Below are 72,089 nucleotides of genomic sequence, written 5' to 3'. Positions count from 1 at the left end.
TTGTGTTATGTAGCTTTCAAAAATGAGTGTTTATATTTCAACAATGATTTTATGCATTAATTCAAACTTTTCTCTATTGTTAGATATTTATGAAAATATTAATAAGTCAAAGGGACTGAATTTACCATAAGTATTATTACTATTATGGCTATAACCTCTACAAAAATCTATTTCAGATTATCGCTATTTTGTAAGAAAACTAAGTACACTCTTGATAGTACATATTTACTTTGCTACTAGAAATGTTAATCAGTGTTCTTATAAATTGTTTTCCAAAACTTCTTTATTTTGGGGTAAAATAAAATTATAAATTTAAAAATAATATTTTGTAAACTCTCTTCAATTACTATAGCTCTCATTTCTATTTCATAGTATATTGTATTAGTTACATTTTATGAGGAATAGTTATAAAAAAAGGCTCCTTGATATACTCCAAATTTTGAGGAAATAATGTCAGTAAGTCAGTATACATTTCTTTATCCATGTATTTCTTTATTTTTAAATAATGTGCATTTAGTTTTTATTCTGGTAAAATTATAAGGTCTTGTTAGATTTCTTACTTCTAATCCAGAGAAATTGTACCTTAATCGCTCTATGGATAACCATAATAAGTGACTCTGTTTCCAGGGACAATATTACTATACCACTCCCCATTTTGAGTACTATCATTCTTTTTTTTTTTTTTTTTTTTTTTTTTTTTTGCATTTTTCTGAAGCTGGAAACAGGGAGAGACAGTCAGACAGACTCCCGCATGCGCCCGACAGGGATCCACCCGGCACGCCCACCAGGGGCGACGCTCTGCCCACCAGGGGGCGATGCTCTGCCCATCCTGGGCGTCGCCATGTTGCGACCCTCCTGGGCGTCGCCATGTTGCGACCAGAGCCACTCTAGCACCTGGGGCAGAGGCCACAGAGCCATCCCCAGCGCCCGGGCCATCTTTGCTCCAATGGAGCCTTGGCTGCGGGAGGGGAAGAGAGAGACAGAGAGGAAGGCGCGGCGGAGGGGTGGAGAAGCAAATGGGCGTTTCTCCTATGTGCCCTGGCCGGGAATCGAACCCGGGTCCTCCGCACGCTAGGCCGACGCTCTACCGCTGAGCCAACCGGCCAGGGCTGAGTACTATCATTCTTATTTTGGCTCTCCCTTCCTTGTCTATGTAGATATCATTTGCCTTTGAGTTTTTACTTCTGTGATTTTCTTTGGCATTTAGAATATATTCATATTCTCAACATCATAAAATTAGACAGACTTCATCCTGTTGACACTTGGGTTCACAGCACTCGGAGCAGGGCCCCTGCATGTATTAGGGTCAGGATATATGTGTTCAATGAATGCACATCTGCAGTGTTATTTGAGCCCACTACAGCATTCAATGTCATCTTTAATTTTCACAGTTTCAACTTCTTGGCAATTCTACCTCAGCTTCTTTTTCTTTCTTTTCTTTTTTTTTCAGGGACAGAGAGAGAATCAGAGAGAGGAATAGACAGGGACAGACAGACAGGAATGGAGAGAGATGAGAAGCAGCAATCATCAGTTTTTTGTTGCGACACCTTATTGTTCATTGATTGCTTTCTCATATGTGCTTTGACCTTGGGCCTTCAGCAGACCAAGTAACCCCTTGCTCGAGCCAGCGCTCGAGCCAGCCACCTTGGGTTCAAGCTGATGAGGTTTTGCTCAAACCATATGAGCCTGCGCTCAGGCTGGTGACCTCAGGGTCTCGAACCTGAATCCTCTGCATCCCAGTCTGATGCTATATCCACTGCGCCACCGCCTAGTCAGGCTCTACCTCATCTTAATTACCTTCATTTTCATCCATTTTAATTTATCTTCCTGTAGTTGGGACAGACTTTGACATGTTCATGTCATCCTTTTTTCCCTCTGTGTGGTTGACTTTCTTCACCTCATTGATGCCAAATATTTGTCAAATTTTCTTCTAGTTCTTATACCATTCTAAAGAGTAAATAGGTGAAAACACAAGGGTGATATTCTCCTTTCTCTTTTATAAATCTTATGTTGATTTGTTTTCCCATTCATAGTCCCCATGTTTGGTAAATTAAAAGGGTATGACTAGCCTTTTCAACTTAGTATCTCTCATTAGGTTACTCTCTAGTAGGAAAAATGGGTCAGGGCAGATTTACATAACAAACAGCTCAGTTTGCCATTTCTTTGTGATTTTGCTAGAATTGGTGTATTCTGTATATTATCCCCAGTATGGGTTCTTGGATTCTCTGGACTAATGGCATTGATGGTTAACTTTCAATTCTCACAATGCCCTGGTCTCCTTTTAGATCTCCACATTTTACTTGAACCAACAACACCTTAGACAGGATGTAAGCACCAGTAGCCAACTTCATTCTAGGACTTTTTTTCCAGGAATTTACAGTGTTCAAATGGAATTAAAACAAGTGATAGATGAGTGAATGTACAATTAGATTACTGTTCTGGCCCCTTGTAAAGCTAGCCATGAGTGTCGAACCTGGAGAGTATGATGCTAAGTGAAAGAAGCCAGTCAGAGAAAGACAAGTACCAGATGATTTCACTCATATGTGGAATCTAATGAACAAAATAAACTAAAAAACAAAATAAAAACAGACTCATAGATACAGAGAAAATACTGACAGTTGTCAGAGGAGATGAAGGTTGGGGACTAGGTGAAAAGGTGAAGGGATTAAGCAAAGAAAACTAAGCCTTGGACAGAGACAACAGTGTGGTGATTACCAGAGGGGAAGGGAATGGGGGAGATACAAGAAGGTAAAGGGAGATAAATGGAAGGGGACTTGACCTGAGGTGGTGAGCACACAATAGAAGATACAGATGATGCATTATAGGTGCATAAACCTGAAATCTATATAATTTTATTAACTAATGTTAAATCCAATAATTCAATTTTTAAAAACGTAAAGCATGTCATGGGAAATTGTAAGTTTGGTTTGGTATCAATGCTGGGACTATGGGAGAGAACATAAGTGATGGGAAAGGCATAAAATGCATGCCTTTTTAGAAGCTGACAGTACCACTATCTTTCATAAAATAAGGAATACAGACATATATTTTTAAATTCAGTTCCTCTGACTTTATAGTTAAAGTGAATACTCCAAACATTCTGGTTATAATTTGTCCATAGGATATAGTTTCAGCTGTTCTGTAAACTGGTATTTAAAAAATTATTTTAAAGTCTATTAACTATTTAAGTGGAAAATATAAAAGGTCGTGTTAAACCTGTTATTTAAACCACAAGTCTGTACTTGTGCTCACTTTCACACCTATTCTCCTCTCTCTCTCTCTCTCTCTCTCTCTCTCTTTACAGAGACAGAGAGTCAGAGAAAGGGATAAATAGGGAGAGACAGGAACAGAGAGAGATAAGAAGCATCAATCATTAGTTTTTTGTTGTGACACCTTAGTTGTTCATTGATTGCTCTCTCATATGTGCCTTGACCGTGGGCCTACAACAGACCGAGTAATCCCTTGTTCTAGCCAGCAAACTTGGGTCCAACCTGGTGAGCTTTGCTCAAACCAGATGAGCCCGTGCTCAAGCTGGCAACCTTGGGGTCTCAAACCTGGGTCCTCCACATTCAAATCTGACGCTCTATCCACTGTGCCACCGCCTGCTCAGGCCACACCCATTCTCCATAAAACAATTATTTTTCTGATTACTCAAGTTAAAAAATTTGAGTAAGGTATAATGTGGAAATTGTACAGGCATCCCCAAACTACGGCCGGCAGAACGCATACGTCCTCCTGAGGCCATTTATCTGGACCCCCGCCGCACTTCCGGAAGGGGCACCTCTTTCATTGGTGGTCAGTGAGAGGAGCACTGTATGTGGCAGCCCTCCAACAGTCTGAGGGACAGTGAACTGGCCCCCAGTGTAAAAACTTTGGGGATCCCTGACATAGAACATTAAAATTCTTAAGTTTTTCATTGTTCATGATGGCCATTGTTAATTTGGTATCCTTCAACAAATTTCTTTTTCCTATGCATATATAGCAACAGTTCTAAAGTAAAGCATAGAGTATGAGACTGGAGACATACCAAGGAATTATGAAAAATTATTAAGTAATTTTAGCAAATGATGTGAATAAACCAAAATTATTTTGTGGACATATTTTTTGGAGCCTGTAATATACTTATGTTCCTTTTAAATCTGAAATAAAAGATAGATATGAAGCATTTTCCAAACAATTTGATTATACAGATCACATAACTCTTTTTGTGGAACTAATTAATATCCATTATTATACTTTCAAAAGCACTGCTTAGACCATAATGCATATTATTCTGTAATCTGCTTTTCAGACAAGATTTTATTAATATCATTTTCATACTAATGCACTATTTTATTAACATTTAATATGATACCATATTATTCAGTTATTGGACACTTCATAATTTAATTATCAGATATACTACTGACAAATATTTTGGTTGTTTTAGTTTGTTTGCTACTAGAAGCTCTATTCCAGACTTTGTCAATCCATTTTTGTTCAATTTCTTGTTATCTATTCAGACAAATCCCTAGAAGTGGAGTTGATACATAGAGCCAAATATCTAGCCAGTAAGTGGGTACAAATTTTTACCCTCCCAACAGTAGCATACAAACATGTAAGGTTTTCAACACTTGACACTGATATTTTATATATTTTCTCCTCTACTAATCTAATAGATTAAAAATAAACAAAGTTATTTTCATTTCAATTTTGTGTCCCTTCAATTTTAAATGACTATAAGGGTATTTTTGTAAACTTACTGTTCATTCACATTTAAAAAATACGTTTATTGATTTTAGTGAGAGAGGAAGGGAGAAAGAGAGAGAGAGAGAGAGAGAGAGAGAGAGAGAGGAGAATATAGAACTGTGCCTGTATGTACTCTGATGAAGGATTGAACCAGCAACCTCTGTACTTTGGCATGATGATCTAAACAACCAAGCTATCCATCCAGAGTTACATTTTTTTACTTTTGTGAATTACATATAAGTGCCATTTGTTCAATTTTTCCCTATTTCAGTGCTACTATTTTGTTAATTAACAATAGCATTTTATAGTTTAAAGATAACCTAGAATAACTCTGGCTGGTTGGCTCAATAGATAGAGTGTAGACCCGATGTATAGATGTCCCAGGTTCAATTTGTGCGTAGAGCATACAAGACCATCTGCTTCTCTCCCTCTTCCCCTTCTCTCCCCCTTCCTTTCCTGCAGACAGTGGCTTGGTTGGTTCAAGCATCGGCCCTCGGTGCTGAGGATAGCTCAGTTAGTCTGATGTGGCAGTTTGGTTGGTCTGAGTGGAGCAGCTTCAGGGACTAAGAATAGCCTGGTTGATTCGGGCATGAGCCCCAAACAAAGATTGCCAGGTGGATCCCCATCAGGGTGCTTGTGGAAGTCTGTCTATCCCCCCTCCTCTAACTTAAAAACAAAAAACAAAAAGGTAATCTTTAATCTTTCATATATTTTGAAAATAAGTTTCTTTGTGTCATTTATCTTATAAAGTTATATATTAAATATATAATATATAGTATTTTTATATGTGCATGTATAATGTGCATTATTTTAAAGTGGTCAAGATTGTCATATTTTCTTAGTGTCACTAATTTTAAAATATTTAAAAATCATCCTCTGTATTTCTATCCATTCAACTTATAAACTATGTCAGCAATTTTCTTATACTTCCATCATATTTATGTTGTTAAAATATATACTTAAATGATTAAATAAACTCAAACTTATTTTAATATATTATGTGTTTGATCTTTGGATCTAAATATAATATTATACCTTGTTGCATTAGACTTATCTTGTAGGATTTAATGTTATATTATAATCTAATTTGTTATAAATATTAATTCTGTTGTTTATATTAATAATCATTGCTTTTGGATCTGTTTTGTTGTATTTATTCAAATTTCAATAAAAATATGCAGTATCAGAGAACTTCTTTATGCAAGAAACCTTAAAGAACAAGTTATAAACATCTCCAGGGTGACTGTACTTTGCTATTATTGCTTACTAAATTTAAATTTTTCTTTGTCCATAGTACTTTTGTTGATCTTTTAAAACAAGTAATCTTATTTTTATTTGTTGCTCTAAAATCATTTTCTTTTTTAAATAGCTGCCTCAATACGTTTGTTAGTATTTAGTAATTACCATGTTTTTGCCCCATAAGACTGACTTTTTCCCCCCAAAAGTGGAGGAGGAAATGTCCTTATGTCTTATGGAACAAATGTTCATTTTTTTTAGCTTCTTTGGGATGCTGCACAGGTAAACATATGTAGAATGAGCACCAGTGGGAGCATAATTACACCCGCCATAGCGGCGTGCAGAAGAACCCCGGCTTCTGCTGAGTGATCTCTTGGTACCTGTTTCCACAGTTGCATGCAGTGCAGAAGGGAAAGCGAGCGACGTTGTGTGGGCACATTCATTTGGCATCATTGAGAGCAGATGTGAGAGGCATACTGCAGTAGTGAAGGGCTGTGCTGCAGCTGCTGGAGCTCTGTGTGAAGTGCTGACATCACTTGCTGCCTTATTAGTGCTTGACCAGTTTAGAGCATATATTAGAAAAACCACAACAAAAAACTTTAAAGTGAAGACTCATCTAGCTGTAATTCTTGAGGTCTTACCATCTAGTTGCGACCTCTCAACATTTCTATCAACAAACAGTTTCAAGTCTTTAAGTGAAAAGAGTGGAACAAATGGATGGCTGCTGGTAATCATGATGTGACACCAACTGGACAAATGAAGAGACCTGCTATCACTCAAGTTTCTGAATGGGGGAAAACATCATGGTAGTCAGTGAAAAATGAAACCGTGGTACGGTCATTCAAAAAATGTGGCATTAGCAATGCCTTAGATGGCACTGAAGATGGTATGATATATGAAAATAGCAAAGAAAATAATACAAGTGATTGTGAGCAACTGAGCTTCTTAAATTCTGACACTAGCGATGATGAGTTCCTGGGGTTCCCAGACGAGTATTTGCACATTAAAGTCTCTTCTCATTTGTTAATAACAGTGTTAATGGTTGTTAATATTGCTGTTGAGTTTACATTGTTGAAATATTATTGTGTTATATTTTATTAAATATTTTAACACACCATTTGGTTCAGAATTTTTATTTTTTATTTTCTTCCTTAAAACCCTAGGTGCATCTTATGGTCAGGTGTGCCTTATGGAGTGAAAAATACGATAGTTCCAGCCTTTAGATAATTGAGAGGAGTGAAGGACAGATTTGGGGGTGGGAGAACTGGTCAAAGCATTTTATTGTGGCTTGCTTCTCCATCATCAATTATGATAGCTAGAGTAACACAACAATCACTGTGAGTCCTTGTCCTTTCATTTTCAAACCTTGTGAGTAGGCTTTCCCATGTACACACAGCCTTAATGTTTTTTTTTTCTGAAATTCTGTTCATGAACTCAAGTGTCTAGAACATCACCACCTGCTCAGTGTATCCTCAATAAATATTAATTACCACCATTAATTAGAAATGTTGACACATGCATTTCTAATTACAATTGAGGTTACATCTGAAAAGAAGAAGGTTTAGTTAATTAAATATCAGGGAATATTTTCACAAGATTTGAGATATTTGACAAAGAAATCAAGTCTAAAACATACTGTAAACGTTCTTGAGAGTTAAAACATTGTTTTAAATATTCCAATCTTGAAATATCCCCGTTTTGAAACAGGCTATTTAACCCTCTCAATGCACCTTCCATTTCAGCTTTTATTAACTTATATACTGATTTAAGAACTTAAATGGAAAATGACTATGCATACAATTCAGTCATTATTATTCAGTGTTAAAAATTCTTTGTGCTGCCATGGTACTAAAGGTAACAAAAAATGTAAAAATAAATTAATAATAAAAACAATAAATAATTATTGCCAAAAAACTGAAAAATACATTTTTTTTCTCATGTGATGGATCAAATATCCTACTTTGGTACCGTGTCATCTTTCTGTCAGAAGGCAGATGTCTTTTTCCCTCAATGCTATAAAGTCAATTATATTTTTGGTGAACTTTTGACTGATATGACAAATACTACAAATCAAATCCTACTCAACTCTATTCTACCTAGTAGAGAAGAAGTTCCTAGAAAATCAAACCTGTGTAATAATGCTGTGTTATTAAATGGATGTAATAGAAAATCTTCTTATCGGATTTAATGCCATTGTACTATTGAATTTCTGTTTTGGCAACCAAAGTTTAGACAAAAACTATTGTATTGGTATGCCAAGTCAAACTGCCATATGTGTGGAAGAGCAAGAGAAGTCAATAAGGAATCAGAATTAAGTACTATGTCATACAAATGTGTGAGAGCGTATTTTTTTTCTGAGAATTATCATCACTTAATTTTAGTTTTAAAGGGCATCTATAATTTCATTTCATTGTAAATTAATGAACACACTCTTGAAAGAAAGTTCACATATCTGCGTGCCTTTTGTTCTGAACTATCTATTCAAGGATGTTTACATAGCAAATAGCCTTAGTAGACAGAAATAGTGTTTTTTCTTGAGCCCAAAACAAGTTTGTTTCTTGTCCAATATAATAAGGATCATGTCTCACCCCAGTGTAAATTTAGTTTGCGACCCAATATAACAATGGCGGTTTCCTAGGTTTGGTGTTTTTCAGCTATGACACAACCCTCTGCCTCCTTGCATGCACCTGGGCTACTCCCTTTTAATTTCGTTTGATTTTGAGAGCAAGGTGATGATGAAAACATAAAGTTCACTCTGTCTGCTATGCAGTGAGTAATAAAGCCCATTGTTTCTGATGGAGAGATCTCAAGTGTTCTGTCAGGATCCACGAAACTATGGAAGGCTAACTTGTTAGTTTGTAATTAGAATGGAACTTCACCTTCACAGTTCTTGGAAACCACATTTAAAATATATGTTAAATTCTCCCAGACAAACTTTATGAAAGAATTTAAATATACATATATATCTGGGGTAGATATAGTAGTCTAAATTTCAGAAGAAGATTCTAAAGATGTTTCTCTTAGATAATAGGAATACTAAATACTTTCTAACTCATTTTATGAGGCCAACATTATCCTGATACCAAAACTGGGCAAAGACAACATTAAAAAAAGAAAATTATAGTCTGACTAGTGGTGGCACATTGGATAGAGCATCAACTTGGGACACTAAAATTGCTGGTTTGAATGTAGGCTCATCTGGCTTGAGTTGGTGGCTTGAATGTGAGATCATCAACATGGTCCCATGGACTCTGCCAGTGAACAAGGGGTCACTGGCTCAACTGGAGCCCCCCTCCTCGTGTCAAGGCACATATAAGAAGCTATCAATGAAGTATCATGGCTACAAGTTGATGCTTCTCATCTATCTCCCTTCCTATATTTCTCTCTCTCCCTCCCCCCCCTCACACACACACACACACACACACACTTTCTCTCTCTCTCTCTCTCTCTCTCTCTCTCACACACACACACACACACACACAAGAAAAAAGAAAAAATTGCAGACCAATAACTCTGATGACTATAGATGGAGAAGTGCTAAACAAAATACTAGCAAATTAAATACATTAAAAAGAAAATATATTATGATCAAGTGCAGTTCATTCCAGGGGCACAAGGATGGTTCAACATGTGCAAATCAATCAATGTAATACACTACATTAACAAAACAAAGGATAAAAATCATATGATCATTATCAGTAGTTTCAGAAAAGCATTTGAAGAAATTCAAAATAAATTTATGATTAAAACACTTAATAAAATTAGTATAGAAACAAAGTACCTCAACATAATAAAGACCATATATGACAAACCTTAATCATATTAATCTATTATTATACTCAATGGTGAAAAACAATACTTTTTCCCCAAGATCAGTAACAAGGTAAGGATGCCCACTCTCACTACTGTTATTCAACATAGTACTAGAAGTCCTAACCAGAGCAATCAGGTAAGAGGATTAAATAAAAAGCATTCAAGTTGAGAATAAAAAGATAAAAATATTACTTTTTGCTGATGACATGACTCTACGTATAGAGAACCCTAAAGACTCTGCCAAAAACTACTAGAAGCAATAAACAAATACATTAAAGTGGAAGGATACAGTATCATTATATAAAAAATTGTTGCTTCTTATATACTAACAATAAAATATCAAAAATAATAAAGAAAATAAAATACCTAGGCTAAACTTAACAAAAAAAAAAGTGATGGATCTATATGCTGAAAACTATAAGACATTGTTGAAAGAAATAAAAAACAAACAAACACACAAAGAAATATAAAAGTATTTTATGTTCTAGGAAATACTAGGAATAGTAAACGTAGTTGAAATGGTCATATTACCTAAAGCAATATACAGACTTAATGTAATTACCATTTAAAGTCCAATGCTATTTTTCAAAGATAGAACAAAAAAAAATATCAAATTTGTATAGAGCTGCAAAAGACCCCAAATAGTCCAAGAAGTTCTAAGAAAAAAAAAAAACTTAGGTATCATACTCTCTGACTTCAAATTATACTACAAAGATACAATGATCAAAACAGCATGGTATTGGCAGATAAACAGATACTCAGACTACTAAAATAGAAGTGAGAGCCCAGAATTAAACCCACATGTGTATGGGTAACTGATTTTTGATAAAGGAGCCAAAAGCATACAGTGGAGAAAATAAAGCCTCTTCAGTAAGTGGTATTAGAAAAAATTAAAAGCCACATGCAAACAATAAAAATAGACTGCTATTTGACACCATACATAAAAATTAAGTTAAAATTAATTAAAGACAAATATAAGACCTGAAACAATAAAATACATAGAAGAAAGCACTGGTACTCAACCTCATGGACTTTGGTCTCAGAAATGATTTTTCTTTGTATTTGACCCTAAAAGAAAGGAAAGTAAAAGCAAAAATAATAAATGGGACTGCATCAAACTAAAAGCTCCTGCACAGCAAAAGAAATCAACAGCAAAACAAAAAGACAACTAAGAAATGAGAGAAAATATCTGCAAACAATACCTACAAGAAGTGGTTAAATCCAAAATATATTAAAAGCTCAATAACAAAAATAAATTTAGACAGTCTTCCCAAAGAGACTTATAAATGGCCAACTGATAAATTTAAAAAAATGTTAAATTTCATAAAATATAAGGGAAATGCAAATTAAAACTACAATGAGATACTACCATACACCTGTTAGAAAGACTATATTATCAATAGATAAGAAATAACAAGTGTTAGAGAGGATATGGAGAAAAAGGAACCTTCAGATACTAATGGTGGGAATTTATATTGGTACAAGCACTAGGGAAAATAGTATGGAAGTTCCTCAAATAATTAATAGAGCTAGTATATGACCCAGAAATCCCTTTTCTGGGTGTCTACCTGGAACATTTGAAATACTTATTTGTAAAGATAGATGTATCCCTATGTTCACTGAATAATTATTCACAGTAGCTAAGACAGAAACAACCTGAGTGTCCTTTGATGGATGATTGGATAAAGGTGTGGGGTGTGTGTGTGTGTGTGTGTGTGTGCGCGCGCAGTGATTTTCAATCTTTTTTTTTTCATGGCACAAACACACACTAATTACTAAGGTCAGTGCCCTGACTAAATACAACAATTTTCATCTCATGGCACAAATAAATTAGTTACTAAGGAAGAAGAGGTCAGGGCCCCTTTTTCTTTAGTAATTAGCTTATGAGTGCGTGAGAAACAAAGGATGAAAATCACGGAATACTACTCATCCATAAGAAAAGAGTACCTACTTCCATTTGCAACATCATGGATAAATCTTGAGAGTATTATATTAAGTGAAATAACTTAGACACAAATGGACAATAACCACATGATTTCACTTATGTGTTAGATATAAAAGACAAAGCAACAAATGACCAAAACACGCAAATTTACAAATGTAGGGAACAATATGGTGGTTACCAGAATATAAGGGGGTGCAGGGAGAAAGAAGAGGATAAAGTGAGTCAATAATATAGTGATAGTACTGAGCACACAGTGTAATATAAAAGTGATGTATTGTAGCATTGTATCCTTGAAATTTATAATGTTATTAATCTATGTCATCCCAATAAATTTATTTTAAAAATACAAAATAGGAAGCCTAGCAATGAATTGGTAGCTATCTTTTAGATTGAAAAGATTGATATTTAATAAAAGGATACAATTTCTTCTGAATTTTTCAGAATATAGAAGTCACAGAAACACAAATTCTCAGTTCAAACAAAAAATACTTGCGACTACTGGTATTGAAAACATTGTCTAGGTTATTGCAATAGTAATGTTCTCTCAAGTCAAACTTGGGTTATTGCAACATCATGCTAGAAAATGTGGAGGCTACTGAAATCAGGGATGGAGTATTTGTTTTCAAGAAGAGTGCAAGAGAATTGGAAAGTATTACATGGTTACCATCTAACATTGAATGGTGTAAAATTTATGCTAAAAGAAAATTTATTACTCTTAATACTATAGATTTTAGGAAAAAAGAGAGAGCTTGGTAAGAGCTGGGGAGCTTAATAAATAAACACCATGTAAAGTTGAAATTTCCATTGTTCCTTTAGATTGAATCAGATTCAAGAAAAAATTCTGAATCATAGAGTGGAATCGTCTTATGCCCCAAAAAACTTATTGGAAATGGATATTTTTTGGAAGTAATAGAGGAGTTACTGTTGGGACACTGAAAAAAATTCAGGCTGGGTAGATTTTTGCATCAGTATTATTTGCATACTGCCTAATTTCTTACAAATGTAAATCAAATACATTCTTTTAAATTTAAAGCCAATAAATTTAATTTGCAAAAGGTATGTTACTAGCTTTACTTTAATAGTTAATTCATTTTATATTCTATTTATCATAACCTCATAACAACAAATCATTATGAAGAACCACTTACACACTGAAAATTACTTTAATGTTTGCATTACATTTTAAGTTATTATTTACCTTTTGACTTAGAAATATTTCTATTTGAAACAGAGACTATGTCTCTTCTAGTCACCTTGTAGCATTTAAAAGAATATACAGTGCTCAGCAATAATTTATATATTTCTTTTTTTTCTTTTTAAGTGAGAGAAGGGGAGATAGAAAGACAGACTCCCCATGTGCCTTGACTGAGATCTACCTGGCAAACCTCATTTGGGGCCAAAGCTCTGCTCATCTGGGCCTATGCTCACAACCGAGCTATTTTTATTGCCTGAGGCAGAGACTCCACAGAGCCATCCTCAGCGGCAGGGGCCAGTGTGCTCAAACCAATCAAGCCATGGCTGCAGAAGGGGAAGAGAAAGAGAAGGGGGAAGAGAAGTAGGGAGAAATAGATGGTCGCCTCACCTGTGTGTCCTGACCAGGAATCAAATCTGTGACATCCACACACTGGGTTGATCCTCTACCACTAAGCCAACCAGCCAGGGCCAATTTATATTTTTCAAAAACTGATAACACTTTAATTAAATAATGCTGATTTTAAGTTGCTCTTCTAAAAAGGTTAACAATATCTTTTCAATATCCTGGAAATTAATGATGCTAAAAAATATCCAAAAATACAAATTAATAGTTCTTAAAAAGGAAGAATTTTATATATAAACTTTTCATTTCTGAAACTATCTTGACTTCTTCACAAGTGCTGACATTGAATAAATATTACTAGTAGTCTAAAACCATCTTCTAAAATTATCTATAATATCCTGAGTTAAAAAATAAATAATTATCTTAAATAAAGAGCTCAATAGTAAAACTAAATTTAATTTTAGTTTCTCATTATATTTCCCCTTAGTAAAATAAATATTTTAATACATGCAACAAAGAGTATAGGTAAAATTAATTCATATTTGTGATATATGTATATTTAGGTTTTATATTTTATTCCTAAAAGTTTTAGATATTTTATTAAAGATTACTAATTTTTAAAGATACAAGTGTGCGGTAACCATTTAAAAATGTTTTAAAATACTATTTTTTCTTTTTCCTAAATATTGATTTAAAAACACATTTTATTTTGCTCCTTGGAAGAGGTCCCGAAAAAAGACAGTCTTAAAAGGAATAGCGTGATGCATTTTTTTTCAGTCTATTGACTTTTGAAGGGAGGAGATGGGGTGAGAGAGGGAGAGAGAGATAAAGAGAAGGAAGAAAGGGGAAGCATCTTCTCATAGTAGTTGCTTCCTATATGTGCCTTGACCAGGCAAGACCATGGATTTGAACCAGCAACTTCAGCATTCCAGGTTGACACTTTATCCACTCAGCCACCATGGGTCTGATGGTGGATTGTTTTTTAAAGAAATATATTCTGGCATGACAATTTTGCAGAAATTCTCTACAAACTTTCTCTAAATTTAGAGACAGTGACAGTAAGAATGGATATTTCTGTACCTTTTGTACCTATAAGTAGAAGCACAATTGTAAATACATAGTGGAATATCATGTACTTTTGATTCCAGATGGAGTAGGAAATACCTAAAAGACATACATAGACTTCTCTCTTAGCGAGGAAAGGACACATCTAGCTCACTAGTACTGTTAGACTTTTTTTGAAGAGGTGAATATTTTATTCCAAAGTAAAAATACTAGCCATCTTCTGCTTATGATAATTCAAGTTATGATCAATATGAAGCTCACAGGCTTCTGGATAATAATAGAAATCACCAATTACTTTCATTTATTCCAATAGGCCTTAATATATTTATTTTGTGTGACTTGATTTAGATACTTGTCCCATATCTGTGAGACCTTACACTTCATTGATGTTCTCAATAACACTTCACAAAACCTGCCTGGATTCCACTCAAGCACGCTGTAAAATTTCCTTTTAAAATGCTATTTTCAAAGTCATTAAAAAATTAGTCAAGGAAATCTTATAACACTAAAAAGACAAAATTCTCTTGATTGTTTTATATGGATGTAGCAGAAGCAATTAGAAATGGAAGACAACAGAGAAGTAAGTACTTGACAAAACTGTTCATTGTTTTAAAAGCCCAGTTCTAAGAAGTACTTTATTCATTTTTTGAGTGTGATACTTGGCAGTAATTTTTCTTTGTGTCTTTTTAAGAAGGATATACTTTCCAGGAAGACTGAAAATAGCAAATGTGATTTTACACTTGGTTACTTCTTTTCCTAAATGTTTTCACTGAGAAACAAGATATGAATTTTAAGCAAGGTTTAGAGATGCCGAGATGCCTGTCACTCCTTTTCACTCCATAGACCTCTATTGACCACAGATTTTGACTACACTGATACATATAATAAATTTTGCTGTAAAATTTTACCCATAAAAGAAAATCTTAAATGCATACCCATCTAATAACAGTTTTAAAATACATGAAACAGAATATTTCAGGTCTCAATAACCAAATCTACAGATGTATTTACTGCTTTCTTGCTGGTTGATAAAACAAGTAGGAAAATATAAAACAAAGCACTAACATTATCAAAAATTGAATTGGCATTGTCAACTTATTTGAAATTACTTATGTTAATAAAAAACTAGGACTGTAGGAAAAAATAATTTTTTAATGAAAGCACATTTTTGAACAATAAAGCAAGTCTCAATAAACACTATATGTTTCAGTTAATCAAATATTTTGTCTAATTAATGGTTTTAAAATTTTATCTATTAACATAAAATATCCAGAAATGTAGAAAATATCTAGCAATTATTCAACACATCCTCTATACTCTACAACCCATTGGACAAAAAAAAAAAAGTCAGAGGGAAAATAAAATTTGATTTGGAGTAAATAACAAAATCACAACAAAACTGATGGATATAGTTAGATCCAGGTTTACAGAGTGATATTAGCTTTAAAACTAAAATAAACCTTTAAAATGAATTATCTAAGTTTTTACATTAAGAAGATAAAAAATAATAGCAAACTGAACATAAATAAATGGAGTAAAAAATAAAATGAACATAAATTGAATAAACAGAGAAAGAAAAACAATAAAGAAAACCAACAAAAACAAAAGCTGTTAAAAAACACCTTAATCAACTTCTAGTAAGACTTCTCAAAAACTTTTGGTAAAAGAGAGAAAACACAAATGATCAACATCAGTAATGAAAAGGGGTCTATCAATACATATCCAACAAAATATTTTTAAAGGGGTAATACTATAAGCAAATTCATGTAAATAAATTTGAAAATTTATATAAAATGGACTAATTCCTTGAAAAATGAGCTTAGTAAAATGAACATGAGATCAAAAATCTAAATATTTACATATCTAGTAAGATATTTAATTTGTAATCATAAGTATTCTTGTGAAGAAAAACTCAGATGCAGATGGTCTCCCACTGAATTATTTGAAATATTTAAATCAGAAAACATACCAACTCTTTACAAACCTAGAATGTAGAAGATTATGATCTCAGCTTTTCTTTTCTTTTTCTTTTTATTTTATTTATTTATTTTTAGAGAGGAGAGAGACAGGAGAGAGAGCAAGGAGAGAGAGAAGGGGGGAGGAGCTGGAAGCATCAACTCCCATATGTGCCTTGACCAGGCAAGCCCAGGGTTTCGAACGGGCGACCTCAGCATTTCCAGGTCGACACTTTATCCACTGCACCACCACAGGTCAGGCCATCTCTCAGCTTTTCTTTAAGGCCACTGTGAACCTGACAACATTGTAAGAACAAAAAAAAAAATGTAGTCTATCATGCCTAATGACAATAACAAAATTTTTTTTAATAATATATTAGGAAAAAAATTAAATTAACATTTAAAAATAAATCATCACATTAACAAAATAAAAGAGAAAAATATATCAGTTGCTGAATATTTTGATCCAATCTAATCCTCATTTATGATATTTTTCAGAACACTACAAGTTGAATGGAACTTCTTTATACCAATAAAAGGTATAGATGATAAACCTACAGATAACTAATGTTGAAACATTAAACTCTTTTCTTTTAGGAACAATACATAGATATCAGCTCTCATGACCTCTCTATTCAACATTGTAGTGAAAGTCCTAACTAAGACAATAGGTACGATAAGAATTAAAGAGATCTTAAAGCACAAGTTATACTATGATTATTTTGTTCCCTTTTTTTTTTTTTGCAAATGACATGATTATATACTTAGTACTTAGAAAACCCTATTGAATCTATAGAAAGAAAACTCCTAATAGAAAGAAATATAGTAAGGTTGCACTTCCTCAAGGTTAACATACAAAATTAAATTGTATTTCCATAATGAACAAATGAAAAATAAAATTTTAAAAATATTATAATAGCATTAAGAATTCAAACACTCAGCAATAAACCTATCAAAGGCCTATTTACAACAGTTCTTTTTACCCAGCACATCATGTCTGGTTATGAACAAACAATTACAAGGCAAACTAAAAAGCAAAAACACAGTTTGAAGAGATTAAATTAGTATCAGAAGCAGACAAGGCAGAGTCGTTAAAATTATCAGATCAGAAATTTTAAACAATTATGATTAATATAATAAAGACTCTAATGGTTAAGTAGACAGCACACAGAACAGATGGGTAATTTAAGGAGAGAGGTGAAAATCGTAAGAAAAACAAAGAAAATATTACAAATAAAAAATAAAGACTACCTTTAATGGGCTTAATAGTAGACTGGACACAACTGAGGAATCTCCGAAAAAGAAGGTGTATCAATAGACTGCTCAAAATTGAAAAGCAAATAGTATAAAGTCTGAAAAACATACCAGAACAAAATGTCCAAGGGCTTTGGGACAACGATAAAGGATGTAGCATAGCCGTAATAGGAATATCAGAAGGATAAGGAAGAAACAAAAATATATTTGAAATAACAATGACTAAGAATTTCTCTCAAATTAATGCCAGACACCAACCAAGGATCCAGAAACAGCAAACAATTTAAATACCAAAACTATGGCCTGACCTATGGTGGCACAGTGGATACAGCGTCAACCTGAAATGCTGAGGTCGTCAGTTTGAAAACCTGGGCTTGCATGACCAAAGCACATATGAGAGTTGAGGCTTCCTGTTCCTTCCTCCTTCTCTCTCTCTCTCTCTCTCTCTCTCTCTCTCTCTCTCTCTCTCCTCTAAAATGAATAAATAAAAATCTAAAAATAAATACCAAAAATATATAAGGTACTCACACTATTTGTGAAGCAGTATAGAGTTACTTGAAAGTAGACTCAAATTAGTTGTAAATATATATTGCAGGCCTGATCTGTGGTGGCGCAGTGGATAAAGCGTCGACCTGGAAATGCTGAGATCGCCGGTTGGAAACCCTGGGCTTGCCTGGTCAAGGCACATATGGGAGTTGATGCTTCCAGCTCCTCCCCCCTCCTCTCTCTCTCCCTCTCTCCCTCCTCTCTAAAAATGAATAAATTAAAAAAATAAAAAAATAAAAAAATATATATATTGCAAACTCTGCAGGGGTCCCCAAACTTTTTACACAGGGGGCCAGTTCACTGTTCCTCAGACCATTGGAGGGCCTCCACATACAGTAAGTAAACTCTTATACATTGCTGGTGTAACTATAAAGTAGTTTTACCAAATTAAAATTTTTTGTACTATATATGATAAAATAAAGCATCAAACACTTCCAATTCTAGATATTTACTCAAAAGACATGAACATATGTCCATAAATAGACTTTTATATAAATTTCTATAGCACCTAAGAAGCTCAGAATTAGCAACAGCTTATATATCTGCCAAATAAAATTGAATAAACAAATTGTAGTATTAATATATAGTGATGCTTAAAAACAAATGTTACTTAGAAACAAAAAGATTTTAACTACTGGCATATACAATAATATAAACAATTCTCATAAACATGTTGAGTAAAAGAAGCCAGGAAGGGAAAAAAAGAATATATACTGTATCATTATATTTATTTGAAATTCTAGAACAGGCTGTATTGCCTAATGATAAAAATCAGATAAGTGGTTGCCTATTGATAGGAGGCTGACAGGTGAGGTGGAGTTAGAGATGTAACTAAATGCTCTGAAGATGGAAATGTTCTGAAGATGGAAATGTTTGGGGGGTCTTGATGAAAGAAGCTTATACATTTGTCAAAATTTATTGACTTGAACTCTCAATATTTGTGTACTGATAGTATAGCTTAATTATATAGCCATTATAAAATTAAAAAGTGAAGGTAACATCCTAATCTCAATAATACAGCAGAAAGTTCATAATAAATTAGGTTGAGATTCCCAAACTACTGGTGGTAAATTCCAGATGTTTCTAGATATTATGAGGGATCTAGAAACAAGGCATTCCTTGTAGGTTAAATAAATAATATATTAATATATTATAATTTTTAAATTCTAAGAAAATTCACACCATTGTGATTCATTAAATTAAAAATTTATGTCAAGTTGTTTATAGTTCACTTATAGTTCAATTGGAACATACTGGTGTTATATTTACATTTACTGTACATTAAAATACATCTTCCTGTTGAGATGTGTTGTGAACAATAAAACACTGCACAAATCAAAAGGTGCCTCATTATAGTATTATCAGTGACTTCTGAGACTGGAGCATTTCTTGCACCTGAATATTTCTGTCTCAAAGAAAAACATGTTCAGTCGCTGAGCAGTGTGGGAACTATAATTAACAGGTTTTGGTAACTAAAAAAGACAGGAGGGTATGTCTTTGGAAGTGGTGACTTCACTCAACATACACTGTGCTTAACATGTCTGCAAGGGCACGCTGGCAGATTGTGAAACACGTGTTCTCAGCTCTATTCTACATGAGGCAGCCGGAAGACTGCTTTCTACTCCCAGTTGTTCCATGAAACAGCTGTGTGATAATATGAACAAATTCGTTAAGTTCTTTGTGATTGGCTTCTCCATCTGTAAAAACACATGACATGAGTAAAAATTCTATGGGACTTAAATAAATGAGTGTGTGTGTGTGTGTGTGTGAGCGCGCGCGCGCACGTGCGCGTGCACCCTGTATCATCCTTTTGGCTAATCTGTGGGTATTACTCACCACATAGTGTTATAAGTAAAAGTTCTCCTGACTAAACATTGCAGTATAACATAGGAAAATAAATGGTGTCTCGTGTTTGACTTTCAGTCTTCCAAAGTTCCATTTTAATGAGAAACATGCAAACCCCTAGCCTCTGATAGCAGAGCCAGTGCCAACTAAATCCACCAACTAAGCAGAGAGGTAATGATGATGCTCATTCTGCAGGTAGCTGCAGGATTGTTTATTGAACAAGATATTTTAAGTGCTATTACTGCATTTTCCAGGGCGAAAAACCTCAAAGAGAGTTAATCCCAAAGGAAGAAAAAAAACAGCTATACGAAACAATTTATTTGGACAATCATTATTTCATTATTCATTCTTATGATTCTGAATAAATTTAAATAAAAGCATTCCTTTAATTTACTTTTTTATAAAACATGGATCCTATTTTTATTTTACTCCAGAAGTAGAGGTATAAAAAAGTGTTTCCTTGTCTGTTTTTAAAATCTGAGAATAAATTATCCTGACAATCAACTATTTTGTAAGTGCATTTTATACCATATTTTTAAAAATGTATAAATACTGAAAAATGAAGAATGTTTCCATAAATAGGAACATGGCATGAAGGATGATAATAATAAACATTATTGTAGGTGTTTACCAAGTGCAAGCTCATAACAAAAGTTTATTTCCTAAGAATCTTGGCAGAAAAAGAAAGAATTTGATTTATTTTAAACACAAGTCACTTTGTAGTTAATATTCAAATTTAATACAGATGCAGAAGACCCTGGCCAGGTAGCTCAGTTGGTTGGAGCATCATTCAGATATGCCAAGGTTGTGGGTTCAATCCCTTGTTGGGGCACATTCAGAAGTCAACTTATGAATGCATAGACAGGTGGCAGAAAAGATTGCTGTTTCTCTCTTTTTCCTTCCTCTAAAAATCAATAATGCCTTTTAGAAAATGGTCAGCTGCGTCCAAATTTTTAAAAAAATAGACAGATGCAGAATATTTTGTAAATATTCTGATTGACTGAAAGTAAAGAGAAATTCAGTTACCAACCAGACACTTTGTTTCATGTGGCTTAAAACTAGTTATTAATATGTTACAAGTTATTAATATATTTTAATTGAATTTATAACAAATATTAAATACTAAAACTTCACTTCTGTTTGGACTTACAGAGAAATTTAGCAATTAGATAATATTCAGAAACATATAAGTGTATAAAATTTTCCATGCTTACTTAAATGTTTAAAGAATATTTTCATAATATTCAATATGATACTTTATTCAGAGAAAAAATTTAACTAAAAAAATTTTATAACACTGATGTTATTTGTTTAAGATAACAGGCATACTGTATAGAGAAAATGATTATCATAGTTCATCTGTTATTATCTTTTGAAAGCCAAATATAAAATGCCAGATAAATTGCCTTGAGATAAATGTAGAATTTAATATTTCTTACTGTGCACAGTTTGAATTGATCTGGCAGAAAGAAAGGTAATTGGCCCAGATTAATTTTTCTAAGTATCAGACTAGGGCTGTGTCTGCAAAACATACTTTATGTGGAGATGCAATAATTATTATGTCACTCACAAAAATATTGACTATCTTCCTACATTCCTGTTCCTCTTCCTCCCTGGCTCATTGGCTTCTCAGCTCATCAGTTTCTTTCTCTGGTTGAACACTCTTTCCTCTCCATCTCCTCACTAGTGGTGCTAACATCCTCTAGCTCTAGCAGGTTCCTCAGTGTCTTAACATCTCTCTCTTTTGTAATTTTGCCTTCACATCATCAATTTCTCTTTAGAATCATATTTTAGAGTTTCTTCTCCTTTCTGCCAAGATCCTCAATGACACAGTGAAACAGGTGGAGAAATGCAGTTTTACAAATATGGACCTAGGATCTGAACTCTAGACTTCAGAAGTATGAAACATAGTGGAATTAGAGGCAAGAGAATCATTTCGATTATCCAGGTGGGGCAGGTAGTGTGTAGAAAGGTCAAAAAAATATTTAGAAAAAAACAAGAAAAAAAGTAATCAAGAAGAAAGAACACAAGAGAATTAGAAGAGAGTGGTATTTAAATGAAAGTGAACCAGGGGTTTTACAAATAGAAATAGATTATCAGAAGTTATACAGAATAAAGAAAGATCAAATGGTATAAATGCTAAAAAAATTTCTGGTTATTAACATGTTCTTTTCTAATTGTCAGAAAAATGCAAGAAAGTTAGAGATCTGGAAAACATATCTTGTTCAATAGATGAGAAAGTAGAGTTTAAAAAATAATCTTTATGAATGCTGGTGTTTGAGGGAAGAAGAGAGGTAGAATAATGGGTTTGCACTAAGGAACTAGGAAAAATGAAAATTTGGGGGGGGGGAGAAAGAAAGGATAATTATCTTTTAGAGAACACAGTTCACTGTTGGAATTCTTAATTTCTGACTATTTCTTATATTAAAAATCAAAAGGGTATAGCTAAATATTTTATTGCTCTCAGTCCAGCGTATTTTATCCAAGATTATCTTGTGTGAAAAAAATACAAAAACCCACAGGCTAATCCCAGCTTTAAACTCCACAGTACTGACTATAGAAATTCAGAAACTATAAGAACCTATCTGAAAATAGATCCACAAAAAATGCTCATGTCAGAAGTAAAATTCCCTTAATTAACATGAAGTTGCCGTTTTTGATCTCATAGAACAGATTAACGTCTTCACAAATCTCTATGAAGTGTTCATAGCCCTCTTGTGCACACAAGCATACACACCAGCAGAGATGTAAAATGATGCAGGACTATTCTGAGATGTGAATAAAACATTCTCTGGGTTCTGATCAGGCTTTTGTGTAGTCCAGCAGACATTTTTGATGTTCTCACATAGAATTTGTGCTGACTATATTGGGAGTCTTGTTCTTATTCTAGGCAAATCAATTGTCCAATGTTTATCAACATAAGTGACTTTTTTTACACTAGATTAAGTTAAATCTGCATTAAACAAACACCAGTTATAAATTAATGTCTTGTCTGCATAAGTAACAATTACATGTTTTCATGGAATCAGGATAAGTTTTGTTATAAAGAAATTACTGGTTTTAGTCTCAAATAACTCCTCTGTGGCTCCTGATCCCCTACTTCATTCTTGTCAATACAATGTGTATGTATATCAGGAGGAGACAGAATGTTTGCAACAATGACCAGTCAGGCAAATGAAAGTTTCTTCTGCCAACAAGCACCTGGTCTTTCTAAATCCCTAGATATGGAGATTACTTAGAGCCTTTCTATAGAGCACAGATATGAATAAAACAGAGGTAAAATGCTGAAACAATTATTTTAGTGACAACTGACAATTATAAAATAGTTTCAAAACAGTAATTCGTTTTCTATACTACAATAAACAAATGTCACGTTGAAGGTTAAATGTTTTTACACTTAGAAATGGTTTAGGTAGCTGTAACTGATGAACGCACGATTAGTTTTATTACTTATCTGATGGCATTCAGGGTCCATTTAGTTGAATAATAAATATGAATGCAGGCACTAATTCCAATAAGCTTAACTGGGGTCCCAATGCCATGTGCAGACCATCTGAGCTGCTCTTTATAGAGTATGCTAACCAGAAAACCTCAGTAAAATAAAAACATATAATCCTTACAGTTGCTCACAGTTTATTCATTTAGAAACATATTCTGCCCTTAAATACTAGTATGCCCATCTTATTGAAGATAATGAAATTTGTGATGAAATTTCAGAAAATAGGTGATGAAAGTCAGAAAATGGCTCAATAGACATGGAATTTACATAAATCTATGAGCATATATCTTCATTCTTTTATAAAGTGAAAAGAATGTGGCTTTCTGTAATAAGTTGCTGTCCCCCAAAATTTTGCAATGCACGTTACATAGAATATAAGCCAATATTAAGTATCTAAACAGTAATTTCCTCCATTGATGTTGTACAATCTTCCTTTTTCATGTACCGTCATTTTAACTAGTCACTTATAACTGTTTTTAAGATGTCTAGGGTGTCTGAAGTTAAGTGATTAAAGAAAAATCAGTGGGAAGTGGAACAGTTTCAGAAGTGAACAATGTCGAGATTTTCTAGAGAGCCCTGTGTACTACAAAGGCAAGGCCTTCCCACCTTCCACTCCCTCCATACTCCCTTTGAAACCATGCAGGAGATTCTTTTAAGAGTGAACACAGGCAAAACAGAGCAGAATGGCTCAGGCCACTGGCATAAACCAGCATCTTGCCATATAACCCTTAACTATACACCTCACCTCTCCTGTTAGGCAAGTTTCTTGGCTACATAACTCAAATGTCCTTTATAATAAAAATGGATTCTCCTGAGAAAACACTGAAAACTAGAATTGATAACAGACTCTGTCATGGCATGCAGGTACAGAAATGCCCTTTTGCTATCAGCTAAATTTTAAGTACTTAAAGTTTTCAACCTACTGTTTTTCCATCCAGACTCATCAAATATTATTTTTGTATTTTTTTGAAGTGAGAAGCAGGGAGGCAGAGTAACAGACTCCAGCATGCATCCTATCAGGATCCACCTGGCAAACCCCCTAGGGGGTGATGCTCTGTCCATCTGGGGTGTTGCTCTGTTGCAACTGGAGCCATTCTAGCACCTGAGGTGGAGAACATGGAGCCATCCTCAGCACCCAAGGCAACTTTTGCTCCAATGGAGCTTTGGCTGTGGGAGGGGAAGAGAGAGATAGAGAGAAAGAAGAAGGGGAAGGGTGGAGAAGCAGATGGGTGCTTCTCCTATGTGTCCTGACAGGTAATCAAACCTGGGACTTCCACATGTCAAGCCAAAGCTCTACCACTGAGTCAACTGGCCAGAGTCTCATCAAGTATTTTTTGAATGCTTAATACATTTCTAGATTATTTTGCATTATCTGTAATTGTTCTTCTTATTATCTAATTTATTTATTTATACTTATTTATTTATCTCTATCCCTTGTAAAGTTCTTAATATTACTCAGATAATTAAAAAAAATAAAAGTGATGGCGTTGGCAGGTTGGCTCAGCAGTAGAGCGACGGCCCAGCATGTGGAAGTCCTGGGTTCAATTCTTGGCAAGAGCACACAGGAAAAGTGCCCATCTGCTTTTCCACCCTTCCCCTTCTCCTTCCTCTCTATCTCTCTCCTTCCCTCCTGCAGCCAAGGCTCCACTGAAGCAGAGTTGTCCCAGCGCTGAGGACAGCTCTATGGCCTCTGCCTCAGGTGCTAAAATGGCTCTGGCAGCGATGGGCAACATCCCAGATAGGCAGAGCATCACCACCTCGTGGGTATGCCGGGTGGATCTGGGTCAGGTGCATGAAGGGGTCTGTCTGCCTCCCCACTTCTAACTTTGGAAAAATACACACACAAAAAAGTAATAAGTACCTCATAGTATTCTGGTTAAATGTTAAATGTATAAGTATATACTTTATAGATTTCTCATTTTATATAAGTTATTTTAAAAGTCCCAATCTAGTCTAACTAATGCTCAAACTCAGAACCATCATTTCAATGCCATTTAATCTAATCCAAGCATAAATTTGATATAAGTAATAAAGTAAAACCCTCAATAATAAATCAAGTATTGTTCATTTCTTCCTTTATTTTTTTATTGCAATTTAATTTGTCATTTTAACATGTACTTCAGTCAACAAAGTTCTATTGTGAGATAATGGTTTCTCTATAAGGCAAAGCGTTGTTATCTCTGGAGAAATATGTGAAAGAAATTAAGTGCAGGATATTTCTGAATCATGGAAAATCAACCTCCTCCTGGCCAGAGGTGAATTAAGGTCAGTTGAGCATCAGGTGCAGAAGAAAATATTGGGCCCCAAAGGTTCCAATAAAGGCCACCCCTTCATTAGAAAAAAGTATTTTGGTGACGTCACGGAAATGGCGCCGTGAGCAGCACGTCCGACAGATCTCCCCAAAATCTCAACAAATTTATCAACTAGAAACAGAAAAATTTATCCTCAGAGCATCCCGGAATTCCACACACACACTGAAAGCAAAAGGACTGTTGCCGAGGAGGGAATATGCCTGTGGTGAGTCAACCCACATGTGCAGCTGCCCACGCCGTGGTCCGGAGAGTCCTGGCCACCGGAGTGCACTAAGAAGCCACGCGCACGCCCCGTGCCATGGTCCGGGGAGTCCCGGCCACCAGCGTGCACTGAGAAGCTGCGCGCGCGCCCCATGCCACAGTCCGGGGAGTCCCGGCCACCGACTTGCACTGAGAAGCCGTGCGCGCGCCGCAGTCTGGGAGGGGCGCCAAACCTGTCTTTCCTAGTTGGGAGATTCTCTCCGTGGGCAGGGCACCTCACCCAACCATTCAAGCTAACAATCAAGCGTTGGGGGAGGGGCACGCAGGCAGCCTGAAATACTCTCTGGAGCACAGCTGTGGATCCAATCACTGAAATTAGCTTAACCCACGAAATCTGCGCACCCATGGGGCTCTAATTGATAAGATCTCTCCCAGTTCAGCGATCCAAGACAAGAGGCATAATATTTTTCAGTGCCTTTCGCTAAAGGGGTGGGGGGCAACTTCTGATTGACAGAGCCTCCATATCCAGGGATATACCTAACAAGAGGGACTTGGCAGATATTAAGATCTATACAGCAAGCAGCGAATAGTGCATCTTCTTCCCAGCCAAAACAGGCTACAAAGTGTGGAAAGCCTGGGTTGAGTGGTCCAACTGAATGGTAGGCGCTGAAGAGTCACCTTGACAACAATTGACTCCCAGCCCCACCTGATTACGCTGGAGGCTCTGACTGCCAGAGCCTTACCCAGAGCCTTGTGCTGAGTGAGGATAGAGTGGGGATTTCCCAGCTCTTTGAGCCTCTTACTCCCCAGACAGAAGCAGTGGCAGCCTAATAGCTGGATCACCAGGCTGCTAATTCAGGAAGGGGAGACTAGGAGAGAGACTCCAGGAAAGCAAACTCTCTCACTGTTGGACTCTGCAAATGCCAACAAGCCTTGACTACCAGCGAGACTAAAGCCAATTATATGACATTGCCATAGAATCCCATCAACTGCAAATCCCTACCTAAGCGTGACACAGGGGCAGAACCTGGGGTACAGAGTCACTGACCAGGAAGAGGGAGAGAAAAGAAAAAGGAAGAAGTTACCTCTCAAAATCAAGAAAAATCCACAGACTTTATAACTTGTTCCACTAATTCTTTGTTGTTGTTGTTTCTTTCTTCTTTCTTAATAATAAAATTATTATTATTATTTGTATTTCCTCCACCTCGGTCCTTTTATTCTCTACCCATCTTATGCTACCCTTTTCTTGAACTACACTACCCATGAGTGTTACATTTTATTTCTTTTATTCATCCTTACTCTCCTTTAGGGTTACACTCCAAAACCCTTAACTTTCACTCTCTCCCCTTTTGTTTTTTTTTTGTTTTTGTTTTTTTTCCTTTCCTTTTTTTCTTCCTTCGTTTCTCTCTTTTTCTTATTTTTTCCTTTCTATTCGATTCTTCTTTTCTCCTTTTACTTTTCCTCCCATTCAATCCTCAATCACGAACAAATTATTTAATTAGGGACTCAAGTTTTTTTGTTTTTTTTTGTTCTTTTTTTTTCTGCTTTTGTTCTTGGTTTTCCTTTATTTGTTTGTTTTTGGGGCATTTTGAGTACTTTTTACATTGCTTTTTAACTCACTAGCATTCCTCCCAACCCAAAGTCTCCATTGTATTTAGTCTTCGCTCCACTTAACACAACAGATTTTTACTTATTATTTTTATTTTTTTCTTCTTTAAATATTATTATTTTTTCTCTCTTTTTTTCTGTTTCCCTCTTATCCCTCTCATTATATCTCTTAGTCGACCATCACTTACAAGCAAATCATTTTATGCTTGTCTAAGATATTCTCCCTTTTTTTTTTTTTTTTTGCATTTAGTAGGTCCCTACTCCCTTTTTTGTCCCTTAAACTCTTCACCCCAAATCAGGCCCTCCATTATAGGCAGTTTTTGTTCCATTTAGAATAATATAATTCACAGGTCATCACAATATTTCCCTAAAGAGGTGAGAGGAGGGGAGGAGAAGAAAGAAAAAAGGGGGAAATAATAAATTATTACTTTTTTTGTGTGTGGAGTGTTTTCCTTTTTTTTTTCTTTTTTTTCCCTTTTTATTCTTTATTAATTCTAATTAACACTATCAACAAGACCACCTTCAGATGCCAATAAGAAAAAGAAAATCGAATATTATGGATACAAAAGGTAGAATATTATGGATACAAAAAAACACAAATAGATGTGGAAAAATCTATGGAGAAAAAATTTAACATATTGGAAGCCTTGGAGCCAAATGACAGAGAATTTAAAATAGAAATCTTAAAAATACTCAGAGATATACAAGAAAACACAGAAAGGCAATTTAGGGAAATCAGAAAACAACTCAACAATCACAAAGAATATATTACCAAGGAAATTGAAACTATAAAAACAAATCAAACAGAAATGAAAAACTCAATTCACGAACTGAAAAACAAGATAACAAGCATAGCTAATAGAATAGCCCAGATAGAAGATAGGATTAGTGAAATAGAAGACAAGCAACTTGAGGCACAACAGAGAGAAGAAGAAAGAGACTCAAAAATAATAAAAAACGAGAAAGCCCTACAGGAATTGTCTGACTCCATCAGAAAGAATAACATAAGAATAATAGGTATATCAGAGAGAGAAGAGAGAGAAAATGGAATGGAGAATATACTCAAACAAATAATAGATGAGAACTTCCCAAGCCTGTGGAAAGAACTAAAGCCTCAAATTCAAGAAGCAAACAGAACACCGAGTTTTCTTAACTCCAACAAACCCACTCCAAGGCACATCATAATGAAGATGACACAAACCAATGACAAAGAAAAAATTCTCAAGGCAGCCAGGGAAAAGAAGAATACAACATATAAAGGAAGACCTATTAGATTATCATCAGATTTCTCAGCAGAACCTCTACAAGCTAGAAGAGAGTGGACCCCAATATTCAAAGCCCTGAAAGAGAGAAACTTTCAGCCAAGAATACTATACCCATCAAAGCTATCCTTCAAAAACGAAGGAGATATAAAAACATTCACAAGTACAGAAAAGATGAGAGAATTTATCAGCAGAAAGCCCCCACTCCAGGAAATACTAAAGGGGGTTTTCCAAACAGATTCAAAGAACAAAAGAAAACAAAACCACAAGTAACAGCTCCACCAAGAAAACAATAAAAGCAAACTTAAACTGTGACAACAAAAGAAAAAAAAGGGAAGAAAAGATGAAGATTAACAGTAGCAAAGGACGATGAAGTGCAGAAATACTCATAAGAAAGGGTACTACAATGAATATGGTAGGTACCCTTTTCATTACTTAATGGTAACCACCCTTGAAAAAACCACCACAAAAACACTTGACTTAAAAAAGGTAGCAACAGAAGAAAGAAGTATGGAATACAAACAAACAAAAACAAACAATAGAAAAACAAAAGAGAAGAATCAAACAAGATACAAAACTAACAAAAAGCAATTTATAAAATGGCAATAGGGAACCCACATGTGTCAATAATTACACTAAATGTAAATGGATTAAACTTACCAATAAAAAGACACAGAGTAGCAGAATGGATTAAAAAAGAAAATCCAACTGTATGCTGACTACAAGAAACTCATCTAAGCAACAAGGATAAAAAAAAATTCAAAGTGAAAGGCTGGAAAACAATACTCCAAGCAAACAACACCCCAAAAAAAGCAGGTATAGCAATACTCATATCTGATAATGCTGACTACAAGACAGAAAAAGTACTGAGACAAAAATGGTCATTTCATAATGATTAAGGGGCACTGAATCAAGAAAACATAACAATTCTTAATATATATGCACCAAACCAAGGAGCACCAAAATATATAAGACAGCTACTTATTGACCTTAAAACAAAAACTGACAAAAATACAATCATACTTGGAGACCTCAATACACCACTGACGGCTCTAGATTGGTCATCCAAACAAAGAATCAATAAAGATATAGTGGCCTTAAACGAAATACTAGAACACCTGGATATGATAGACATCTACAGGACACTTCATCCCAAAACGACAGAGTATACATTTTTCTCTAGTGTACATGGAACATTCTCAAGAATTGACCATATGTTGGGCCACAAAGACAATATCAGCAAATTTAGAAAAATTGAAATTGTACCAAGCATATTCTCTGATCATAAAGCCTTGAAACTAGAATTCAACTGTAAAAAAGAGGGGGAAAAACCCAAAAAATTGTGGAAACTAAACAACATACTTCTAAAAAATGAATGGGTCAAAGAAGAAATAAGCGCAGAGATCAAAAGATATATACAGACAAATGAAAATGAAAATATGACATATCAGAATCTCTGGGATGCAGCAAAAGCAGTAATAAGAGGAAAGTTCATATCACTTCAGGCCTATATGAACAAACAAGAGAGAGCCGAAGTAAACCACTTAACTTCACACCTTAAGGAGCTAGAAAAAGAAAAACAAAGACAACCCAAAACCAGCCAAAGAAAGGAGATAATAAAAATCAGAGCAGAAATAAATGAAATAGAGAACAGAAAAACTATAGAAAAAATCAATAAAACAAGGAGCTGGTTATTTGAAAAGATCAACAAAATCGACAAGCCCTTGGCAAGACTCACCAAGGAAAAAAGAAACAGGACTCAAATAAATAAAATCCAAAATGAAAGAGGAGAAATCACCACAGACATCATAGATATACAAAGAATTATTATAGAATACTATGAAAAATTATATGCCACCAAATACAACAGTCTAGAAGAAATGGACAAATTCCTAGAACAATACAACCTTCCTAAACTGAGTCATGAAGAAGCAGAAAGCCTAAACAAACCAATCAGCAGGGAGGAAATAGAAAAAACTATTAAAAACCTCCCCAAAAATAAAAGTCCAGGCCCAGACAGTTATACTAGTGAATTCTATCAAACATTCAAAGAAGACTTGGTTCCTATTCTACTCAAAGTCTTCCAAAAAATTGAAGAAGAAGCAATACTTCCAAACACATTTTATAAGGCCAACATAACCCTCATACCAAAACCAGGCAAGGATGGCACAAAGAAAGAAAACTACAGACCAATATCTCTAATGAATACAGATGCTAAAATACTAAACAAAACACTGGCAAATCGAATACAACAACATATTAAAAAAATAATACATCATGATCAAGTGGGATTCATCCCAGAATCTCAAGGATGATTCAACATACGTAAAACGGTTAACGTAATACCCCATATCAACAAAACAAAGAACAAAAACCACATGATTTATCAATAGATGCAGAAAAGGCTTTCGATAAAATACAACACAATTTTATGTTTAAGACTCTCAACAAAATGGGTATAGAAGGAAAATATCTCAACATGATAAAGGCCATGTATGATAAACCATCAGCCAACATCATATTAAATAGCGTAAAACTGAGGACTTTCCACCTTAAATCAGGAACACGACAGGGTTGTTCACTCTCTCCACTCTTATTTAACGTGGTGCTAGAAGTTCTGGCCAGAGAAATCAGACAAGACAAAGAAATAAAAGGCATCCATATCGGAAAAGAAGAAGTAAAGGTATCACTTTTTGCTGATGATATGATCCTATACATCGAAAACCCAAAGGACTCCACAAAAGCTTACTAGAAACAATAAACCAGTACAGTAAGGTCGCAGGATACAAAATTAACATACAAAAGTCCATAGCCTTTCTATATGCCAACAACAAAACTTTAGAAAACGAACTCAAAAAAATAATCCCCTTCACGATTGCAACAAAAAAAAATAAAGTACCTAGGAATAAACATAACAAAGAATGTAAAGGACCTATATAACGAAAACTACAAGGCATTGCTAAGAGAAATAGAAAAAGACACAATGAGATGGAAAAATATTCCTTGTTCTTGGATAAGAAGAATAAATATAATTAAAATGGCCATATTACCCAAAGTAATATATAAATTTAATGCAATTCCCATCAAAATTCCTATGACATTTTTTAAAGAAATGGAACAAAAAATCATAAGATTTATATGGAAATATAAAAAACCCCGAATAGCCAAAGCAATCCTAAGGAAAAAGAATGAAGCTGGGGGCATTACAATACCTGACTTTAAACTATATTATAGGGCCACAATAATCAAAACTGCATGGTATTGGCAGAAAAATAGACACTCAGACCAATGGAACAGAATAGAAAGCCCAGAAATAAAACCACATATATATGGTCAAATAATCTTTGATAAAGGGGCCAACAACACAAAATGGAGAAAAGAAAGCCCTTCAACAAATGGTGTTGGGAAAACTGAAAAGCCACATGCAAAAGAATGAAACTCAACTACAGTCTGTCCCCGTGTACTAAAATTCATTTAAAATGGATCAAAGACCTAAATATAAGATCTGAAAGAACAAAGTACATAGAAGAAGACATAGGTACTAAACTCATGGACCTGGGTTTAAAGAACATTTTATGAACTTGACTCCAATGGCAAGAGAAGTGAAGGCAAAGATAAATGAATGGGACTACATCAGATTAAAAAGTTTTTGCTCAGCAAGAGAAACTGATATCAAAATAAACAGACAACCAACTAAATGGGAACTGATATTTTCAAACAACAGCTCAGATAAGGGCCTAATATCCAAAATTTACAAAGAATTTATAAAACTCAACAACAAACAAACAAACAATCCAATAAAAAAATGGGAAGAGGACATGAACAGACACTTCTCCCAGGAAGAAATACAAATGGCCAACAGATATATGAAAAGATGCTCAGCTTCATTAGTTATTAGAGAAATGCAAATCAAAACTACAATGAGATACCACCTCACCCCTGTTAGATTAGTTATTATCAACAAGACGGGTAATAGCAAATGTTGGAGAGGCTGTGGAGAAAAAGGAACCCTCATACACTGTTGGTGGGACTGTAAAGTAGTATAACCATTATGGAGGAAAGTATGGTGGTTCCTCAAAAAACTGCAAATAGAACTACCTTATGACCCAGCAATCCCTCTACTGGGTATATACCCCAAAATCTCAGAATCATTGATACGTAAAGACACATGTAGCCCCATGTTCATTGCAGCACTGTTCACAGTGGCCAAGACATGGAAACAACCAAAAAACCCTTCAATAGAAGACTAGATAAAGAAGATGTGAAACATATACACTATGGAATACTACTCAGCCATAAGAAATGATGACATCAGATCATTTACAGCAAAATGGTGGGATCTTGATAACATTATATGGAGTGAAATAAGTAAATCAGAAAAAACAAGAACTACATGATTCCATACATTGGTGGAACATAAAAACGAGACTAAGAGACATGGACAAGAGAGTGGTGGTTACCAGGGGTGGGGGGAGGTAGGATGCAGGAGGGAAGGAGGGAGAGAGTTAGGGGGAGGGGGAGGGGCACAGAGATAACTAGACAGAGGGAAAAAAAAAAGAGGAAAAAAAATAAAAATAAAAAAAAGGAAAAAAAAAGAAAAAGTATTTTGTGGGGCCTTCAGAAGTTGGGGCCCAGGGCACTCACCTGGTGCACCCACCGTTAAATCAGCCTCTGGCTCTGGTCCTTTCTATTTCTATTCAGCTTTTTAGGGCTGTATGATAGCCCACTTTCTCTACTTTAAAAGCCAAAGTTGACTGATTCTCAGCCAGGAGAATTAGGCAATGACTTCAGATATATCTAATTTTTTCACCTGGAGAGAGTGCTACTTGTTGGGCAAACAAGTGTGTTTGGCTTGCTCTCTTGTACTTTGCCTGATTGGTGCATGAGCACCGGGCAGCATCACATGTGTACAGTCTATGTAAGGCTGCAGGTGCTTGCCCTCTGGGTGGCAGGTTGTAGATTGCATGATGCCTGCTGCCATTGGTTGGGTCATTTTCTGCTATTGTTTGCCAGAAAAGGGTCCCCCCCCTCCTTCTGCCTGTTTACTCATGAGTCCTAAGAGAGAGGGAGGGGGGAGAAAGAGAGAGAACTGGTTTGCCCTGCCTGTTTGCTCATCTGCTGTTGCGAGACTGATAAACAGAATGGCCCTCCCTCTGCCAGCTCCACAGTTCCTTTACCACCTGCCTGAATCCAATGGGAACCTGCATGCTCAGGGCCACTAGACCCTCACTACTAGGAACAGCAGGCCTGTGATCCTCCTAAATATTCTACATTGCCAATGACAACAAAAAAAGAATTATCTAGCTCAGTGTATCAATAGAGCCAAGTCTGAGCATCTCTAAACATATGTCTAATGATTTGAGACAGATATTTTCTGTTATTATTTTTAAGTTGTATTCAAAAGGAGAATATAAATTAAAACATAAGAACTGCTCAAGAAACAATTTAATTTTATTTGTTTTGTTACCTATGTCTACATTGCTACCAAAAATTTTCTTAGAAAATAAATAGGAGCACCATGTATTTTAAGAAAAAGTTGTGTTTCTTCATGTCTGAACCATTAAATTTAGTTGACAAGGTGCCTATTCCAGAGTAGTTACAAATTTAGTTTAGACTTTGTGAAAACTCTCTGAAAGAAAGCTTAAGACCTATATAAATACTGGTACCGAAGAATAGATTTTAAAAAGCCATTCTGTACTTTGGTGTTTTTTCTTTGTTTTTTGTATTTAGGGGCATTGAGACTTATTAAAGCTTACTAAAGTTTTTTAGTGTTTTGTGTAAAAACACCCTTTTTCCCCTCATCCTCTTTTACTATGGATGCTAAGAACTAAAAACTAACTTAACACAGGTCAGACTCTCATAACAATGTGAAATAGGAAAAAATTGCCTTTGGCTTTCTATCCCCCGAGAGGCTCAGTGTTCTCATGATATTTCTTCTCAGGCCAGATAGAAAACTGCTATCATAAAAGGAGCTAAAATGGATGCACATGGAACAGTAAATGACTGCACATGATCAGGTTCTTCACTGTTTCCTCTCTGAGGGCTGGAGTAGGGAGGCTTCTCTCCCACTTTTGTTTTCTTGTCTCAGCATGCTCTCTAGTTTCCCTCACTGGATATAGGTAAATGAGTTTGTTCATTTGTTCATTTACTCAATAAATAGTTATTGTGTGTCAAATAGTTTTAAGGCACTACTAGGAAAGTGCAATGGGAACACAAAACTGAAATATGAGGCTGCTGTGGAAGGATTATGTGAATGAAGGGACCACCAATAAACAGAAATTATAGTCGTTGTCAGTGTAAGATAAGATGTGTTTGGCTGGTAAACAAGAGAGGTGAAAAGAGGGGTAAGGTCAGGAACAGAGAATGAATAAGGAGACAAGCCTGTATGTATGACACTGCAGAAGAGATAAACTGCTCAGCTATGATGGACTGTGTCAGAGATTAAGTTATATAAGAATAGAGAAGGGGAATATGCTTAGAGGGTGATATTGGGGAGGTTACTTGAGGCAGGATGAATCAAATATTTGAAGTGAATGACCAAAGCTGAAATATATGAACTATTTCCTTTGAAAGAGAGAGCTTGAGATACCAATGTTAGCAATTCAGGGGCCCAAAATAAACAAAGGTGTTCAAAGATACATGTGGCTTGATTTTGTGCCCTCTTGGTGTTATCTAGAGACCAGCAGCAACTGCTGAGGGAGTAGAGTCAGGAGTCCAATGTTATCATTTTTCCCCCACTAAACTGAATCTTTTACTTAACATTTAAGAACTCATCCTTACACATCCACCTCTCTGAGTCAGCCTCATGTGCTTCTGAAAGTTCTTTTTTTTTTCTTTACTTTAGAAAACTAAATTTAACAGGGTGACATTGGTCAACAAGTGTACATAGATTTAGAGAAAACATCTCTTCATCATTTGGACAATTGATTATGATGTATATCCATTACCCAAATTCAAATCATCTTCCATCACATTATATTTTTTCCTCTTTATACCCTTCCTTCAACCCCCTCTCCCTTCCCCCGATCCTCCTTTACCTTCTCTCTGCCTCCATCCCTTTCCCTTTGGTAACCACTGCACTCTTATCCATGTCCATGAGTTTCAACTTTGTATTCCACTGATGTGTGGAATTATGCAGTTTTTAGCTTTTTCTGTTTTACTTATTTCACTCAGTATGATATTTTCAAGGTCCATCCATGTTGTTGTAAATGATACTATAGCATCGTTTCTTATGGCTGAGTAGTATTCCGTTGTATATATGCACCACATCTTCTTTATCCAATCCTCTACAGAAGGCTACTTTTATTGTTTCCATGTCTTGGCCGCTGTTGGAAGTTTTAATTGTCTCTTTTTTAGTTTTTCCTTGCTCTCTCTGATGCAACATATCAATGTTAATGGGACAAAATACCTCCTATAACCTTGAAACTCAACACTAACATTGTTGAGTCAATTCAGGATATAAAAGAGAATTAGCTTCACCATGACAGGTCCTCCAGGAGGGTGTATAGAATTAATTTTGCAGACTGTATCTTATCTCCTATCTCTGCCCTTTTAATTGGCCATCTTTTCTTTGAGAATCATCAACCATTAATTGTTATCTTACATGTTGCAAAATATGAGGGTTTGCTCAATCATATTAGGTTCAAGAAGCATCTATATACTTTGCTTTGGAATTATCTTTTTTTAGACTTAGTTATTTAGGTAATTTCACTTCTAAGTATAAAGTTTTTCCAAAAAAAATTTATTCACAGAATTTCTTACTACCTTATTTGAAAAAGGGTCTTTACAGATGTAATTAGGTTAAGGATCTTGAGATGGGGAGATCATTTTAAATAATCTTTGTGAGCCATAAATCAAATCACAAGTTACTTTATATGAGGGAAGCAGAAGAAGATTCTATATAAAGTGTTGGCTGTAAAGAACGGGGTGATTCAACTTCAAGCTGAGGAATGTTGGTAGCCACCAAAAGTTAAAAGATTTGAGAAACAAAACACACCCACACCCTTGCCCCAGCCTTCTGGGGGAGCATGCTTTTTATAAACAAATACATTAGTTTTCTAGTTCTTGGTTAACTCCATTTTACTTCTAGAATGTACTACTTCCTTTTTCCTTTGGACATGGATATCTAGCTCCATTCTGACATTTATAAACCATGAACAAGCTGGGTTTTACCACACAGATGGAATAAAGAGAGACAAGAAAAGACTGCAGGGTTTTTTTTATTAAGTCTTTTCCTACACTGGAAAAACAGCAGATTAAAAGAAAATCTAGGGGAGACACTGGGACTAATGAGTTTCTGTGCAAGATAGTAAAATAAGAACAGGACCACGGGTTGTATGTTCCATCCCAAAGGTGTAGAGAAAAGCAGTGTTAGTCTGTTCCCAGCATATTTTTTGTCCAGGGGGCTTGGTGACTACTCAGAATGTTCAGGCAATTGACCATTGTTATGCTTAAATCTGTGGACATTGGGGAACTTTTCTGCAGGTTGACCTATCATTTCTGAGTTTCTAAAACCAATCTCATTTATTGTAGGGGATATTTCTGGGGTTCAGAACCAGGCTTCTCCACTACATATTGCCCAGATTTGGCTGTGACCTTCTGCCTAATTCTGTCTGGTAACTAGATGCATCTCTTACTGACCTAGCTGGTCACTTACACTCCTGCTTGCTCTTTCCAAGCTCTTTCTACTGCCAGGATCATGTTGAATCTCAGCTTGGTGGCCTAGGTCCTGCTCTCTGCTACATGTTTTGAAGACACTGAGAAATACAAAAGTGAAGGGACAGCAAATTGATATTCCCTCTGGTACCTTAACTCATGTTATCATGATCTTATGAATATCTGTGTGCTAGGCTTTATTTATAAAATTAATTTCATTTCTTCCCTACCAAAATCCTCTTAATCACATCCTCAACCACACCCTATCAGGGGTCTCAAACTTGCGGCCCGCCAAACAATTTTGTGCGGCCCGCAGACTGTTTTCAACTGCAGTGAGAAAAGTGTTGCGTAACAGTTGCCTTTTGTAGACCTAGTGCGGCGCCGAACGGCTGTGATCTTGCTCTGTGGCCCACATGCTGAGTTGAGTTTGAGACCCCTGCGCCTACATCAAATCCTATAATTTACTGTTAAAGAACATTTCAAAAGCTTTTCATTCTCCTCAGCAGAAAACACAAGCTATCAGGATCTCCTGCATGGTCTAGCTCCCAGCTATCAGCCACTCTGCTCCTACCTCCCAAAGTTCCGTTTCCAGCTCTGGGTCCTTACACCAGTCAAGTGCTTTCCAGTTCTCTGTCTAGGCTCTATCAAGAGCTGTTCTTTATATCTGTAAACCCCAACCCCAGCGGAATAGCCTATCCTGGTCAACCAACAAAAGGTAAGCTGTTTGTTTCTCTTCTGCTTCACCACCACACCTCCCTCTCACCTGCCTAATGAAAGGTAGTGTAGTAAATACTGTGTTTTGAGGAGCTAAGTTTTCACTGTTTGAGTTCAAACCCCAGACTCACCATTTGCTTTCTGCTCTGTGACCTTGGAAAGTTATTCAATATGTCTTATTTTCTGCACCTAAAATGTAGGATGATAAAAGGTATTTTGAGGATAAAATCTGTTAACTGATGGTAAACTCTTGAAACTAATAGAACTTTTCCTTTTGGCATATACTCCAATTTTATTCCACTTGTTTGTTGCCATGCTTGAGTCTGTCACTTAGGGAATGGCTTATAATGGCCCACCCCTGGTTGATTACAGTCTACTGATCGACACTGTAAACGAGTATGAACAGAGTGCATGAGGAAGGGAGGTTGGTCCTCCTGGAAGTGGCCTTGGGGTCTGCTTGTTGAAAGAGACACGGGCCCCGCTTCTCTTTAAGTTTATGTTTTTGCAGGGCAGACCCTAATCACAGAATATATTAGTGTCGTCGTAGGGAAGAAATCTCTAGGTTGTGGTCCAGCCCTGCGGTAACCGCTAGGGCCTCCGCAGGAGAGTCCCGAGGGTGGCACGTTGGCCTTAGAAACCCTGATACATGAGGTCTTTAACGTTAAATAAGCCACTGAAATCAACAGAATATTGGCTAAAGAGGAGAGCAGAAAACCATAAAGAAAGAGAAACTTGCAAAAAATTCCAAGTTGCCCTTTTCTAAGCCCTTTCAAAGTTGACCAGTGCCTTAGGAGGCTAACACGAAAAGGTAAAGTAAGTCTCTATAAAACCCCAAAAAGAGATGGTAAAATTCCTCTTTGGATCATGTCTGGAGTCACAGCTAAAAGTGAAGTGAAATTCTTTTCTGTTTGAGTACTTTAGTGATAGTTTTACACAGAAAAATAATAAATTAACCTTACCTTTGATGATACCTTTTGGCATGCTTTTTAAACACATGTACACAAGGCTTTTTCTGGCATCATTTGATATCAACTAAGAAGAATATACCTCAAAGGTTTCTTTATGTTTAAATGGTCATTCAAAACTGTTTTAATATATGTTGAAAACTATGAATACAAGCCACTGATGCTGGAAAACGGTGATGCTGGTATTTAACTGACTTAACTAACTTTCACACTGCAGTTTACATATGCAGTGCTTCTATCTGATGAGGTCAGTCATTCTTATATGGCTTATAGCAACCATGTGTCCATGTACCGGCACAGGATTTAGAGCAGCAGCGCAATGCTCGTGGTGAGAGCAGTGGATCAGGTGCTTCATAATCAACTTTTTCTTTAATCCTCACAACTCCATGAAGTTGATGTTAGTCTCTCATTTTACAGGTGAAGCAACAGATGAAGTAGTGGCTTGAGATCCCATCACTTATGTGTGGCCCTAAACAAGAAGCCTTATATGTAACTTTTTGTCTTAGTTGTCCTGGTGTAACAAAAATATTTAAACCAGAAAAACCAACTTTTATTTTATTGGTGAAAATATACTATACAAAAGGCTGAAAATACTGGAGAATCAGCACGTTCCTTGATATTGAAAGTGCACATCCTTTTCCAGCCCTTGCAATGCTCCTGCAACATGATTTGCCCAAATGTAAAGCTTGGAGAACCATAGGACATCTTGAAGCTGGTCAAACACAGACGACAGTGGCAACAGCACTTGGAACATCCCAAAGCATGATTAACAGACTGTGGAATCGCTTTCAAGAGACTGGCACAGTATAAAGAAGATGAGGGTAGGGTTGCCCATCTGCCACAATAGCAAAAGATGACCACTTTTGCTATTGGCAAGAAGGAACAGGAGCAACAATGCAACAGATCTGTGGGGACAGTTTCTTGGTGCCACTAGATGATGGATATGCACTCAGACCATAAAAAATTGGCTCAATCATGTTGGATTGCATACCCAGTGACCAATAGTATGCATTCCGTTATCTGCTGAAAACTGTAGAACCCATAGAAGGTAGACTGGTGAGCATTGTCATTGGACCGGTGATGAGTGGTCAGCTGTCCTCTTCTCTGCTGAGTCATGGTTCAGTCTGCAGCCTTACAATCATCATGTCCTGATCTAACATGAATGAAGAACATGGGAGAATCCACGTTTCATGTGAGAAAGGGACTCCTTTGGTGGTGGTGGAATCATGGTGTGGGCTGGCATTAGCATTGGTGGTCATAGTGACCTCCACATCATTAGAAATGGATTGTTGACTGCTGTCAGATATTGAGATGAGGTCCTGCACCCTATAGTGGTACCCTATGCTGGAGCAGTTGGAAATAACTTTCTTTTCATGGAGATACTGTAAGGCCCCACCTTGCACATCTCATCAACAATATGCTTCAGGAGGCAGGAGTCGAACATATGACTGGCCTTCACGTTCTCCAGACCTGAATCCCATGGAACCTGCTTGGAATGTACTGAGAAGATATCTGGCAAATCGTCCGATGCCTCCCACAACACTTCTTGAGCTAGAAGTTGCCCTGGAGCAAGAGTGGCAGAGGATCCCACAAGAACAACTGGACAATCTGATCCTGTTCATGCCTCATCACTGCCAGTGTGTTTTGGCAGTCTTGGGTGACCACAGTCATTATGTGGCACTTTTGTCCAATTTGACATGCTTTTGTTCACCCCCACCAATATGACACTTGTTACTCAATCACAATAATTGAGTTTGCCTCTCATTTGCATAATTAAATAACTAACTTTCTTTGACTTGTTTGCATTTCTGATGTTCTTATTTAATAATAAAAAAATCAAATGCTTCTTTTGCTTCATACTCATTTTGAAATATCCCCTAATTTTTGTGAGCAGTGTAGATCCCTTATTAAAAATAAAATACTAATGTTTTTCCAAAGAGAAAGTTGTAATTTTAATATATACCAAAGACTTAAATCAAATGAATATCTGCTAATGGTAGACTTTTTGGCATCTCAGCAAGTGTTTTGTAGAGAATCCCTTATTCTCGTGTCACCTGTGCCTAATTAAAAGGCAGTTAGCCAAAATTTGAATTAGAGGGTTTATAAACTTTGCTGAGTAAGTCAATATTTTAAGTTTTTTTTTAACCTGGAAGTGATCTATGGTTGCTATGAAAAATAGTTAAGTTTCTTGTTAAACCTGAAGCTTCATTATTTAATGATTAATTTTATTGATAATTTTCCCTTTCAGCTTTCTGTAGCCATCATATTTCCATTTATGTAATCAAGATTTTCTTAAAGCTTTAAATTATAAAGCAATAAAATACTGTGGCTAAGAATATGATATCTATACTTCTGGTAGGTTTTATTCACAGCTTCACCAATTACTAGCTGAGAAATTAGCTCATCTTTTTGTACCTTTTACGTGATCTGCTGGAAAAGGTAACAGCAGTACTCTGCTTACAGGCTGTAAAGCTCTGAGAACTATGACTGCAGATAGTATGTGCTTAATAAATATAAGTATTTATATTCTTTGTGATAGAACACAAAATTTATAAGGAAAGGGATTTATGTTCACTTTTTTTTCTGCTTAATCCTCTTGAATTCAAAAAATACTTGATGAAATTCAACAATAGAATATGATTATATTTTACACATACATACACACAATAAAATCACATTGTCTCCGAATGCATTGGATGGGCTGACTTTTCTTTTAGGTAACACCTTCTACTTCTGACTTGAGTGTGATCATATTATCACTACAAATCTCACAGCTGTCAGTTCATCAACTCTTCAAGTGTCTAAGTTAATGTGGAGTGATATTGGTACACCTGCTAACCACACTAAAAATTTAAAAGTACCCCTTTCTGTGTTGTTAATTGATTTGATCATTACCTGTATGAACAGATGGTGATGTTTTTCTGGACAGCGAATTGCATGTATTTAAATATACTTAAAATTACACAGTGAAATCCAATAGAAATTTAATAACAATGAGTAACACTGAGGATTTTGGTAACGTTATTTTAAGGCTTTACATTCATTTTAAAATTAGTCTCTAAAAGTGTGACATAATTGTCCTGGCTAGATAGCTCAGTTGGTTAAAGTGTTATCCTGATGCACAGAGATTGCCGGTTCGATCTCTGGTCACGGCACATACAGAAATATATTGATGTTCCTGTGTCTCTCCTTTTCTCTCTCTCTAAAATCAATCAATTAAAAATTTTTAAATAAATAAATAATAAATAAAAATGTGACATAAGAACTTGAATAATATCTAATTTTACCTAGGAAAATAATATTTCTCATCATTTCAGGACTCAGTTAAGCTTGTATTGCAGGATAGATAAAGTAAATGGCTTTCAAACCTGACTAAGGATCAGAACTAAGCGAGGTCTTGTTCAAACATGTTGCTGTTTCTGCTCATCGGTTTTCAATTCAGTAGGTCTGAGATTGGGGCCTAAGAATTTGCTTTTCTAGTGAGTTTCCAGGTCATGCTGATATTGCAGGTTCAGGAAAACAGCTTGGAAAATAATTAAACATGCTAAACATGTCTCTTAACAATTAACTAATAAGTCAACTATTACAAAGAATGTTTGAACTCAGATAAGAAAAGTAAAAGCACTCTCCTTTCCAGTAGACAGAACAATCTAAAGGGGGAACCCTATGGACTGAGGCATATGAGTTCTTTGTTATACAGTGTATTCAAGTTGAAGTTTAGGACAGAGGGAAATTCAGAGTGGGGAGAGATTTGGCACTGTGTGGCACTGGGGATTTCTTTTAAGTCTGAGCCTATCATCCTAAGAACGTCTTAAAATTACTTATTTGGGTTACTGTCCCCAAGCAAGAAGCTATCTAAACCATTTATCACTCAGGGAACAATTAGTTGTGAAAGGTGTATTTATTTCCTGTGGCTGCTGTAAGAAAATAACACAGACTCGATGACTCAAACTTATTCTTTCCAAATTCTAGCAGCCAGAAGTCCAAAATCAAGCTGTTGGTGGGACTGCATTCTTTTTGGAAGCAGTAGGAGAGAACCCATTCTTTCCTTCATCCAGTCTCTGGTGGTTGCTAGTCCTCTGGTTTGTGGCTGCATCACTACAATGCCTCTTTGATCACATTGGCTACTTCTTTTTCATCTGTGTCAAAACACCCTCTGCTTCCCCTTCTAAGGATACTTGTGATAGCAGTTAGGACCCACACAGATAATCCAGGATAATCCTCCCTTCTTAAAATTCTTAATTTAATCACATCTGCAAAGATATCTTTTCCAAATAAGATACCGTTACAGGTATTAAAGTCCAAGTATTAAAATCTAATATCTTAGGGTGTCATTATTTAGTCCACTACAAATGATAAATCTCACCCTTTATTTCTTATAGTCTTATGATGTAAATTTACTATGTAAAATATATTTACTCTGTAAGAAGTTTTTCCCCCCTACTTCTGAATATTTTTGCTATAATGCAGATAAGGGAAGAAAGCACAATTTTTATTCATCGTTATTACTACATGTTCATAGTCTTCATTGCAAAAGAGAGAGATTAAAAGTTTTATCAAAATAAAATTTTGCCTGACCAGGTGGTGGCACAGTGGATAGAGCGTCGGATTGGGATGCAGAGGACTCAGGTTTGAGACCCCGATGTCGCTAGCTTGAGTGCAGGCTCATCTGGTTTGAGCAAAAGCTCACCAGCTTCAGCCCAAGGTCTCTGGCTCGAGCAAGGGGTTACTCAGTCTGCTGAAGACCCGCAGTCAAGGCACATGTGAGAAAGCAATCAGTGAACAACTAAGGTGTTGCAATGTGCAACGAAAAACTAATGATTGATGCTTCTCATCTCTCCGTTCCTGTCTGTCTGTCCCTGTCTATCCCTCTCTCTGACTCTTTATCTGTCTCTTAAAAAAAACAAAACAACAACAAATAAATAAAATTTTGTATGGCATATTGATAATATACATTTTTCTAACAGGAACTAAAAGTACCCAGAGCACCTAAAGAGAATGTTTTACTACATTCCGCTCCTCTCTCAGATAGGCAGTTCATCTCAATAAAACTAACCTATTTTACACTGAAGAACAGACTTAGTCAACTATTTTCATGGGAAAGTGGGCAAGTGGAGATTTTACAAGGTTGTTGAACTAGTTTTGAGAACTATATAAAATAAAATTTAAAATAATATTAGAAAACTGAAGTACCAATATTTATATTTAGTAGATCAAATTAAGCTGATCAAAACCACTAAAATTAAAAAATGTTACTGGCTACCATGTTTAGGGATTCAATATACAGTTTTTGAATTGTATTTCTCTGGAGATTCTGTGAAAATTAAAAAAAATAAATTTTACAAATAATTTCTATCAAGATTACCAAAAAAATTAGATAATTGATCTCAATTTTTATTTTTCAACAAATGTTTTGAAACTGTGCAGAGCTATATATCACTGTCTCTTGATTTTTATCCTGTTTCTTATTAGCAATTAAACACCAAACCCTTAATTAAACCAAATTATTATCTTTTAAAATCATTGGACTTAATTTTTTAAACACCTTATTTTAAATGTACTTCACATGCCATTATGATTCAGTTCTTTGAAGTGTATCACTCAACGGATTATTGTAGTATATTTACAGAGTTGTGCAATTACAACCACTATATAATTTTAGAACATTTTCATCACCCCAAAAAGAAACTACATACCCACTGGCATCATTCTTCTTCCCACCTCCACCCACCCTGGGAAACTATTAATCTACCTCTTGTTACTCTGAAAATTTCATATAAAAAGAAACAAACACAAAAGTGGTCCCTTGTGACTGATTTCTTTCAAAAGAGTGCAATATTTTCAAGTTGCATCATGTATTTACTTCAAAAGAAGATATGCACCCCCACATTCATTGCAGCTTTGTTAACAATAGCAAAGATCTGGAAACAGATCAAGTGTCCATCAGTGGACAAGAGGATAAAAAAAGCTATGATACACCTACACAACGGAATAGTAGGTGGCCATAAAATGAAGGAAATCTTACCTTTTGTGACAGCCTGAATGGACCTGGTGATTATTATGCTAAGTGAAATAAGCCAGGCAGAGAAAGACAAATACCATATGATCTCACTTATATGTGGAATCTAATAAACACAATAAAATGAAGAACAAAGCAGAAACAGAGGCAGAGTCTCAGGGAACAGATGGACAGCTGTTAGAGAGAAAGAAGAAGTGGGGACAGGATAAAAAAGGTGAAGGGATTAGCCAAAATCTTATATGCATAACACATATATACAGACAACAGGGTAGCAATAGCCAGATGTAAAGGATAGTGGAAGTAGTAGGAGAGGAGCAAAGGGGGAGAAAGTGATGGAAAGAGACTTTGCATGGAGTATATAAGGGCACAATGCAGTGTATAGAGGGTGTTATATCATGTGAGATGCTTGAAACCATGTCAGCAAAATATATTTTAAAAAATGGACAGATACTTCATGATTTATAATAACCAAATAATATTCCATGGTATGCATCTATCACACATTGTTTATCCATTAATTACTTGAACATTTTGGTTATGTCCACTTTTTGGCTATATGAATAATGCTGACACAAACTTTGGCAGAAAATTTTCAATATTAACAAAGAAAATAGTCTAGAAAATTGTGCTTTGTGCCCCTAACCAGATAGAAAGTGATGGGAGACTATATGACTTTGGGTGATGGGTATGCAACATAATCAAATGTCAAAATAACCTGGAGATGTTTTCTTTGAACCTATATACCCTGATTGATTAATGTCAACCCATTAAAAATAAAGAAAAAAAACAGAAGCCTGACCTGTGGTGGCGCAGTGGATAGAGCATCGACCTGGAAATGCTGAGGTCGCCGGTTCGAATCCTTGGGCTTGCCTGGTCAAGGCACATATGGGAGTTGATGCTTCCAGCTCCTCCCCCCTTCTCTCTCTCTGTCTCTCTCTCCTCTCTGTCTCTCTCTCTCCTCTCTAAAAATGAATAAATAAAATAAAATAAATTTAAAAAAAATTATGCTAAGAGGAGCTGAGTATTTTTAAGAACTTTAGGAATAAACAAACACACAAAAAGTAAAACCATCACAGTTACCATAATACACACAAGTGGTATAATATACAAATCCTTGATTCTAAATAATTCTAAAGTCTTAGGTTTCTCTGCCTTGCATGTCTTATGTCTGAAATCTTTGGAATGTTATATAACATGGAAAAATAATCTTCAGGCTGAGCCTAAAGCAATATTGTATCTCAAAAAACTGTAAGAGTAACAACAAAAAATCTCAGATATTCTATTAGATAAGTATGAGATTGAAAATTAAAAATATTCTTTTGAATAAACATTATTATGTTACATTATCTACAAAATAAAAATATAAATAAATATACAGAAAACAAAAACTAAAGTCTTAGATTCTTAACACTGGAATATAATATGCATTAATCATTTTATCTCCTCTATGTGCTGATATATCCATTCAATAGAATACATATTCTCCTCTATACTTTGAAATAGAAAAAGCTCCACCAAGAACACAATAAAACCGAATTTAAACTGTGACAACAAAAAAAGGGGGGGGAGGATGAAGATTAACAGTAGAAACAATGGAATGCAGAAGCACTCATAAGATAGTGTACTACAATGAACATGGTAGTACCCTTTCCATTACTTAATGTCAACCATTCCTGATAAAAACCACCACAGAAGCACATGACATAAAAAAGGTAGTAACAGAGGAAAGAAGTATGGATTACAATCAAACAAAAACAAATGATAGAAAAACAAAAGAGAAGAATCAAACAAGACACAAAACTAACAGAAAGCAATTTATAAAATGGCAATAGAGAACCCTCAAGTGTCAATAATTACACTAAATGTAAATGGATTAAACTCACCAAAAAAAGACACAGAGTAGCAGAATGGATTAAAAAAAATCCAACTGTATGCTGCCTACAAGAAACACAACTAAGCAACAAGGATAAAAACAAATTCAAAGTGAAAGTCTGGAAAACAATACTCTAAGCAAATAACATTAAACAAAAAAGCAGGTGTAACAATACTCATATCTAATAATGCTGACTACAAGACAGCAAAAGTACTCAGAGGCATAAATGGTCATTTCATAATGATTAAGGGGACACTGAATCAAGAAGACATAACAATTCTTAATATATGCACCAAACCAAGGAGCACCAAAATATATAAGACAGCTACTGATTGACCTAAAAACAAAAACTGACAAAAATACAATCATATTCGGAGACCTCAATACATTGCTGACAGCTCTAGATCATTCATCCAAAAAAAAAATCAATAAAGATATATTGGCCTTAAATGAAACACTAGAGCAATTGGATATGGTAGACATCTACAGGACACTTCATCCCAAAGCAACAGAGTATAGATTTTTCTCAAGTATACATGAAACATACTCAAGAATTGACCATATGGACACCCTCTCCTCTGCCACTCAGATGTCCTGGATGAAAACCAGAGTAAGCTGAGCGAGGACCTCATGGAGTTCCGGAGGGACGCATCCATGTTGAATGATGAGTTGTCCCACATCAACGCACGGCTGAACATGGGCATCCTAGGATCCTATGACCCACAGCAGATCTTTAAGTGCAAAGGGACCTTTGTGGGCCACCAGGGCCCCGTCTGCGTCTACTCCATGGGGGACCTACTCTTCAGTGGCTCCTCTGACAAGACCATCAAGGTATGGGACACATGTACCACCTACAAGTGCCAGAAGACTCTGGAGGGCCATGATGGCATTGTGCTGGCGCTCTGCATCCAGGGGTGCAAGCTCTACAGTGGCTCAGCAGACTGCACCATCATTGTGTGGGATATCCAGAACCTGCAGAAGGTGAACACGATCCGGGCCCATGACAACCCGGTGTGCACGCTAGTCTCTTCACACAACATGCTTTTTAGTGGCTCCCTGAAGGCCATCAAGGTGTGGGACATTGTGGGCACTGAGCTGAAGCTGAAGAAGGAGCTAACAGGCCTCAACCACTGGGTGCGGGCCCTGGTGGCTGCCCAGAGCTACCTGTACAGTGGCTCCTACCAGACAATCAAGATCTGGGACATACGGACCCTCGACTGCATCCACGTCCTACAGACATCTGGTGGCAGTGTATACTCTATCGCTGTGACGAATCACCACATTGTCTGTGGCACCTATGAGAACCTCATCCACGTATGGGACATTGAGTCCAAGGAGCAGGTGCGAACCCTGACTGGCCACGTTGGTACCGTGTATGCCCTGGTGGGCATCTCTACGCCAGACCAGACCAAAGTCTTCAGTGCTTCCTATGATCGCTCTCTCAGGGTCTGGAGTATGGACAACATGATCTGCACACAGACCCTGCTGCGTCACCAGGGCAGTGTAACTGCACTGGCTGTGTCCCGGGGCCGGCTCTTCTCAGGGGCTGTGGACAGCACTGTGAAGGTTTGGACTTGCTAACAGAATCCTGGCCAGGTCTTGGCTTCTTCTGGGCCCACCTTAAGCCTATGCAAGCCAGGCTTGGCCACATGGGTGGTCTCAGAGTCTCTGTCTACCCCTTTGGAGATAGGCGGACAGGCTCAGCTGACCAGGCAAGTGCCCGCCAAATCCTTCACCCAGCGAGCCTCCTTCTCTGGCTCTGTCATCATTGCTGCCAGGACAGTACACAGCCCTGTGTCTACACTTCAGGTATAATGCTTGCCTGGTCCACCCTCCATCCCCATTCCTGATGGACTACAGGGCCTTTTTACTCACCTTTTCTATTTTTTTTAGACTGTACATAGATTTGATTACTTCCCGATTGAAATAAATGCTGCACAGAAAAAAATTTAAAAAGGAAAAAAAAAAAAAAAAAAAGAATTGACCATATGTTGGGCCACAAAAATAACATCAGCAAATTTAGAAAAATTGAAATTTTACCAAGCATATTTTCTGATCATAAAGCCTTGAAACTAGAATTCAACTGCAAAAAGAGGGAAAAAACTCCCACAAAAATGTGGAAACTAAACAACATACTTTTAAAAAATGAGTGGGTTTAAGAAGAAATAAGAACAGAGATCAAAAGATATATACAGACAATTAAAAATGACAATACAACATATCAGAATTTCTGGGATGCAGCAAAAGCAGTAATAAGAAGGAAGTTCATATCACTTCAGGCGTATATGAACAAACAAGAGAGAGCCCAAGTAAATTGCTTAACATCACACCTTAAGAAACTAGAAAAAGAAGAACAAAGACAACCCAAAGCCAGCCGAAGGAAGGAAATAATAAAAATCAGAGCAGAAATAAATGAAATAGAGAACAGGAAAAGTATAGAAAAAATTAATAAAACAAGGAGCTGGTTCTTTGAAAAGATAAAAAAAATTGACAAACCTTTGGCAAGACTCACCAAGGAAAAAAGAGAAAGGACTCATATAAACAAAATCCAAAATGAAAGAGGAGAAATCAGCACAAGACATCATAGATATATTGTACAAGGAATTATTATAGAATACTATGAAAAACTATATGCCACCAAATTTAACAATCTAGAAAAAATGGATAAATTCCTAGAACAATACAACCTTCCTAGACTGAGTCATGAAGAAGTAGAAAGTCTAAACAGACCAATTAGCAGGAAGGAAATAGAAAAAACTATTAAAAACCTCCCCCAAAATAAAAGTCCAGACCCAGACAGTTATACTAGTGAATTCTATCAAACTTTCAAAGAAGATTTGGTTCCTATTCTACTCAAAGTCTTTCAAAAAATTGAAGAAGCAGTACTTCCAAACACATTTTATAAGGCCAACATAACCATCATACTGAAACCTGGCAAGGATGGCACAAAAAAAGAAAACTTCAGAACAATATCTCTAATGAATACAGATGCTAAAATACTAAACAAAATACTAGCAAATTGAATACAGCAACATATTAAAAAAAATAATACATCACGATCAAGTGGGATTCATCCCAGAATTTCAAGGATGGTTCAACATACATAAAACGGTTAACGTAATACCCCATATCAACAAAACAAAGAACAAAAACCACATGATTTATCAATAGATGCAGAAAAGGCATTCGATAAAATACAACACAATTTTATGTTTAAGACACTCAACAAAATGGGTATAGAAGAAAAATATCTCAACATGATAAAGACCATATATGATAAACCATCAGCTAATATTATATTAAATGGCATAAAACTGAGGACTTTCCCACTTAAATCAGGAACTAGACAGGGTTGTCCACTCTCTCCACTCTTATTTAACATAGTGCTAGAAGTTCTAGCCCAAGCAATCAGACAAGATAAAGAAATAAAAGGCATTCATATTGGAAGAGGTAAAAGTATTACTTTTTTCAGATGATATGATCCTATACATCGAAAACCCCAAAGACTCCACAAAAGATTACTAGAAACAATAAACCAATACAGTAAGGTTGCAGGATACAAAATTAACATACAAAAGTCCATAGCCTTTCTATATGCCAACAACAAAACTTTAGAAAACTAACTCAAAAAAATAATCCCCTTCATGATTGCAACAAAAAAAATAAAATACCTAGAAATAAACTTAACAAAGAATGTAAAGGACCTATATAAGGAAAACTACAAAGCATTGTTAAGGGAAATTGAAAACGATAGAATGAAATAGAAAAATATTCCTTGTTCTTGGATAGGAAGAATAAATATAATTAAAATGACCATATTATCCAGAGCAATATACAAATTTAATGCAATTTCCATCAAAATTCCAATGACATTTTTTAAAGAAATGGAACAAAAAATCATCAGATTTATATGGAACTATAAAATACCCAGAATAGTCAAAGCATTCCTAAGGAAAAAGAATGAAGCTGGGGACATTACAATTCCTGACTTCATTTTATATTATAGAGCCACGACAATCAAAACAGCATGGTATTGGTAGAAAAATAGACAGACCAATGAACAGAATAGAAAGTCCAGAAATTAAACCACATATATATGGTCAAATAATTTTCAATAAAGGGGCCAAGAACACAATGGAGAAAAGAAAGCCCTTCAACAAATGGTGCTGGGAAAACTGGAAGATCACATGCAAAAAAATGAAACGCGACTACAGTTTGTCCCTGTGTACTAAAATTAATTCAAAATGGATCAAAGACCTAAATATAAGACCTGAAACAATAACGTACATAGAAGAAAACATAGGTACTAAACTCATGGACCTTGGTTTTAAAGAGCATTTTATGAATTTGACTCCAAAGGCAAGAGAAGTGAAGGCAAAGATAAATGAATGGGATTACATCAGACTAAGAAGTTTTTGCTCAGGAAGAGAAACTGATAACAAAATAAACAGACAGTGAACTAAATGGGAAATGATATTTTTAAGCAACAGCTCAGATAAGGGCCTAATACCCAAAATATACAAAGAACTCATAAAACTCAACAACAAAAAAACAAACAATCCAGTAATAAAATGGGAAGAGGACAAAAAGAGACACTTTTCCCAGGAAGAAATACAAATGGCCAACAGATATATGAAAAGATGCTCATCTTCATTAGTTATTAGAGAAATGCAAATGAAAACTACAATGAGATACCACCTCACACCTGTTAGATTAGCTATTATCAACAAGACGGGTAATAGCAAATGTTGGAGAGGCTGTGGAGAAAAAGGAACCCTCATACACTGTTGGTGGGAATGTAAAGTAATACAACCATTACAGAAGAAAGTATGGTGTTCCTCAAAAAACTGAAAATAGAACTACCTTATGACCCAGCCATCCCTCTACTGGGTATATACCCCAAAAACTCAGAAACATTGATACGTAAAGACACATGTAGCCCCATGTTCATTGCAGCATTGTTCACAGTGGTCAAGACATGGAAACAACCAAAAAGCCCTTCAATAGATGACTAGATAAAGAAGATGTGGAACATATACACTATGGAATACTACTCAACCATAGGAAATGATGACATCAGATCATTTACAACAAAATGGTGGGATCTTGATAACATTATATGGAGTAAAATAAGTAAATCAGAAAAAACTAAGAACTGCATGATTCTATACATAGGTGGGACATAAAAACGAGACTAAGTCATGGACAAGAGTGTAGTGGTTTTGGGGGGGCGAGAGGAGGGAGAGAGGAAGGGGAGGGGGAGGAGCACAAAGAAAAGCAGATAGAAGGTGATGGAGAACAATCTGACTTTTGGTGATGGGTATGCAATATAATTGAATGACAAGATAAACTGGAGATGTTTTCTTTGAACATGTACCCTGATTTATTGATGTCATTACATTAAAATTAATAAAAATTTATAATAAAAAAAGAAGTAGGGAAAATACCATAAAACTTCTAGGGAAAACAGAAAAGTCATTGCTATTCTTATTTCATTTGGACTCAAACTGTGAACACTAAATTGTCAGTATTATACTTGATCTATACATTTGATCTTGAAATGTTAATTTAAATGATTTATGTATTTGTCAGAAAGAGTGACCTAAATACTAAAAGAGGTATTCAATGACAATATTCCAAACATATATTTAGATAAATGTTGTGGATAACATAATCTCTCGTTTTACCTGTGGATAACTTTTTTTGAAAAATAATATTGACAAGTTATTTCAGTGATTCAAACATTTCAATTACTAAAAATGTAAATAGTAGTTTACATTGCCAACTTTGAAGAGATTATAATTATTTTTTTTATTATCTGGAACAAAAAATACAGTTTTTAAAGAAACCTGGAAAATTTAGTTGAGACTTTAAGACTTTAGTTTTTTTTTAAAGACGTTTTGCCCTGGCCATTTGGCTCAGCGGTAGAGTGTCGGCCTGGCATGCAGAAGTCCTGGGTTCAATTCCTGACCCAGGCACACAGGAGAAGCGCCCATTTGCTTCTCCACTCCTCCCCCTCTCCTTCCTCTCTGTCTCTCTCTTCCCCTCCTGCAGCCAAGGCTCCATTGGAGCAAAGATTGCCCGGGTGCTGGGGATGGCTCCATGGCCTCTGCCTCAGGTGCTAGACTGGCTCTGGTCGCAACAGAGCGACGGGGATGGGCAGAGCATCACCCCCTGGTGGGTGTGCCGGGTGGATCCCGGTCGGGCGCATGCGGGAGTCTGTCTGACTGCCTCCTCGTTTCCAGCTTCAGAAAAATACAAAAAAAAAAAAAAAAAAAGAAATTTTGGTTTCACAACAAAATTTAGGGGAACATATGGAGATATTCCATAGACCTCTTATCCCACACATGTATAGCTTTGCTCATTATCAACATCCCTCCCAGCATGGTACTTCAGTTAGCATTTATGAACCTGCATTGACACATCACAATGACCCAAACTCTTAGTTTACCCTAGGGTCCATTCTTGATGCTGTACATTTTACGGGTTTGCACAAAAGTATATTGAAATGTAACCATCATCTTGGTATCACTGCCTTAAAAACCTTCTGTACTCCACTTAGTCACCTCTCAACCCCACACGCAACCCCTGGCAACAACTGATCTTTTTTACTGTGTCTCACTTTTGCTTTTTTCAGAAAGTCATGCATTTGGAATCATAGAGTATGTAGCTTTTTTAATTGGCTTCTTTCACTTAGTAATATGCATTGAAGTTTCTTCCATGTCTTTTTATGGCTTCATAGCTCATTTCTCTTTAGTGCTAAATACTATTTCACTATCTGGATGTAACAGAATTGATTTATCAATTTACCTACTGAAAGACACCTTTGCTTCCAAGTTTTGGCACAAATGGATATATCTACTATAAATATTTGTGTGCAGTTGTTTGTGTTGACATAAATTTTTAAAACTTTTGGGTGTGCTGATTGTATGATAAGAGTATGTTTACTTGTGTAAGAAGGAGCCAAAGTATCTTCCAAAGTATCTGTACTATTTTTTTTCCAAAAGCAATAAATGATAGTCACTTCAAGTCCTTGCAGTATTTAGTGTTCTCAGTGTTTTGAATTTTATCCATTCAAATAGGCATATACTATTAATTCATTGTTTTAATTTGCATTTCTCTGATGATACATGATTTGGGGAATCTTTTCATATGCTACTTTTTATCTATATAACTTCTTAAGTGAGGTGTCCGTTTATGTCTTGGGCCCATTTCTTTTTAAACTGAGTTGTTTGTTTTCTTATTGCTAAGGGTTAAGAGTACTCTGTATATTTTGGATAACAGTTTTTGTTAACTAGAAATGTCTTTTGAAAATATTTTCTACTTATCTATGGCTTATCTTCTCATTCTCTTGTCACTATCTTTCTCATGTCAGGATGTTTAATTTCAATGGAGTCTAGCTATATCAATTATTTGAGACTTTTCTTTGACACATAATTAATAAGTATCTTCCAAAAGCACTAATTAAATAAGACTATTCTAATGTAATCCAGAGTATGTCTTCAATGTATTTGCATATTTTAAGAGAGAACCAGTTTTTCTTATAAATTTGGATTTTAAATTTTGATAAAATAACAAATAACAAAGCTAATAACTTATTTTATGTAACAATAATTTGTATATTTCTGAAATTAGCACACTTAGAACAAAGAAAATATGCCTCCCCATCTGACTAGTGTATAAGTTGATAAAATATAACCTTGTAATTGAGTTATTGATATCAATTATTTTATTCAAGTACTACAAAAAACTGAATGTATTAAATAAATGCAAAATAAAGCAAAGTTCATGCACCACATTTCAAAGTTAAGGTAAAATTATGAAATCCTTTTGAACCAAATGCAAATACCTACATTTTTATTAAAATTTTAAAACCATTACATTTGTTCAAAAGAAAAAAAATATCTTAAAAATGAACTTTGGGCAAATTAGAATCACTTACAGCTCTCCCCGTAGACTTCTTTATTGTAATGTGCTGGAGTTGAATAGATCATCTCTAAGTCCCTTCCTGTTCTCAAATTCAGTTTCTTTTGATACTATCTTTAGATCTCCATTGTTTCTGGGAAAACCAAGGCTGGAAGTATAATCATATTGTGTTTATTTTCCCCCGGGTATACATTGCCATCTAAGTCATACTGCTTTAACCACTAGATTTCAACCCACAGAATTAAGATATAATTTGACCACAAGTTGTCAAAAAGTGTGAAAATGCAGTATGCAATTTTATGTGCTTTCTTGTGTCTTCTATGCATTCGGTAAGCTTTTTCCATTTCCCTTCTTCCCATGGTAGTAGATTTCAAGCATCTGACTTTTATTTTAAGTCAATTGGAAACATTAGGTTGATGTGGATTATACACAAGGGATCTGAATGAGAAACTTGTTTATTTCATCCATATGGGTTTATTGTAACTTCACCAGAAAAGCCTACAAAAGAAACTTGGGTGAGAGAGAAAATGGCATTATTATTAACTCCAAAAGGGAAAACTAAAATTTTATTCCAGGGAGCACATCATCTAACTAGATCACTTTTATGTTAACAGAATCCAAGCCATGTGGTGCTGCCTGCACAGCTGAACTTAAAACTGCTTATTACTGTGTTCCCCTGGAAATCTAATAGAGTTTGAAATTCAGAATACACCACATCACCTGACAGGTTTCTCATTTCAAATAGTCAAAACTCCAAAGAAATGCAAAATCTATGACCCCTTTGTTCTGGACAGATGTTTACTGGACTTGGATACACAAAGGACCTTGTATTCTTGTTTCCCTTCCGTTGCAGACCCATGCCAAGCAAGAGCATGCATCTTTATGAGGCTTTCCCTAAGTTCAATTATGGTCATTTGTGACAAGGTGACATTGTCTTTAGTACTTGAGATTTATTACATTTTCTTCTGAATGAGTCATACTGAGGTACAGCATCTGAGATAAGCAGACTTCTTCAAACTGACTTGTTTTTCCAATCTAATTGTCTTAGACATTAAGTTATTTGGAAAGCTCTAAAAAGATGATAATGGCATCTTAGTCTCTGGTATTCATGCATTTTCAGAGGCTTTAGAGGACATTTAAGTCAAACAATTTAAGCATTTAGACATACCACAAAAGGAAACCATGGATATCAAAACATCATAAGGAAGGAAAACAAAATACATTAAGTCATGACAGATTTCCCATTTTCTTACGTTATGGAATGAAGTCCAAAAGGGTTAGTCATGTCTTAATTCCTCAAAAGCAAGTATTACTTTGAAGATCAACTCCTAAAATGTATAACTTATCATTGAATTCAAGTGCTAGTTCTAAAATTGAAGTGTATTATTTCACTGAGAATCAAAAGTAGTCATATTCTGAATTTTAAAAAAGTTAAATTGCAAATAAAGAAAGAAAAATAGTCCTCTTCAGGGACACATGTAAGTATAGCTAGCTAGTTACATTTATCAACTGATAAAAGAGACTTCAAGGAATCAATTACTAAACCTGGGAAGCCTAATTTAGGAATACTTTTATTTGCAGTAATAGCAGTTACCACATCCTTAACCTGTGACTGCATTATTGTCAAAATATTATTAATTCTGATTATAACCCAGTACTATAGATTTTATTTTGTTCCACTTTATAAAGATGGGGGAAAGAACTGAAGGACAGAAACTGCCTAGTCCATTGCCCGAAGTTATACGACCGGTAGACGGTAAAATGAAACTCAAACCCTAGCTATTTTAGTCAGCTAGCTTTATCCCTTGAAGAGAGGGTTTATAAAGCAATTTGAGGAAACTAATATTTTGTGAATTTCTAGAAGATACATCTTGCGAATATATAGCTATTTATTTCCAGGGTTGTTTGGGTGAGCAGACAAGCTTTTCTTTCATTTCATTGGTATAAGTCAAATGCACTCTTCACCTTTTAGATATTATGAGTACAGCAAAACCTTATTAACTGACTGACCTAAAGCAGATTGATTTAGTAAAGCTGCAAAATTTTACCTGTCAGAAAAAGGCCCGTTATGAGTAAGTAAATTTATCTCTTTATTAAACTGTTCTGCAATGGCTCAATTAAACCCCGAAGTCCTCTATATTACTAAAGAAACTGATGGTCTTATTTGGTTATAAGTGCCTGTTTTTTACTTTTCTCACCCTAAAGCGGAGAGTAACAAGTTTTGTTTTGTTTTTCTACGAAGAGATAGCTTTGTTAAATACTTTAGTTTTGTCAAGTCACATGCAGTCTCTGTCACATATTCTGCTCTGTTTTCTTTTGGCTTTTTAAAATAATCCTTTAAAAATATTTTCAAAATTTTTAATTGGGAGTGATACAGAAACAGGCCACAGTCCCGGTTTGGCCCGAGAGTCTCTGTTTTGTACATGCTCTCCTTGACTCCTAGAAGTTGTTGCAAGAAAATAATGATCATTCAAAGTTCACTATGTACAGTTTAAACTCTATATACCTATGTAAATACATACACACACATATATTTTTTTTAAAATTGACTTTCAAAATGATCATTTTAATAGAGCTAAGTCACCTTATTTCAGAGTTCAAGTGCTTTGCAAGCCATGAGATAATCTGCTGTCTTTTTCTTACACATGGCCACTTATAAGTGGTACATAAAGGTTTTCCAGGAAAATATAATTTGGATAACTATTTTAGTGTCTTTATGTTCACTTAGGATTTATTTTAAAGGCACTCACTCTGCCTTTAAAGTACAACATATGTCGGTGAAGGAATTTCAGTGTTTTAACATCCCTATGATCTTCTGACTTTTTTTTAACTATTGTCATTCTAAAATGTTCCTTCTATTGTTCTGCCAGTGTGACCTCACTGAAAATGAAACCAGAGTGAGAAATGCACAATTAACGTCCACATGCTGGTGTGAGCCTGGCCCTGCATACCACTGGCCAAAGTCAGTGTTTATATCCACAGACAAAACATAAATAAACACTAGCTTGGAAGGATGTTCTATTCAGCATTGTTCTTACCTTGACAGCAAATTTTCACTTGCAATCTCTCTGTTCAGACCATAACTAAAAGAATAGAATTAAGTAGGCTTGGATGGTGAATGGTCAAATTAAAACTTATTTTTAGGTATAACACATAAACATTGGGTTTGGAGGATTCAGAGGCATTTAATAACAGTTTTGTGAATGGGTAGGAAGGACTTTGCTGTCCTGATAGCACTTTCTTTTCTGTAGTTCCAGGTGTTTCCTTGGGGCAGGCAAGTCCTTCAGGGGATGCCTGAGAGGTAATTTTATGCTAGGAATCATAAAATAAAGTATTCCTAGTGAACGTTTTACAAAGCACTTGCATTTTATTTCAGTGTTTTAAGCAAAACTATTATAATATACTGTTCTCATCTCTATTATATCATTTTTTCACAATGTTTTAGAATTATTTTTGTGCTTAGATGTTTCCACACAGTATTTTTTTATATGTTATTTCTTTTTCCACACAATATTTTTTAAGCTCCTTTTTATAAAATCTTTTTTTTTCTGGTGTCTACCACACTGCATGACATCAAGAGGTCTTCAATCAATATTTGTTTTACTGTGAATACACAGAGGATAGAAGTAATATATATTTATTAGAGAAAACGTAATACAAATATAATACTTGATTACAGAATTTCTTTCCTATATTCCTGGCTTTACAACAAAAATAATAGAAAACATCTGAATTAAGTGGCAAAATGAACAAATCAAAGTACGGACGTATTCTTTGTCATCTATGGAATCATACTTTTGATAATGGCTACCACTGCTAATTGACGTGCAGGTGCACTTACTTTTGAAGTCTTAACATTCTGCTCAGATATTGAGTAGATCTCATCAGACTCCTTCTCAGAGAGCAAGAAGTTGGTTTTATTTTAATCATATACAACCAGCCAAAAATATGATTGAGGATAAACCTCACATCTACTGATAACTCCCTAAGTCTCTAGTTCATTCTCATTCCACATAATTTGTTTTGGCTAAAAGTGTTGCTTTGGGTGTGCCTAAAAGAGTTTTTTAATTCACTGTGAGAATATAGAGAGTAAACATATCTTGACTTTGGCTTCCGATAGTGGTAGCCACAGACAGCTAAAATGGGACAGAATATGAACACAACTTTCCTACAGCGTAAGTTAGATAGAAAATAATGGGCTGAAATGAAGACTGAATATCCAGAGAGATAAGCCTGGCATTTGGGGCCACATTTGCTCACAGGACATATGCCAATTTAAAATAAGCACTAGACAACTTTTTATTTTTTGAGGTATTCTTTTTAGGTAAAGTATATGAGCTATAATGTACATACAGTAAAATTTGCTTTCTGGAGTGCCATTATATGAGTTTTTATGGTTATATACAGTTATGTATCACTGCAGTAAAGATATAGAATTCTGTCACTGTGAAAATTCCCTTTGTATGTCTCTATTGTTACTCTCCTACCCCAACTCCCAAACCCTGAAAACCACTGATAGTTTCCACCCCTATGGCCTTTTCTGTATAAGACTGTCATCTAATTGAAAGCACGCTCTAGTGTTTTGTGCCAGACTTCTACTGTTAACAGTGTTTCGGAATGGATACAGTACTGAGGGTTCTACTGTATGAGTGCAGTAATTGTTTATACTTTCGACAGTGATAGATATTTAGATCCTTCCCAATTGTTGACCCTAACAAATAAAGCCACTATTGTATGAACATCAATTTCATTTCTGTTAGTTATACACCTATGACTGTGATTATATAACATATGACACATGTATGATATATGCACATAGCTTCATGCAAGAAACTATTATGTTAATTTTCAAAGTGGCTGCACAATTTTGCATTACCGTCTACAATATATGAGTAATCCACTTGTTCCAGGTCATCACCAACACTTGGTATTGTAATTTTTTTCTAAGTTTAGTCAGTCTTATAAGAGTGTACTGAAATATTGCTCTGACTATAATTTGTACTTACTAACTAATGATGCTGACCATCTTTTCCATGTATTTATTTGCTATTCATATATTATTTCTTGCTGAAGCATTCTTTTAAATCTCCACTCCCTTCTTTTTTTTTAATTGTGTTGTTTTCTCATACTGACTTTTAAGAGTTATTTATGTATTCTGGATTAAATTTCTTTATACAATTAAAAATATCTTTTCCCAGACAATGGACTTTGTTTTCTTTTCTTTTTTATTTTTTTACAGTATCATTTGAAAAGCACAATGTGTTCATATTAATAAATTCCAATTTAGACATTTTTCTCTTATGAATCATGTGAATGGTATTCTAGATAAGGAATTTTTGTCTAACATATTAGATGATGAACATTTTCCCCTATGATTTCTGTAGAAATCCTGTGATAGATTTCATTTAATTCTATATGTAGTATGAGGTATGAATTAAGTTCATTTTTTGCACATAGATATGAAAATGTTCCATATCTATTTGTTGCTAAGACTATCCTCCTCCACTGAATTAACTTTTCATTTTTGTCAAAAATGTGTCACACATACATATGTCTATTTCTGGGATTCCTGTTCTGTTCTATTGATTGATACAACTATTGTTTTATAAATACAGTACTGTTTTCATTATGATGTCTTTATCTTAAATCTTTAAATGTGTAGTTTAAGGTCTCATTTTTCCCATTTTTTCAAAACTGTTTGGTTATTTTATTGCCCTAGCAATTCCATATACTTTTAGAGTGATTTATTAATTTCTATATAAAATATTGCTGGAATTTTGTTGTAACTGATTATTCCTTAGCTGTGTTGAGTTCACTGGTCAGTCAATTAAAAAGAATTACTTGCCTCTAATACTCTGTTGCTATTTTTATTAGTTTTAGCTTTTCCAATTAATTCCTTTTTTTTTTTTTGTATTTTTCTGAAGTGAGAAGTGGGGGAGGGGAGGCAGACAGGCAGACTCCTGCAAGTGCCAGACTGGGATCCACCCAGCATGCCCACCTGGGGTGATGCTCTGCCCATCTGAGGTGATGCTCTGCCCCTCTGGGGCATTGCTTCACTTCGCTACAATCGGAGCCATTCTAGTGCCTGAGGTGGAGGCCATGGAGCCATCCTCAGTGCTCAGGCCAACTTTGCTCCAATGGAGCTTTGGCTGTGGGAGGGGAAGAGAGAGACAGAGAGGAAGGAGAGAGGGAAGGATGAAGAAGCAGATGGGCGCTTCTCCTGTGTGCCCTGTCCTGGAACCGAACCCAGGACTTCCACACTCAGGACCAAAGCTCTACTGCTAAACCAGGTGGCCAGGGCCTCCAATTAATTCTTTTTAATGTTTCTATTTTTGTCCTGAATTTCTACATTTGTTCATACATGGTTTCCACTTTCCCCACTGGAACTTTAAGCATATTGTTCATAGTTATTTTAAAGTCTAAAGTGTCTGATAACCCCAATATCTGCTTATACTGAAATCAGATTTTGTCAATTGTTTGTTCTTTTGACAATGTTATTATTTTCTTACTTTTTAATTTTCAAAATTTCATAAAAATTTTCCTCTTGTACACTCTGATACAAGAAGTTAATCTTTATTTCTTTTAAGTTAACTTACCTTGACCTGAGGATTTTTCTTTTACTTGATATTTCTTGTGCCGGAATGTTCTTAAACCAAATATTAGAATATCTACTTGCTAGTCATTCAGGTCTCAGCTGGGATTTCTGCTCAGGAAGAATTTTGCTGACCATTCAGATTCAAGTTGTCCACTGGGTACTTTTTAATATATAGAGCTTGTTATTACCTGTTATTATCTTATTATTTGAAAATTTTAATTATTAATCCATCATAATATGCTTCTAAGAACACATAAAAATGTTAAATATTCTCTCTGTCTGGGCTGCTATAACAAAATACCACAGACTGGGTAGTGTTACTAAGAACAAAGATTTACTTCTCATACTTCCGTCGTCTGGCACTTCTGAGACCAGAGTGCCAGAGCAGTCAGATGACAGCCCTGTTCTGGATTTGACTTCTGGTTGTAGTCTCTTATCATAGAGGAGATGAGATAGCTCTGTGGGGCCTCTTTTATATGGTCACCAAGCTCATTCGTGAGGGTTCTGCTTCATCAGCTGATTACTTACCCAAAGCTCCACTTGCTAAAACTGCCACCTTGCATATGGGCTTTCAACATACGTGTTTGGGGACACAAATTTGGGGATAAATTTAGGCCATAGCAATTCTTCCAAACAAGAGAATGCTATTCTTCACCTTATATTATGTATTCTTTGATATTTCTCTTTAAAATTTATACTTTTCTTCATATTAACTTCTATATTCTTTAATTATGTTTATTTCTATTTTATATTCTTTATTGTTATTGTGCATGAAAATGTTTTTTAATTTATTTTTATTATGGATGTATAAAAAATAATGCTGTTTCCTGTACTTTTTGGTAACAGTCTGCTTTATATATTAGTATTAGTTTTTGTTTTCTTTTTATTTACAGTTTGTCTTTTGAATTTTGCAGAGGAAAAATTTTTTTCATGATAGTAATGATAACTGTGGCTTCCTTACTCATATATATATATATATATATATATATATATATATATATATATAAATTATCTTGAGTAGCAATTCTTAACTGAAAAGTAAATCCTCTATGGAATTTGAGTAGGAATATGCAAGAACCCATGAAGGGCTTATTTCCTAATGACACAGCCCCTATATAATACCCTTATTTGTGTTACTATAAAAAAAAGGAAGAAGTATTAAATAAAAAACACTATCAGAAGAATGATACAGAATATTAATGAAATTAGACATCTTTGAATTGTTCAGGACACAAAATAAATTACCTTAAAAATTTCCTATAAATATAGCATTTGTTTATTCATTTTTAGAGCTTTTATTTATGATTTTATATAGTAATCTTAATTAGAAATTTGTCTTCAGGAATCAATTTTGCAAACTATTGAGATAATCTTTTTTCTTTGATTTTGTGACGTGATGAATGCTACAAATAGACCTCAGAATATTAAACTCTCTTTGCATTTGGGGATAAAGTCAACTCGATCATGTTTTCATTTTCTTTTAATACATTTGTGGATTAGATATGCTAGTTTCCTATTAATAAGTTTTGCATACATAGCAAAAACTCCCATTCTTTTTTTGTTACAGAGACTTGCTATCTTTGAATGGCAATGTGCTCAGTTAAATGACTACACTACTCAGCCTTTCCTGAATGCAGATATAACCAAGTAACTAAGCTCTGTTTATTCATTACAAGAAGTATTGTGTGTGTGTGTGACTTTTAAGTAGTCTTCTTAAAGGGATCTCATTGGTCTATATGAAACTTTTTTACTTTCCTCCTTTCTCCTGAAACATTTATGTTATGGATGAAGGTCCCCCAGACATTCTAGTTCAGTGGCAGTCAACCTGGTCCCTACCGCCCACTAGTGGGCGTTCCAGCTTTCATGGTGGGCGGTAGCAGAGCAACCAAAGTATAAATTAAAAGATAGATTTGCCTGACCAGGCAGTGGCGCAGTGGATAGAGTGTCGGACTGGGATGTAGAAGACCCAGGTTCAAGACCCCGAGGTCGCCAGCTTGAGCATGGGCCCATCTGGTGTGAGTAAAGCTCACCAGCTTAGACCCAAGGTCTCAGGCTTGAGCAAGGAGTTACTCGGTCTACTGAAGGCCCATGGTCAAGGCACATATGAGAAAGCAATCAATGAATAACCAAGATGTGACAACAAAAAACTGATGATTGATGCTTCTCATCTCTCTCTGTTCCTGTCTGTCCCTGTCTATCCCTCTCTCTGACTCTCACTCTGACTCTGTTAAAAAAAAAAAAAAGATAGATTTAACTATAGTAAGTAGTTTTATAAAGATATATTCTGCCAAACTTAGAGAAAATCTGACATAAAGTACTTGGTAAGTAATTATTATTATATGCTTTTTCTTGCTGTAACTCTGCTTTATAAATTTTATAAAGTAAAGTTACTTTCCTACTTACTTTATAAATCACCATTACTGTGGAACCGGTGGGCAGTTAGAAAATTTTACTACTAACAGAGATACAAAAGTGGGCAGTAGGTATAAAAAAGTTGACTACCCCTGTTCTAGACTATGCTTTGAAAAGGAAGCCTCACATTAGGAGAGTGGAAGAGAAAGGTATCACTGGGATATTTCTGCAGCTGGCATTCCAGTCTCAACCTACCTATATTTGGACTTCATTTATATGAGAAATTATCTCCTATCTTAAGTGACTCTAATTTTGCATTTTCTGCTGCTTCACCTAATCTTCATAGATTAGGTTCATCCATAGTCATAAGTGAGATTGGTCTGCAATTTTCTACTTTTTAAAGATCTTTGTAATGTTTTCATATAAGATATCCTTATTTTAAAAAGTAATCAAGATGCTTTAGTTTTTCTCATTAATTCTGAAATAGAGAATTTATTTGCAACCGTTTTAGACCTACTTTTGGACAGTTTATCCTTTGTTTAAATATACTTCTCTTTGTGTTAATTAGCAGTAAGATTTTTTTAAAATCATGCATTTCATCTATTTTATTCAAGTTATGCACCATTTTAATGTTCTATCTCTTCTGTGTTATACATGCATCCACCCTATACATTTGAATATTTTACCTGATTAAACTTGATTTATGCTTATAATTATGTGTATTCAGATTTTCTTAAAAAAGTAGAATTTACTTTTAGTCATCATTTTTTTCTTCTTTTGGCAAAAACTGTCTTTATGCAGTTTATTAAAAATCCAGCCACATCTGAATAAGCTATCTATTTCAGAGAAGGCACTTCTGACCTAGTCCAGAGATCTGAATCCTGATTGGTCTAAACCAAAAATCTTTGTTCCATTCTTCTTTGTATTGATTGGTTTAGTCAAAAGCAGGAGATATAATTATGGTCAAAAGATATGAGAAAAATTATATTGAAAAGTTTCTGGAATCAGTATTGCTATGCTTCAAAAAAGACATTAAAAAATACATATGTGGCCTGACCTGTGGTGGCGCAGTGGGATAAAGCGTCGACCTGGAACACTGAGGTCGCCAGTTTGAAACCTTGGGCTTGCCTGGTCAAGGCACATATGGGAATTGATGCTTCCTGCTCCTCCCCCTTCTCTCTCTCTCTGTCTCTCTCTCTCACTCCTCTCTCTCTAAAAAATCAATAAATAAAATATTTTAAAAAATACATATGTAAGTGTCATCATGTCTGGAAGGGACTCCTAGGAATGTTATGGCCATGTTGTATAACATAAGAAGAACTGGCCTTTGGCAGAACCCAATGTACAGAAAAGGAGTGGATGAAAACCATCACTGGAGCCCTGAATATATTATATGTTCTATAAGATAATAAGTTTTGTCACTGATAAATTTAGTTGAGTCAGAGTATTATTTTACTTATGTAAAGGACTCTTTACTAATATACTTTTCATATTTTATCTAATAATTTTTCATTCTTCTGTTAAATTAATGTATCTAGTTATTCATAGATTTCTTTTTGTATTCTCTAAATTTCAAAGTTGTATAAAAAAGAAATTTGTTTTAATGTGTTTATATTTATTATTTAGGAATATTATAAATATGTGTGTTTATGTGTGTGTATATATATGGTTAAGTTTAGGTCATTTTATTTATGATATTAATATCCATTTTTGTTTAACTGGATTTGATAAAAGTAACCTGTAGAATTTTTTCTTATCATAATTAAAGATATTTTCTTTTTGTCTAATACACGAATAATGGTTTGACTGTCCCATGAATATATTTACTTAATAATTCATAAAATGTGATGGCACTTTAGCAATCTGTCTATTTTATTCTCTTCTATATTTTTATTTACTTTTTTTCTTTTTAGTTCTTCAACAATCAAGGTTTCCCATTTCTCATTTTAATTTATTTTAACTTTATAGATTTTTGTATATATGACATATGTGGTGATATTGCTGATATCTTTAACTACTTGGTTTCTTCTTCATTAAATGAATAACTCCATATAAAAGTATTGTATAAAATTATTCTGCTCCCCAAATTCTGGATTATTTTTACATTATTTTATTATTTCAAATACATTACTCTATATACATGTATTATTATTATCATTATTTTTTTTTTATGAAGTGAGAAACAAGGAGGTAGAGAGAAAGACTTGCTCATGCATCTGACTGGGATCCACACAGTCATGCCCACTAGGGGACAATGTTCTGCTCATCTGGGCCATTGCTCTGTTGTGCCCAGGGCCATTCTAGCACCTGAGGCAGAAGCCATGGAGCCATCCTTAGCACCTGGGTCAACTTTACTCCAATGGATCTTTGGCTGCGAAAGTGAAAAAGAGAGATAAAGAGAAAGGAGAGAATAAAGGGGTGGAGAAGCAGATGGACGCTTCTCCTATGTGCCTTGGCCAAGAATTGAACCCAGGACTTCCACATGCTGGGCCTATGCTCTACCACTGAGCCAGGTGGCCTGGGCCTCTACAAATAGTTTTATTTTATTTTATTTTATTTACTTTTTGGCTGTCATGTAGTTAAGTTATATAAGGTGAGTCCGAAGTAGTTTTTCTTTGTGCAAGGGTAATTTATCACAAAACCACAATTATATAATCCTGTGAATTCTACCTAGTGTTCTGTAAAACATAAGGTCCTTTCTTCTGCCTGTTGGGAACACAAGCTCTTCTAAGAATTGTGTGAGCAACAGAAAGTTTTTTAACTATTTGTTTCCAGTTTATTTTTTCTCAGGATTTGGATATAATTTCCTCTGACATTCTACAAATAGTTTTAGGCCAAAGACTTGAAAGAACTTCAAACTTTCTTTAAAATTTCAGATCTATCACATAAAAGGTTTTGTGGCATTCTCTAAGTAGATATTGAATATGTGTTGTAATAAAGAATTTAAATATTCCTTCTTGCTATTATCTAAATTTTGCTATATTTTTTCAAGACTATATTAGGAGGTGAATAAAAGTTTATATTTGTTGTATACTGCTGGTGAATCAAATTGATTGTATTTATCTAAAATTATTTTCCCTTGATTCTATGTGGTCTGCTACTATTATAATCATATGTCTGGGCTTATAACTCAGAGAATCTGAACCTTACAATTTTTTTATATCTTTATTTTACCTTTACATTCAGCCTGCTTCTTGTAAAAAGCAGAAATTAAAATTATTATTTTTTGTTTATATGAGTCAACAAATTGTTATATTAACCTCAGTTACTTAATAAAACAAGACTTTATATCTTATGCATAAGATATAAAGTAGTGTGTATATATACACACATACGGTAATCTCTGCTTCACTCTGTCCTTAACCCAGAACCTATACCAATGAAGGGACCCTATCTTATAGAACTAATGTTCTATTATTGTCTGTAGTAGAGAATGGCAAAACATGACAAAGCACACACTTTTAATAGTTCTATCCTAAAGTCACATTTGCAATTTTTGCTCACATGGCAGTATTCAAAGAAAACTATATAATGAAACCAACTTCAAATAATGAATTGTGCAATTTTACTATATAATAAAAATAACACACAGCCAGTATAATGACATATATTAATCAGTTGTATACTGGAGCTTATATAGTCTCCATTACCCTTACTTTTATTTCATACAAATTATTTTTTTTCCATTATGTTAGTTTTTTTATATTATCAATTTTTTATATTATACTCAATTAAATGATAAAGAGAGGACATTAGAAATGTTACTTTTGTTATTGTTTAATTTAATAGAACTCTAGGGTTAGAATAGTTGTTTTGTTATTTATAAAGGGATTTCTTTCTGAGTGAAACAATCTAACTCTTCAGTAGTATAATTTATTATATATTTTTCACATATTGTTGAAGATATCTAAAGCACTGGCCATAAAATAAGATACAAGTTTGAAAATCTTTGCACCTGAGGTACTCTCTAACTGAATATTTGTGCAATTCATTTAAACTGATTTTGTAACAAATAAATAACAAAGCCAGCATCTGTGGAGACTACTCCTATAGTTTTCAAAATTTTAGAAGTATCTTCCTTTAAAAGATCATAACAATTAAAAATCATAATACTAAATCAATCTATTAATACAAATTATATAAAAACTTTAGACCTAATTATTATATTATTTAGAATCAACAATATTGCTTTAAGATTTTAGGATTATTGAACTGTTATGCTATATTGAGTAAGTCGGTACTCCCATTATAGTGTTGAGGAAACTGAGGCCTAGAAAAAAGTGAGAGAATCAGGTTTCCGGACACAGAGTACCCTGACCTTGCCTAGTTGTCTAACAAATCCTGTGGCAACACCTCCATAATGCAAACTGATTATCCCTCCAGTAGTTTTTGAGTATTATAACATTAGGTTCTCATTACTTATCATTAGCAGTATATTGAAATACCATGAATTGAAATTTGGGAAAATATTTTAAATTCTTTATTTTTTTCTTAATAAAAGGCAAATGCTACCTATAAAAACGAAAAATACTGAGAAAATGTTTAGAAGTCATAAAACTGTGAACATTTCCCGCACCTCACAAATATTCAGACATCATTGGTCATCTGTTTGTTTTTTGAGCTCTGACAATTTTCCAAGATTCAGAGCTCAAATAGCATGTGGTTATTAGTTCAGACAAACATCACAGATCGTTATGAAAAGAATGTGTGAGTTTTAGTCAGCCATAACCTGCAGCTGTCTCTGCTGTTGCAGATAAATTTAGGATATTTTTGTATAAACTTATGAACTAACCATCTATGAAATGTCACATTTGAACAGAGATAGTGACAGGAGCTGTGGATGACTAGGAAACATCATGAGTCAGTTTGATTCTGGTTCTACATCTTAAAAGATACAAATCAAAACACTTCACATAAGGAAAATGCATGAACTAGTCAGCCCAGATTCTGAATTCCACATAGGAAAAAAAAAACCTGTCACAACATTTAATGATATTGTCAGTATACATTTCTCTTAACATTTGCAAAGAAAACCAAAGAAGAAAAAGAAGGAAAGAGAACAAAGACTTCTTCTATTAAACTTATCCTAAATATTCTCCTTAGGTTAATGGCTGCTAGTTAATCAGGTGTTTAGTCAAGGGAATTATTTTTGGCTATTAAGTGATAGTTTTTATGATATTCCTTAAAAACCTTAAAGTAGCATGTAATAAAAAATGTTTTAGGTGGTACAGAAAAGAATCCACTTTTTGAACAATCCTTGGTTTCTAATAGTCTTTGTGCTCACATTAAGAGGTTGGTCAGATATCTGAGTGTCAGATACTTCTGATACACTTTTTGTATGTGACAGAGACAGAGAGAGGGACAAATAGGGACAGACAGACAGGAAGGGTGAGAGATGAGAAGCATCAATCATCAGTTTTTTGTTGTGACACCTTAGTTGTTCATTGATTGCTTTCTCACATGTGCCTTGACTGTGGGGCTACAGCAGACCGAGTGACCCTTTGCTCAAGCCAGAGACCTTGGGTCCAAGCTGGTGAGCTTTGTTCACACCAGATGAGCCCGCGCTCAAGCCGGCGATCTCGGGGTTTCAAACCTGGGTCCTCCGTGTCCCAGTCCGATGATCTATCCACTGCACCACTCCTGTTCAGGCCTGACACACTTTTATAGCCCAGGGTTTTAGGTCTTCAGATGTCCTTTGATATTTGCTGCTTTTTAGTAGTGCAAATAAATAATACTGTCCTCCAGCCCTGACACAGAATCTGAGACATTTTATCAGTTTCACTGAATTTATCAAGCAAATAATATTTCCCTCCTCATTTTCTTCTCTTATCACTCTGCCTACTTCTTTTATCACTTGACACCACCCAGCATATGAGTCTTCACTATATACTGTGAACTCTGATAGACACTGTGGATAGAACTTCACAATCTTGGCCCTGGAGATGCCTCATAGTAAGGGCTTCTGTTGCATTTGCTTTAGATGGTTCTTCTTCTGTCATGTCTCAACTATTATGTAAGATACAGTTATACTAAAAATTTATTTATTTTATATGTGAAACTTAAACTGGCGTCTTATATTTTTATTTTCTAAATCATCATAGCTGTGTGCCATTATGAGAGAGACAGGCTATATCCAAAAGAATAAAATAAAAGATATTTCATATAATGGTGTATTGGTGAGTAAGCATGTAAAAAAAAATTAAAACTGTGTAATAGTAAAACAAGCGTGATTTGCTCAAAGTTAGAAATCTCTTTAATTTTCCTGTAGGAAAAGTTTACTCCTCTTTGGTCAAAACATGAAGCATGAATACTTGTAGAGAATAAATGTCTTTTCATGTCTTGTTCAATCTTTAGAGAATTAAGCTTGTGAAAATTAAAGTAGCAACGTTTTAAGTGTGAAATCACCATGAAAGTATAATAATAGCAAATCTACTTTAATTAGGGTGCTATTGATGAAAAGCAGAAATGTAAATGTCTAAAGTGTTTTATTGACAGATGAATTTTATGTGGAAATTCTTAATGGAATTTCCAAAAGCCTGTTGATTTTTAAAGCTATATGCTGATTTATCGGGGAATTCCAAGTGTCAAGACATAATGCCAGGCAGAATATTTGTGTAATAAGAGCACTGACTGAGGAAAAACTCACCACACTGAGATGGAGTGGCAGAGAGATAAAAAAGTCTGGGTTATTGGTAATCCTAACCTATGTGGTGCTCCCTACTTTTGGACCACATATCATAAAAGGTGATACGTTTCCTTATTTTTAAAACCAACTAAAGGTCTGTTTTCTTTAACACAAAACTGTAACCCACTGGTACTACTACATTAGAAGCCCTCGATAAATGTTAGCAATCTTTGTCCTCATCCTTATTGTCATCACCCTGCTCCCTCTCAGCATCGTTCTTTTTTTTTTTATTTTTTTATTTTTTTAATTTTATTTATTTATTTTATTTATTTATTCATTTTAGAAAGGAGAGAGAGAGGGAGAGAAGAGAGAGACAGAGAGAGAGAAGGGGGAGGAGCAGGAAGCATCAACTCCCATATGTGCCTTGACCAGGCAAGCCCAGGGTTTTGAACCGGCGACCTCAGCATTTCCAGGTCGACGCTTTATCCACTGCGCCACCACAGGTCAGGCTCAGCATCGTTCTTGTCAATAGTCTTGTCTCCCACTCAGAGCCTCCCACAAACTGTACCCCCCCCCCCCGCAGGGAAGCCAACTGTCTCAAGTCTTTTTCAAGCTTACTCCGTTTCTCAACATCCTTTAGAGTAGGCCAAATGCTCTCTCAAGATCACTTGTTCTCATACAACTGTGCCCTGTTTTTCCATGTGACTTGTAACAGTTGTTGTTAAGTCACAGTTTATCAGTTGCTTGTCTGTCTTATGAGCTTGTAAACTCAGAAGGGCAGTAACTTTCCCTGTCTTATTCAATGTTGTCTCTCCAGTGCATAAGAACAGTCCTAGAAAGTAGCAGGAAATAAGCATATGTGTTAAGTGAATCAAAGAATGAATAAAAATAAAATCAAAGTATAAAATATAAGGATAACTATTGTTTTTCCAAATAAACTAAATTATTAATTCATTCTGAAAACATGTCTCGTGAATATACAACTCATACTTGGATTAAGATTAATGAAATGTTGTAAAGATAACATATCACAGACTATGAAACTGTCCCATAAGCAGTATCTTTAAAAGAAAGACAAAATTGGAAATAACTACAGTTCAAGATACTGAGAAGACACCTGTCAGATAAACCAATAATTATGGTACTCGGGAGGTAAATGGCACTTATTTGATACTTAAATATTGCCTTTAATTCGATATATTTTTCTTTCTTTCTTTCTTTCTTTCTTTCTTTCTTTCTTTATTTATTTATTTATTTTTTTTTTTTGCTGTTGACAATTTCAAGGACAAATACTTAACACAGTGTGGGGAGGGAAAAATAACAGATTGCCAACTAGACTAAAAAACAATTTAGCACTCAGCAAGAAAGAAGTGGGAACCCAAGTTGAAACATCTTATGTAGACAATGTCATAACAACACTTCCAGGTAAAAGAAGCAGCAAAGCACCCCTAAATGTCGCAATTAGAGAATCAGGGTGAACTGAATCATTTCCCTTGAAGCACTGCCAAATATTTGACATAAACTTCAATTTGCAGCAACTAGCTTCAGGCATCAATTAG

The 72,089-nt window shown here is 35.2% G+C and overlaps 1 non-coding gene and 1 pseudogene across 1 annotated transcript; both read left to right on the top strand.

The window, feature by feature from the left end:
* Nucleotides 1-38,936: 38,936 nt before the first annotated feature.
* Nucleotides 38,937-39,057, top strand: LOC136321309 (small nucleolar RNA SNORA26). Its single transcript, XR_010728573.1, has one exon. It is a non-coding gene; the product is annotated as a small nucleolar RNA SNORA26 (small nucleolar RNA).
* An 8,569-nt stretch (nt 39,058-47,626) lies between these two features.
* On the top strand, nt 47,627-48,963 carry LOC136319899 (E3 ubiquitin-protein ligase TRAF7 pseudogene; annotated as a pseudogene).
* The last annotated feature ends 23,126 nt before the right edge of the window (nt 48,964-72,089 follow it).

Source organism: Saccopteryx bilineata, chromosome 1 (genome assembly GCF_036850765.1).
Source record: "Saccopteryx bilineata isolate mSacBil1 chromosome 1, mSacBil1_pri_phased_curated, whole genome shotgun sequence".
NCBI classification, from domain to species: Eukaryota; Metazoa; Chordata; class Mammalia; order Chiroptera; family Emballonuridae; genus Saccopteryx; species Saccopteryx bilineata.
Note: the sequence above shows the minus strand (reverse complement) of the source record. Positions and strands in the feature narration are given on the sequence as shown.